General features: G+C 40.8%; 3 protein-coding genes and 4 long non-coding RNA genes across 7 annotated transcripts; 4 read left to right on the plus strand and 3 right to left on the minus strand.

Moving 5' to 3' along the window:
• The first annotated feature begins 5,635 nt into the window (after nt 1-5,635).
• Nucleotides 5,636-16,327, plus strand: glipr2 (GLI pathogenesis-related 2). Its single transcript, XM_080308765.1, has 16 exons — nt 5,636-5,743; nt 5,930-5,956; nt 6,381-6,590; nt 6,843-6,920; nt 7,057-7,212; nt 7,432-7,467; nt 7,654-7,680; nt 12,193-12,402; nt 12,655-12,732; nt 12,869-13,024; nt 13,244-13,279; nt 13,466-13,492; nt 14,940-15,149; nt 15,402-15,479; nt 15,616-15,771; nt 16,029-16,327. Exons 2-16 carry the CDS (start codon nt 5,950-5,952, stop codon nt 16,031-16,033), a joined length of 1,470 nt encoding a protein of 489 aa, XP_080164891.1. The 5' UTR covers nt 5,636-5,743; nt 5,930-5,949; the 3' UTR covers nt 16,034-16,327.
• On the minus strand, nt 8,875-11,294 carry LOC113033990 (E3 SUMO-protein ligase ZBED1-like). Its single transcript, XM_080309105.1, has 3 exons — nt 10,024-11,294; nt 9,574-9,724; nt 8,875-9,468 (listed from the first exon to the last, which is right to left on the minus strand). The coding sequence occupies exons 1-3, from the start codon at nt 11,292-11,294 to the stop codon at nt 9,022-9,024; spliced, it is 1,869 nt and encodes a 622-aa protein (XP_080165231.1). The 3' UTR covers nt 8,875-9,021.
• A 3,694-nt stretch (nt 16,328-20,021) lies between the features above and the next one.
• Nucleotides 20,022-21,640, plus strand: LOC113033867 (uncharacterized). Its single transcript, XR_003274089.2, has 4 exons — nt 20,022-20,190; nt 20,518-20,762; nt 20,891-20,999; nt 21,119-21,640. It is a non-coding gene; the product is annotated as an uncharacterized LOC113033867 (long non-coding RNA).
• Nucleotides 21,641-22,059: 419 nt separating this feature from the next.
• Nucleotides 22,060-23,376, minus strand: LOC145432161 (uncharacterized). Its single transcript, XR_013912440.1, has 2 exons — nt 23,159-23,376; nt 22,060-22,855 (listed from the first exon to the last, which is right to left on the minus strand). It is a non-coding gene; the product is annotated as an uncharacterized LOC145432161 (long non-coding RNA).
• A 12,304-nt stretch (nt 23,377-35,680) lies between these two features.
• On the minus strand, nt 35,681-38,299 carry LOC145432162 (uncharacterized). The gene is made up of 2 exons (XR_013912441.1): nt 38,233-38,299; nt 35,681-35,932 (listed from the first exon to the last, which is right to left on the minus strand). It is a non-coding gene; the product is annotated as an uncharacterized LOC145432162 (long non-coding RNA).
• Nucleotides 38,300-38,418: 119 nt separating this feature from the next.
• On the plus strand, nt 38,419-41,119 carry tubb2b (tubulin, beta 2b). The gene is made up of 4 exons (XM_026187534.2): nt 38,419-38,595; nt 39,552-39,660; nt 39,752-39,862; nt 39,945-41,119. The coding sequence occupies exons 1-4, from the start codon at nt 38,539-38,541 to the stop codon at nt 41,003-41,005; spliced, it is 1,338 nt and encodes a 445-aa protein (XP_026043319.1). The 5' UTR covers nt 38,419-38,538; the 3' UTR covers nt 41,006-41,119.
• Nucleotides 41,120-70,563: 29,444 nt separating this feature from the next.
• LOC113034028 (uncharacterized) lies at nt 70,564-71,115 on the plus strand. Its single transcript, XR_003274112.2, has 3 exons — nt 70,564-70,693; nt 70,768-70,912; nt 70,995-71,115. It is a non-coding gene; the product is annotated as an uncharacterized LOC113034028 (long non-coding RNA).
• The last annotated feature ends 620 nt before the right edge of the window (nt 71,116-71,735 follow it).

The following is a 71,735-nucleotide window of genomic DNA, read 5'->3' on the forward strand; positions in this document are numbered from 1 at the left end:
CTTGTTGGTCTTCAGACAACAATTCTGACGGCTAAAGAACCAAATGGGACAGGCAAAAAAGAAGAAAATAAATAAATAAACAGGTTTTGTGCACGTCCCTGTGCAGAACATCAGGGTTTGACTCTCTAGAAACGAGAACAGGCATTTCATAAGTCAAATAGCACTGTTAGGTAGTGTCAGCATATTTTGTATTTATGATTCCTTTTCCTGTTTTGTTTGTTTTTTTTGCTGTTTAAGTTCAAGTTTTACAGTTAGTGTGGAATTTAGTCGTGTTTATGCTTCTAAGTTTAGTTATGGTTCGGTTCCATGTTTTCTTGCCGCTGTTCACTTCCTTGTTTCCTGTGTGAGTCTGTCATGTCCTCTGTGGATGTTCCTTAGCCATGTCCGTGTCTCCCTCAGGGTCTCCTCTCCTGTTCCCATGTCCCTCTCATGTTTCATCCCATGTCTCCCCCGTCTTTCCCGTGCTTCCACGTGCGTTCTTCCCAACCCATCATGTCTCTCGCCCTCTGTGTCTCCCTCTCGCTCCCTGTGTCCCTCACTCCGCGTCCCAGTCGTGTTGTTATTTCATCTCCTGTTTCTGTTTCTTCCCCAGTCCCAGTGTCGAGCCATGAGTCTGGTCATAGTTTGTTCCTGTTGTTTTTGACAGCCCCGCGTCCTGTGTTCAGCATGTTCAGTTTTGCTTCGTTCTGTGTAATTATGTCGATCCATCCCAGCTGTGTTCATCGTGTGTTTCCACTTCCCTCATCACCCTGCTGTGTATAAGGTTGATTTTCCTTTTGTTCATTGTCAGGTCATCTGTTCACTATGCATCATGTCTCTGGTATTCATGCTTCAGGTTTTTCCCCTTGTCCAGGTCTCATGCTCTGTGTTTGGTGTTTAGTTTAATTTCCCCAGTTTATATTGCTTAGCTCTCTTCTGCCTTTCGTTTACTATGTTCATTTCATCTTCAATAAAACAGCTCGCTTTTTGATTAATTCGCGCTTCATTTTGTCTGCGTTTCTCAATTCAATTCAAATCAATTTTATTTACACAACGCCAAATCACAACAACAGTCGCCTCAAGGCGCTTTATATTGTAAGGTAGACCCTACAACAATACATACAGAGAAAAACCCCACAATCATATGACCCCCTATAAAAGAAGGAAAAACTCCTTTTTAACAGGAAGAAACCTTTGTTGGGGTGAGAGAAGGATGACAGGATGAAGACATGCTGTGGAAGAGAGACAGAGATTAATAGCAAGTATGATTCAGTGCAGAGAGGTCTATTAATACATAGAGAGTGAGAAAGGTGACTGGAAAGGAAAAACTCAATGCATCATGGGAATCCCCGGCAGCCTACGTCTATTGCAGCATAACTAAGGGAGGATTCAGGGTCACCTGGTCCAGCCCTAACTATATGCTTTAGCAAAAAGGAAAGTTTGAAGCCTGATCTTGAAAGTAGAGATAGTGTCTGCACTCCATACTGTATATAAATGCCACTTGTTTTGCACATATTCAACTCTGTATATTTTATATATTTTATTATTATTATTATTATTATTTTTTTTTTACTATTTAATTTGTAAAAATGTGTATACACACACACACACACACACACACACACACACACACACACACACACACACACACACACACACACACACACACACACGTAGGAAAATATTTAGTATACACATCCAGAAATGCATACACTATTATATATTGTACATATATTTATTAGTTTCAGGTTGGCCATTCTTGTATTTTTCTCGTTTGTGTTGTTGTGTTTGCACATCTCTGTTGCTTGTGGGGCTCGCACACAAGAATTTCACTCGCATGTGCTGTGCCAGTGTGCCTGCACATGTGATGTGAACAACAAGTAGGCCTGCAGAGCGAGAGCGAAGTGCTCTAATAGGGTGATATGGTACTACAAGGTCATTAAGATAAGATGGGGCCTGATTATTTAAGACCTTGTATGTGAGGAGCAGGATTTTGAATTCTGGATTTAACAGGAAGCCAAAACAGGAGAAATATGCTCTCTCTTTCTAGTCCCTGTCAGGACTCTTGCTGCAGCATTTTGGATCAGCTGAAGGCTTTTCAGGGAGTTTTTAGGACATCCTGATAATAATGAATTACAGTCGTCCAGCCTGGAAGTAATAAATGCTTGAACTAGTTTTTCAGCGTCACTCTGAGACAGGATATTTCTAACTTTAGAGATGTTGCACAAATGGAAGAAAGCAGTCTTACATATTTGTTTAATATGTGCATTGAAGGACATGTCCTGGTCAAAAATGACTCCAAGGTTCCTCACAGCGTTACTGGAGGCTAAGATTTTCATGGCTGAGTATAAGTATTATCTGAATTTAGGAATTTAAGGGAAGCATGCATACAGAATTGGTCCTAGCACTGAACCCTGTGGAATTCCATAATTAACCTCAGTGTGTGAAGAGGACTCTCCATTTACATGAACAAGTTGGAGTCCATTGGACGATACGATACAAACAACTGCAGCAGTACCTGTAACACCTACAGCGTGCTCTAATTGCTCTAATAGGATATTATGGTCGACAGTATCGAACACTGCACAGAGATGCGTTTGAGTCTGCAGTCACAAACTCTCACAGATAGTGTATGCAATGCTCATTTTTTTCCTTCAAGAAATCGCGTGGCTTCATTTTGTGCCGTTTGCACAAATACATACTGAATGCCACATGAACATGTTAATAAGGGTGCACAATGGTATGGATGATGTAAGCAACAGTGACTCTTAAATGCTCTGAGGCTTTTTAAAAACCTTGATTATAATTATGAAGTCCTGATTATGTTTCCAAGTGAATAACTGTGACACAAAGTCGTTCAAGAGGCAAGCTTTAAAAGCTCAGACTTGGCACATACTGGTTTCTGGTACAGTTCACCCCTTGTGTGATTCGTGTGACTGATATCTCTGTTTGAGGTGGTGCAAAGTAACTAGAACATTTTTTGTTTACACTTTGTCTACATTTACATTGACAGCTTTTTGTAAGTTTGCAGGCCGTGACTGCCCAACCTCTCAAGCCCAAGGTCCTCACTAAAGAATGGTTTCCCTCTTTCTGATGTGTTGCCAGATTGTTATTGCAGCTGTCTTCAGACAGGTTTAAGGAACCTTCGGTCCTTGGGCGAGACACTTCACCTGTTGCCTACTGGTGGTGGTCAAAGGGCCCAGTGGCCCCAGTGTCCAGCAGCCTCGCCTCTGTCAGTGCGCCCCAGGGCAGCTGTGGCTACAGTGTAGCTGCCATCACCAGTGTGTGAATGGGTGTGTGAATGACTGAATGTAGTGTAAAGCGCTTTGGGGTCCTTAGGGACTGAGTACAGCGCTATACAAATACAGGCCATTTACCATTTCCTGTTCTTTTTTAAATCTAACAGCTGACAAATACCACATATACTGTAATAATGAAAAAAAGCAGAACAAAACCTAAACATACCTAACAATAAAAACTAAACTGAAACAAACAAATCTAATCTATATTTTGTCTGACAGACATTCATGACTTTTTCTGTTGCCTTTTTTCCATTCATTATCTCTAACTCCTGTTAAAGAAAAACCATGAAAGAAAAATTAAGCTTTAGTGCCTAAAAAGCTTTTATTAAGCTCTTTATTTATTGAAGGACAAAGTATACCTGTGAACCAAAGCCATAAGAACATAGTGGGCCTTTCTCAATATGCGTACTTGTGCGTACTTGCGTTCTTGTGTACTCGTGATACGTCACCAGTCGGAGACCAAGTACTGTTCCAATTCGAAGTACGCATCAAGCCGAGAACGCGAAAAAGTCCCGGATGTGTTCTTGCTCCGCCCGTTTTATCGAGCATGCATCGGTGGTGACTTGTGTGGACTTGGTACAGCTAAATATCCCAGAATGCATTTCGTCCAAAACTCAAACGCGGCAATGGCGGACGAGCGGGGCTAAAACTTTTACATATTCCTCTTTCTGGGTCACAAAATAAACTTTTAAGTTATTTTCAAGCGAGAATGTAGCTGTGTGAACTTCAAATATCTGCTCGATTTATCAAGATATCATATATTTCCAAACGCGCTCCGATGTTTTCGGAGACGTCTGTGACCCGCCAGCTCCATAGCAGACCGCGAGGTCGAGGATCATTAGAGCCGGCGAGAACAGCGGACTCCCGGCACATCGTTTCCAAACCCCCCCCCCCCGCGGTCTTTTCGCTACTCAGGTTAAACAAACCCCAGTAGTTGTCTATTTTATTGAGTGTCCACTAAAATAAAAATAAAAGCGTTCTAACATCTCACCTGCTTGTTTTTATTAAGGTATGTACACGTATGTACATGTACACTATTTTTATTAATAGAGATTTCACTACTGAGGTTAAACATGATGTATAAGTCACTTAGATCACTTCTAAATATTAATGTTTGGTTTATTTCAGTGTTTTATTTGTTCCTGAGTAAACCGGTTTGGCTGTGATTAAAGTTAAGCTTCATAACATATTACTCACAGTTAAATTAAGAGGGGACGGCAGTAAAAACTCCCATCCGTACTCCCGTGCGTTCTCGCCGAGAACGCGAGTACGTACTCGCCGAGAACGCGAGTCCGTACTCCCCGAGAACGCGAGTCCGTACTCCCCGAGAACGCGAGTCCGTACTCCCGTGCATTCTCGGCGAGTACTTGCCGAGAACGCACGGGAGTACGGACTCGCGTACTTGAGAAAGGGCCAATATCTTTATTTTGTAATCTGAAAAAACAAAGTCAGGCCATGGAGCAACCACCGTGTCCCTATAATTTGCTGGATTTGCAGTAAACATGGGCATCCAGTAAGTGCAGGAGTAAAATGTTTTACAGTGAACTAATGAGACCTTTGTGCTTTTGAAGTGTTCTCTTAGTCTGTGAGTAAACCGCCAATAACACCTGTGGCTACCAAACATGAGGAAAGACAAAAAAGACCTGTTTGACAACATCTGGGCATGCCCTCGCTCATCTGCACTCTGTTTCTGAGTGCTGTCTTTCATCTGGCAGCAATGTCATCTACCAATCAGAAGGTTGGTGGTTCAATTCCTGGGTCCTCCAACTCCTCAGGCAACATACTGAACCTGAGGTTCCCCTGATACATCAATGCATGTATGAATGTTAGATGAACATGGCTTTGGCATATAAAAAGTGCTGTATGCTTGAGTCCATGACATTTGTAGCAGGAAAACACTTGAAAGTTGGAATTGAGTACACAAGCACTATATCTGTTCCAGTCTGTTGGCACTTGTTAAAGCATAAACAAAGAAATAATAAAGAGAAGGGAAAACATCGACAGATTCTCAACTTGGTGATTAACCTCCACAACTTTGCTACACTTGTTCTTGTATAATGTATCTAAGCAGTTAGGGACTTGTTATAATGTTATAAATGTTATATGTTATATAAATGTTATAAAACAAGGTGGCACCTCAGGCAGAAGAGGTGGTGGGACACGCCCACACAGGCACCTTGAGGAGGAGGCCTTGCTAGGGCCGTAACAATTATACACAAAATGTAAACACAGAGTGTGGGATATCTTTAACGCCACTCTGCCACACCACTATGAGTCATGTAGAAAAAAAACAACCATCATAACCGGCAGACAAAAATACAGAAGCGAGTCTGGTGTTTGTCTCCTCCTCCAAACAGAAAAGAGGAAGGACGACATTGCACATAAAAACCAGCTACACATTAGTAAATTGAGCTGTGTGTTCACAGAACTTTCCTCCACACATCAGGAAGACTCTGAAGCAGGTGAGTGCTGAAGATGACTGTAGTTACAGGACAAGATTTGAGTTTACTCTCGTTATTTAGCCTTTTATTAAATTATTCTTTCATCATCACATAATATCTGAGCACGTGGATGATTCTTTTTCATGTTGTTTGCAATCATTTCATGGATTTTTGCTTATTATTTTCACTCTCCCTATTTTATTTCAGTTTGCAAAGCACCAAATACAATGGCAGGTAAGTGCATTTAAATATTTGTCAGAACAACTGATCACTTTTATAGTTTTTTGCAGAAAAAACAATCACTTTTAAAGACGTTTGCATAATTAGAGGGCATTCTTCTTCCTGTCTACACCTACAACCAATAAACATGCCCACCTCATGTTCTCTATCATATCCAGACTATCTCTCCACTCTGTTATATAATGCATATGTACAGGGTATGAACCCCCTTGGACGTGGCGTGTGGATACTTCTTTAAGACACTCTGGCTCCACAGCTTACGTATAAAACACCTGCGCAGACATGAAACCGGTGATTGTTTGATTGGAACGTGTCTCCAAGCGGCATGAAGGTGGAGAGATAGTCTCTCACTCAGAGGACCAGGGTTACAGTGTAACCGTACGTTTCCTCTAAGACTTAAAGCTTGTTTGGTTTGCAGATGAGAGCTTCAAAAAGGAGTTTCTTGATACCCACAATGCCTATAGGGCACAGCATGGTGCACCACCACTGACCTTTAATACTGAGCTAGATGACGCAGCTCAAAAATGGGCCAATCAAATGCTGGCAAAAAAGAAACTTGGCCACAGTGACACCGATGATGGAGAGAACGTCTTCTATGCATGGAGCTCTGAAACCAAGACGCTAACAGGTAAATGATTCTTTGCAGATAACTCCTTTGTCCACCTCTTCACCTGTCAGAAACAGGTTGCTTTGTTATCACAATGAATTAAAGTCTCACTAATCTTTAAAAGAAACAGATTCCACTGTATCTCTTCTCATTTCAAGTAAACAATTAGAAATGTTCATCCTTATTTCATTTTAAAGTTTCTGAGCTATAAAACCCGTACTCCAACCACCAAATTAACTCTTTATGTTATTTTTCTCTGTCTCCATGTTTCAGGAAAAGAAGCTGTGGATTCATGGTACAGTGAGATCAAGGATTATGACTTCAAAAAGTCTGGACATCAACCCAAGACGGGTAAAACACAGCCCTCCTGAAAAGTTCTGCATATACCTGTACTGTATATACCTGCGTTGCTAAAGTATTTGTCATTACAAGATCAGGTCATCATCAGTAAGTAGTATGTTTTTACACATTTTCCTTTTTCCACTAGGTCATTTTACTCAGGTGGTGTGGAAAAGCAGCACTCAGCTGGGTGTGGGCATAGCCACTGATGGCAATACGGTCTTTGTGGTTGGGCAGTACCGCCCAGCTGGTAACATTACCAATGCAGGATACTATCAGAAAAATGTCCTCCCAAAAGGAACAGGTAACACTCACACACATTTTGATGTTCTACTTAAAGTGTTGTGTTTGTATCAGATTATTATTACAGATTAAGAAAGACGAATATATAAAGTACTAAATTTATACTTTGTCAAAAAAAAATCAAAAGTATGTGTTGATTTGTTAGTTGTTGAAGCCTACCTTGAAACATTAAAGTGAGTGATCACTTTTCACATTAGTAAATTGAACTGTGTGTTCACAGAACTTTCCTCCACAAATGAGGAAGACTCTGAAGCAGGTGAGTGCTGAAGATGACTGTAGTTACAGGACAAGATTTGAGTTTACTCTTGTTATTTAGCCCTTTATTACATTACTCTTTCATCATCACATAATATCTGAGCACGTGGATGATTCTTTTTCATGTTGTTTGCAATCATTTCGTGGATTGCTGCTTATTATTTTCACTCTCCCTATTTTATTTCAGGTTGCAAAGCAGCAAACCAGGTGACAGGTAAGTGCACTGACAGTGTTGGGAATGTTACTTTTAAAATGTATTCCACTGCAAAGAGAATACATGCACTAAATGTAGTTTGTAAAGTATTCTGTTAAGTTACTCAATGTGAGTAATGTATTCTGAATACTTTTGATTACTTGTGATGCTTTTTACAACTACATGGAGCTGTTTTGCAAAGAAGAATGGGGAAGAATTTCAGTCTGTAGATGTGCAAAGCTGGTAGAGACAGACCCTAAAAGTCTGGCAGCTGGAACTGCAGCAAAAGGTGGTTCTACAAAGTATTGACTCAGGGGGCTGAATAATTACGCACACCCCACTTTGCAGTCATTTATTTGTAAAAAATGTTTGGAATCATGAATGATTTTCGTTCCACTTCTCACGTGTGCACCACTTTGTGTTGGTCTTTCACGTGCAATTCCAATAACATTGATTCATGTTTGTGGCTGTAATGTGGCAAAATGTGGGAAAGTTCAAGGGGGCCGAATACGTTTGCAAGCCACTGTATTACTATTACTGAAGGCTACTTGCCACCGAGCTAGCATTGCTAGCTGGCATTAGCTGAGGTTAGATTATAGACTGATTTCAGAACTGCACAGCTGGCAGGTTGTTAATACTAGCCATCAAGTCTAACAGTCTGCAGTCTATGAACTAACCTCAGGTAGCACCAGCTAAAAATGTTAGCTCAGTGGAGAGTAGCCTTCAGTAATAGTAATACATCACACAGCAGAAGTACGTCGAAGATACTGAAGTGGCTAGGGCTGGGAATCGTCACTGATTTCTAGAATCGATTCGATTCCGATTCACAAGGTCCCGAATCGATTCGATTCAATTCGATTCGATTCGATTTTGAATCAGTCCGAAATATTATTATATGAACCATAATATATATAAAATTATGATAATTCACCTTGTATATGTACTGTCAAAAGAACCCTCTAAGCCTTGTGAATGAATTACATAAATTTCAAAATTAAGAACAGATACTAAAGCAGTTAAATAATGTAATTTTTAATTAACATTAGTATATATATTTTTTCATACATACATTTCAAGTGGATCAGGGATCCAGTGCAAATAGAACACATCTTTTGTAAACATCAGTAAAACCTCAGAGAAATAGTTTTGCTGTTAGTGTCTCACACAGCTTTTCTGAAATCCACTATTGTGTTTTGGAGACACACAGTATAACACAGCATGTACAAGTGAACTGACAGAAACTGACCGATCAGAAAATGAAAAACTGCCTTTTAAAATACTTCAAAAAATGAAAACATATTGAACAGTATTGTAAAACCTCTGTGAAACTAATGCAATTTAGCCTTATTTATAACTACCCTCTCACTTCTTTGAGACTGTAAGGTTTTTCTGCAAGAAGAGAAGCTGGTCTACATGTTGTGGAGTCAGGCAGCTCCTTTGTGCGGTAACAATGTCACCAGCAGTTGAAAACACTCGTTCAGAAGGAACACTGGTCCCAGGTATGGAAAGATACTGCTTTGCTTGTAGAGCCAAGAGAGGATACTCCCTTTCATGGTCCCTCCACCAGATCAAAGGATCCTCAGAAAGTGCAACAGGCTCAACGCCCCTGTATCGATTCACTTCTTCCTTTGCCTTCTGAGTTGGTGTTTTCTGTGGTGCTGTGGTTTTTGTTGAGTAGGCTGGCCCAAGGAGAAAAATTAATGCAGAGTCCTTTGACCTCTTAATTGGACGGGCATAATCCACTTCATCAACACCACCAAGAGAGATGTCAGGGACAGTTTCCTCAGATGTGTCACCATCAGACTGTCGCTGTAGAAAAATGAAAACTTAATTAATAAAGAAATTACTATTTATATTCTAACTCGAGTAGTGCAAAAAAACCAATAATTTTTTGTTTTTGTTTCTGTAACTCACAATAGCTGTGTCCACGTTCTCCAAACCTGCTGCTTCCAACACCAACTGAGAGAATGTGTTGTTACAGGTCTCTTTGGACAAGAATGGCAGGGCCTTAAAGCGAGGATCTAATGCTGATGCAATGTAGAGCTTGTCCTTTAGGGCCACATATCTTGAAAAGAGATTTTGCACATTTAACTCAGTTTATTATGTTGGATATACATGTGCATGGTTACATACACTCATGCAAGATCAGAAACATTAATATACGACTTTGTTTCCATAATTTATATATAAACATCTATAGATAGATAGATATAAAATCAAAAGGCCTATTACTAGACAAGAGGGCTTAACTAACATTTTTATAATATATATATATTTTTTCACTATAATAAGAATTTTCATGTAATACATGCATCCATACAGTTACACTCATTCATGGCATATACACACAATTCATAAACATACCTTGACTTCAAGTTGTCGTATACAGCAGTCTTGAGGTCTTTAATCAGTGAGGAGTCATGAGAGACACTGATCATCTTCTCCAGCAGCTGTGCATGCAGAGGTGCAATGATGGAAAGGGTCGGGGACTTTTCTTCAGACATAACCAGTGTGGCTGCTTTCAGCGGCTTCAAAGCTTTCACTATATCTTCTCCATCAGTTATGTCAGCCTCTGTAAGACTACAGAGATTACTGTCACTTCTCCTCACTTCAGGTGAGAGTAGAGCTGCAGAGATTGCTGGTTGTTGCTCTAGGAAGCGTTCCAGCATCTCCAATGTGCTGTTCCATCTGGTCACCCCATCAGTCACCAGCTTATGGGCAGGTAGATTCAGTATCTTTTGCTTCTCTTTAAGCTTGCGACTTGCAACAGTGCTGCGATGAAAAAAGGATGCTATGCGTCTCACTCGGCCAAGCAGCTGAGCAACAGCTGGAACTTTCAGTCCTGCTTGTGAAGCTAAATTGAGTGTGTGGGCAAAACAACCAATGTGCAACCAGCCCGTTATTTCTACAGCTCGCACCATATTGGCAGCATTGTCAGTTACGATGACTGGATTTTTGTTTGTAAGCTCCCATTCTTCGATTGCTTTGAACATAATTTCAGATAAATTAGCTGCTGTGTGGCTTGCTTCGGTGGTTCTTGTCTGTAAGACATGAGACACGAGTCTCCACTCCTGGTCGATATGGTGTGAGGTGATAGTCAGGTAGTTATCTGTTGCTCTGGATGTCCAGCTGTCACAGGTTATAGCGACTCTCTCTGCTAACTTGAGTGAGGCTGTAACATCGTGTTTCACTTTTTCATACATGTTTGGGATTACCACTTCACTCAAATGTTTGCGTGATGGTAAAACATAGCGTGGTTCTAGCGTATTAATGAGGTTTTGGAAGCCATCATTTTCAACAACGCTGTACGGACGTATATCTTTACATATGAAAGTTGCCACAGACTGGGTTATTTTTTGGGCACGTGGAGAAGTGGATGCCAACTTCATTGCAAATGCCTTTTCGAGTGAGCGTTGCTTGGTGTCGGCCGTTTTTGATAGCGGGATATCTGGATGATGCCTCGTTAAATGATTTCTGAGATTTGTGGTATTTCCACAGTGCTTTACCTCCATTTTGCACATCTTACATACGGCTTTGCTTTTGTCCGGCTCTTCACTGTCTTCACAGTTCTTAAATCCAAAGTGTTGCCAGACATCTGCCTTTAGGCTCGGTGGCACATTCCCGGGAGTAGCCATGATGGTTCATGCGTCCAGGTCACTTAACTCTCGCGTGACTTCCTCATGTTAACCGCTTGCAAGTTTCATACGCGGCAAACTACATATGTATAAAAAAAAATCGATTTCCGGATTTAATGAATCGATATCGTTTTATTCCAGTTAGAATCGATTTTAATCGATGAATCGATTTTTTAAACCCACCCCTAGAAGTGGCACATAACCGAGCTAACTACTCAACTAAAACAAGGTACTTGCAGTAGACTAACGATAGTTTTTAAAAAAGAACTTACTTCCAGATGTTTCTTTAGGTTGGAGTCTTTTGACGCTGACAGCAGCTTGGCTGCTAGCAAACAGAGTTTGCATTGCACGGTCAGATTTCATCCCTTTCTTCTTTAAATGTAAAACGGTGTCGGAATTTCCAAGTAAGAAATGCATTCCTGCTCGTGCACTGCTGGCTCTGTTGTGCAGGCTCCGGGTCCATTGTGTAACTGATGCCACCAACATTAACAGGACGCTTACATTAGAGCCTCTTATATCATATTTCGTCTGGGTTCCCAGCAATGCAAATTACCAAATTTTCACAGGGAATAGAGAGGGGATAGCCTAACATATGAAACAGGAACTGACCCCCATGTAATCCATTTATTCAACAAAGTAACTGCATTCTAATTATTGCCTATTTAGATGGTAACTGTAACGGAATACAGTTGATCATATTGTGTATTTTAAATACGTAATGTCGGTAAATGTATTCCGTGACTCATCAACACTGTGCATTGAATTATTTGTCAGAATAACCGATCACTTTTAAAGATGTTGCTTAACTAGAGAGCATTCTTCATCCTGTCTACACCTACAACCAATAAACATGCCACCTCATGTTTCCTCTAAGACTTAAAGCTTGTTTGGTTTGCAGATGAGAGCTTCAAAAAGGAGTTTCTTGATACCCACAATGCCTATAGGGCACAGCATGGTGCACCACCACTGACCTTTAATACTGAGCTGGATGACGCAGCTCAAAAATGGGCCAATCAAATGCTGGCAAAAAAGAAACTTGGTCACAGTGACACCGATGATGGAGAGAACGTCTTCTATGCATGGAGCTCTGAAACCAAGACGCTAACAGGTAAATGATTCTTTGCAGATAACTCCTTTGTCCACCTCTTCACCTGTCAGAAACAGGTCGCTTTGTTATCACAATGAATTAAAGTCTCACTAATCTTTAAAAGAAACAGATTCCACTGTATCTCTTCTCATTTCAAGTAAACAATTAGAAATGTTCATCCTTATTTCATTTTAAAGTTTCTGAGCTATAAAACCCGTACTCCAACCACCAAATTAACTCTTTATGTTATTTTTCTCTGTCTCCATGTTTCAGGAAAAGAAGCTGTGGATTCATGGTACAGTGAGATCAAGGATTATGACTTCAAAAAGTCTGGACATCAACCCAAGACGGGTAAAACACAGCCCTCCTGAAAAGTTCTGCATATACCTGTACTGTATATACCTGCGTTGCTAAAGTATTTGTCATTACAAGATCAGGTCATCATCAGTAAGTAGTATGTTTTTACACATTTTCCTTTTTCCACTAGGTCATTTTACTCAGGTGGTGTGGAAAAGCAGCACTCAGCTGGGTGTGGGCATAGCCACTGATGGCAATACGGTCTTTGTGGTTGGGCAGTACCGCCCAGCTGGTAACATTACCAATGCAGGATACTATCAGAAAAATGTCCTCCCAAAAGGAACAGGTAACACTCACACACATTTTGATGTTCTACTTAAAGTGTTGTGTTTGTATCAGATTATTATTACAGATTAAGAAAGACGAATATATAAAGTACTAAATTTATACTTTGTCAAAAAAAAATCAAAAGTATGTGTTGATTTGTTAGTTGTTGAAGCCTACCTTGAAACATTAAAGTGAGTGATCACTTTTCACATTAGTAAATTGAACTGTGTGTTCACAGAACTTTCCTCCACAAATGAGGAAGACTCTGAAGCAGGTGAGTGCTGAAGATGACTGTAGTTACAGGACAAGATTTGAGTTTACTCTTGTTATTTAGCCCTTTATTACATTACTCTTTCATCATCACATAATATCTGAGCACGTGGATGATTCTTTTTCATGTTGTTTGCAATCATTTCGTGGATTGCTGCTTATTATTTTCACTCTCCCTATTTTATTTCAGGTTGCAAAGCAGCAAACCAGGTGACAGGTAAGTGCACTGACAGTGTTGGGAATGTTACTTTTAAAATGTATTCCACTGCAAAGAGAATACATGCACTAAATGTAGTTTGTAAAGTATTCTGTTAAGTTACTCAATGTGAGTAATGTATTCTGAATACTTTTGATTACTTGTGATGCTTTTTACAACTACATGGAGCTGTTTTGCAAAGAAGAATGGGCAAGGATTTCAGTCTGTAGATGTGCAAAGCTGGTAGAGACAGACCCTAAAAGTCTGGCAGCTGGAACTGCAGCAAAAGGTGGTTCTACAAAGTATTGACTCAGGGGGCTGAATAATTACGCACACCCCAATTTGCAGTCATTTATTTGTAAAAAATGTTTGGAATCATGAATGATTTTCGTTCCACTTCTCACGTGTGCACCACTTTGTGTTGGTCTTTCACGTGCAATTCCAATAACATTGATTCATGTTTGTGGCTGTAATGTGACAAAATTTGGGAAAGTTCAAGGGGGCCGAATACGTTTGCAAGCCACTGTATTACTATTACTGAAGGCTACTTGCCACCGAGCTAGCATTGCTAGCTGGCATTAGCTAAGGTTAGATTTCAGAACTGCACAGCTGGCAGGTTGTGAATACTAGCCATCAAGTCTAACAGTCTGCAGTCAATGAACTAACCTCAGGTAGCACCAGCTAAAAATGTTAGCTCAGTGGAGAGTAGCCTTCAGTAATAGTAATACATCACACAGCAGAAGTACATCGAAGATACTGAAGTGGCACATAACCGAGCTAACTACTCAACTAAAACAAGGTACTTGCAGTAGACTAACGATAGTTTTTAAAAAAGAACTTACTTCCAGATGTTTCTTTAGGTTGGAGTCTTTTGACGCTGACAGCAGCTTGGCTGCTAGCAAACAGAGTTTGCATTGCACGGTCAGATTTCATCCCTTTCTTCTTTAAATGTAAAACGGTGTCGGAATTTCCAAGTAAGAAATGCATTCCTGCTCGTGCACTGCTGGCTCTGTTGTGCAGGCTCCGGGTCCATTGTGTAACTGATGCCACCAACATTAACAGGACGCTTACATTAGAGCCTCTTATATCATATTTCGTCTGGGTTCCCAGCAATGCAAATTACCAAATTTTCACAGGGAATAGAGAGTGGATAGCCTAACATATGAAACAGGAACTGACCCCCATGTAATCCATTTATTCAACAAAGTAACTGCATTCTAATTATTGCCTATTTAGATGGTAACTGTAACGGAATACAGTTGACCATATTGTGTATTTTAAATACGTAATGTCGGTAAATGTATTCCGTGACTCATCAACACTGTGCATTGAATTATTTGTCAGAATAACCGATCACTTTTAAAGATGTTGCTTAACTAGAGAGCATTCTTCATCCTGTCTACACCTACAACCAATAAACATGCCACCTCATGTTTCCTCTAAGACTTAAAGCTTGTTTGGTTTGCAGATGAGAGCTTCAAAAAGGAGTTTCTTGATACCCACAATGCCTATAGGGCACAGCATGGTGCACCACCACTGACCTTTAATACTGAGCTGGATGACGCAGCTCAAAAATGGGCCAATCAAATGCTGGCAAAAAAGAAACTTGGCCACAGTGACACCGATGATGGAGAGAACGTCTTCTATGCATGGAGCTCTGAAACCAAGACGCTAACAGGTAAATGATTCTTTGCAGATAACTCCTTTGTCCACCTCTTCACCTGTCAGAAACAGGTCGCTTTGTTATCACAATGAATTAAAGTCTCACTAATCTTTAAAAGAAACAGATTCCACTGTATCTCTTCTCATTTCAAGTAAACAATTAGAAATGTTCATCCTTATTTCATTTTAAAGTTTCTGAGCTATAAAACCCGTACTCCAACCACCAAATTAACTCTTTATGTTATTTTTCTCTGTCTCCATGTTTCAGGAAAAGAAGCTGTGGATTCATGGTACAGTGAGATCAAGGATTATGACTTCAAAAAGTCTGGACATCAACCCAAGACGGGTAAAACACAGCCCTCCTGAAAAGTTCTGCATATACCTGTACTGTATATACCTGCGTTGCTAAAGTATTTGTCATTACAAGATCAGGTCATCATCAGTAAGTAGTATGTTTTTACACATTTTCCTTTTTCCACTAGGTCATTTTACTCAGGTGGTGTGGAAAAGCAGCACTCAGCTGGGTGTGGGCATAGCCACTGATGGCAATACGGTCTTTGTGGTTGGGCAGTACCGCCCAGCTGGTAACATTACCAATGCAGGATACTATCAGAAAAATGTCCTCCCAAAAGGAACAGGTAACACTCACACACATTTTGATGTTCTACTGCTTCTACTTATAGTACAAAGGTGAAAATTAGTAAAGTCAGTTCACATGGAAATGTCTATATGTTAGACCTAAAGTTTCTCTACACCTACCTTTTTATGTCCCAGGCTGCTTTCAATCAAAACAAAGCATACTCATTTTTTTCCACCTTTTTTTTTTTTTTACAGCTGACTCTGGACATCAGAATAACATTTGCACAGCTCACTAATATTTCCTGTTATTTCCTAGAGTAAAACCTTCCCAGTTTCAAAGAGGGAGCTGCAGCAGACAACAGACCTCAGTGCACAGAGAAAATGACCTGGACCGCATTGGACCCATCACATGTGGTTTCCTTCAATGTTCCGAGATTGAACACCAAAAAATATGCCTGTCGCATCAAACACGATTTTACACAACTGTCTAGTCAAATACTTTCTAAGTAGAATTGGTGTTTTGATCATCATCAGTGAATAATTTTTGAGTAATGTTTCAATGATTTGAGTGCAGTACAAATAAAAACAAAAGTCTTTGTGCTTGTTGTCCCCACACGATAATAACTAAAGAATTTTTTTGAACTGAAGTTCATTTCACAAAGTAGCTCCTCCTTTTCACTCAGGGAACAACTGTACATTACACAAATGAACAGAAACTTAGCAGTTAGCTGCTTTTAATATGGGTTAAGTCAGAAAGAAAGATTGTTGCACTACAATAACAAAATTAATTTGAACTGAGCCAATTAAAAAAAATGACTGATGATCAACAAGACATATTTAACTCTACTCAAGTTCAGTCATTTATTTACAGATTACATATTTGGTTTTTCAACTCACCTTAAGTTTAAAATTAAGTTTAATTGATTAAAACATTACATTTTCACAGCACTTATATTTTACTAATTAGTTTTACATAATTCTATTTTGTCAACAGGTTCCACACAATTGAATATAGGACACCCGACATATTTTTTTAAATTTCATTTATTGCCAACACGTTTAAAACAATACAGCAGTGCCATAACTGAAACACACACTGCTGGCCCATCATGTTTACAACAGTCTGTCAACAGATTCAGCATAAAAATAATTGATGCACAATATTAACATACATCCATATCTGCCAAAGTCTTAAAAATTAAATATCTGTATATGACAAAAACAAACCCCCCCGAAATTAAACAAAGTACACTTCACAACATTACATATGCACATGTGCTGCAAGTGTTTACATACATTCACTCCATTCCAAATCACACTTTACTATGGAAGCCCGTTTCCGCCATTAAAAAAAAAAAAAAAAAAAAACAAGTATCCATATCCATACCTATAATTTCGAGTTACTTCTCTCAAAATCTCGAGTTAATAACTCGAGATTTTGAGTTAGCTCTTCCAATCAGTAATCGATGTGAATGAGGTCACTTTCTTGTTACCCAGAAGCATATGGCACAAAGTAACACACACTCAAAACAGGATTGCAACAAAATGGCGCTTTTGCGAGTACGTTTGCTGATAGTAACGCCGTGTGATTCAGCTAATAACACAAGGATTCCATCATTGTTGAAGCCACGCTGAAAATACTCAGTAATCTGTTTATTCATGACTGGATGTAATACGGGTAGCTTAGCTGTAGCATTTGTACCTGAGGGCTTCAGCTTCAGGGCAACAAGGAAATTACGTCATTCAGATTACTGACTGGCAGTGCCAACTCGAAATTTTGAGTTACTTTTCTCAAAATTTTGAGTTAATAAGTTGAAATTTCGAGAAAATAAGTTGAAATTTCGAGAAAATATCTCAAAATTTCAAGATATGGATCCTTTTTTTTGTGTGGCAGAAACGGGCTTCCATACTTTTTCTTTACTCTTAGTCTGTATTGTATTTGGCCATACAATTTACATAATGTTGCATGGAATATGAATACAATAGGAAGATACTACTACCTCATTTCAATATCATTTTCACCAAATTATGACATGCACACCACCCTTCAACAACGTTACAAATATTTTCTCAAGTGTTGTTTTTCCCTCCCCTGCTATTTTCAGACAATCAATCATTTTATTCACTTTCAGCCTAAAATGAAATTCTGCCCATTTGACAGAACATTCAGCCTCCAAATCAATTGTTGGCCCGTTCACGCAGTTTATTCCTGAGCAGCTGTACCTTGGCATCCAGATGAAGGAAGAAATTCTGAAATTGACTATGTGCACGAGACAATGCTAACTTCCTGGTTTGAGACCGGATGTGGGGTTGTGCATTTCCGGTAGCTTTACTTTGCGGTCAATCGCTACTGCAAAGATATACTCCAAAATCATGTCCAAAACTCGAAAACGGAAAGATGGCGTTAAGTTACAAAGAGCAGAAGCTGGGAACACTCACCGCTGTTGTGTCATAAAAAATCGAATGATCAATTTTGACGTTTAAAGAGTTTAGATCGATCAGTTGTTTACATCACTCAACACAAGCTGAACTGCATCACTGCAGCAGAAGACACATCGTCCACATTCAGAAGCACATCTGTGTATCGTGACTGGTCTGATGATTTAAACAGGCAAATGTTCAGCATTCAAACTACAGGTGAAGAATAGTCAAACCAGATGTTTCCCCCATTACGTCGAGATCAGCTAGTCAAGTACACACCTACACAGCATGTTAACAAACCGTGAAAAAAGCCACACAAAAAATGAATGATTACTGGTAACGGTTTCTATACATTAGTATTTACGAAGGGTACGTTGTGACTTACCTTAAAAATTACAGCAGTCCCTAGCTATAACGCGGTTCACCTTTCACCTCGCTGTTTCGCAGATTTTTTAGTGCAAGTTTGCATGCTTTATTTTACGTCACATTGTGTCCTGCGTCCTGATCGCTGCAGACGATCTCCTCCGTGACGTCTCTCCTGTACAGTACAGAATCGCTGCATCGATGCTAGCAGTGTGACTGAAGTGCAGTGCTGGATGTCCACGATGTCCACGAAACGTTTTGCACCGTCAAAAAATAAAATTGGCTACTTGATTTCACCTATCGCTGGTTATTTGAGAAGGGTCTGGCTGCAGCCACTGTGGAGCTCCAAAGTAACCGGATACACGTGACCTCCACACTAACCGGAAACACGTGACCTCCACACTAACCGGAAACACGTGACCTCCACACTAGCCGGATACACGTGACCTCCACACTAACCGGAAACACGTGACCTCCACACTAACCGGAAACACGTGACCTCCACACTAGCCGGATACACGTGACCTCCACACTAACCGGAAACACGTGACCTCCACACTAGCCGTAAACACGCATGGATACCGTGGAAGTCTTGCAAGTTGATCACAAAGGTTGGTTAAGTCTTTCTTAAATAAATTTGCCGTTAGTGATTTCATAATTCTAGGAATCGTCTAGTTTTCTTACAATGATCACGTTGCCACTTATTTAGCGTTACAACAACATTCCTCCTTATTTTAATGTTTTTTCATCGTGCTCCATGGCAGAGAAACACACAGATATGCTTTTTCCTGGGCCTGGTTTAAGTAAGAGAGCTGGATTAACGGCTTCTGTGGGCGAGAAGAAGCAAAAACCACATTTTGCATTAGAGTATGATTTATTGTTGGCGTCAGAGATGCAAAATAACAAATACTTCAATACTGTACTTAAGTAGAATTTTCTGGTATCTTTACTGCTGTACTTTTTTGTGCCTACTGTATACTTCTTTATACTTCTACTTCTCACATTTTAGCACGCGTATCTGTACTTTGTAATCCGTACATTTGTAAATCAGCCCCCCGCACGCGTGCTTTGGACGCAAGATTACTTCAAAATTTTGTACAGAAATTATATTTTAGACCCTGTACTTCTTGCTTCGACTTGACTAAAAAGTCGAGTCAGTGCTTTTTAAACAGAGGTATCTAAACTGTAGTAAGGAACGTGTGCACTTGTGACACCTTTGGTTAGCGTCAACACTGTAAATTTCGTCACAAACAGATTTATATATTTATCAATACTTCTATTCATTATTCTTTTCTGTACAGCTTTTTTATTGCCCAGATTTTAGTTAGCCTCTGTTCAATTGACTGTTATATGTCAATAGAAACATGTCTCACAAATTAAAGTGTCTTGTAAAATATTTGTGGGGGGTTTTTTTTCAAGAATTTTCTTCCCAAATCTATTACATGCCAACTGTAAATTGTTATTTCTGCTAAATCCTTAACTTAAATGTATATATGGTGTTTATCTGTTTCTCTCTCTGTTTTAGATGCACACATCAATCTGGAATTCGGGCTTAAAGCCAGAATTGCAGGAATGCAACACGTGTTGCAGAGGACTCTTTCACTGCCCTCTGTGCCCCACTTTCAGCCCTACTGTCAGGGCAAAGATTGAGGAGCATCTAAGTGTGCATATAAAAAATGCTTTGCCTTTCAAAGGTATGTTTGTATTAAATATACTTTATAGTTATAAATATGCACTTTTTTAAGCACTTCTGCAGTATCTTTGTTGACTTAAAAGTTGCTGTTGATATTGTACAGTTCATCTGCAACAAAAATAGTGTTTTTATAAAATATATTTTTATTTACTTTTCACCACTTTTCTTGACATAAGTTTTGTGATCCATACCATTTTGCTTTCATTATTGAGGTTGGCTTGGATGTTTTTGTTAACATGTACAATCTGATTGTTAGACAAATTGATTGCATTCTATACAACTACATTTAAATTACATCTGTTTGTTTGTTTGTTTTTTTCTCTTACAGATAAAATGATATGCCGGTGCAGGCTGCCTTGTAGGACAACAGGACACTTTCAGTGCCCTGTCTGTAAGATTACAATCATACGGCGTGGGGATATGGCAAGGCATTTATTGTCTTGTCAGCATTCTTCAATGCCAAGTCAGCCACCATTATCAGGACTGCTCCCCGCTGAACTCTCCGAGGAGACCCGTATTCCTCCGGCAGTACTCTTCGAGGAGCCCCGTTTCCCCCCCAAGGTTTTGTCTTCGGTATCTGAACCATTTTCTGAGTCTTTGTTAGAACATTCATTGGCTCTACCCTCTGTGTTCAATAAAACTGCAGCTGATGGAAAGTCCATGAAAATGACATGCCCTCACTGTGGCCTTACTCTTCATAGCTCTGGCAAGCTATTTGCACACTGGAGAGAGGAAGCCAAAGCTGTGCTTGAAGGACAACACGTGCCCATTTTCAGACTGAAAAAGCGCAAGTTCCAGGAAGTCGGTCAAGTCAGTATTCACTTTAAACAGTAGTGTAATTACATGGTTAGTGAAATTTGAATAACTGTTAAAAAACTGTTCTGCAACAGAGAAATAACTATGTTTTCATCCCCATTTGCCTGACACAGGAGCCAGCAGTTGTTGAAGATCTGCGTCCTGCTGTGCAGTGGGTTGTCCAAAATAAGGCACTTTTCTGTGGACATGTAACAATGCCCAAATATGTGTCCTTAAATCAAGGGGACCAGCAGAGGGTCTTAATAGACATGTCAGAGGAAGAAGACACTGGAGCAAGGGACTTGTTCCTCTTTGTTTTTCAGTTTGCAGAGGACATGGAGCTCTTTTTGAAAGCATGTGCTGATGAGCAGGGGCTAAGGGTCAGTGCTATGTTTGACATGTAATGGACAAATGAAGGCACTGGCTGTGTTTGTTTGTTTGTTTAATATGTTGTTGTTGTTGTTGTTTTTTTGTTTTGTTTTTTTGCGTAGTACAAAATTCCAATTAAACTTATTTCAAAATGTTGTTCACTTTATTCTGTGTCCATACTTATAATAAAGGATTACAGTGTAACAGCATTAAATGTAAATGTAACAGCATTTTTTTTAAACTTGTAATTTCAAAATAAAAAGCTTATTGTTGATATTAACAGTAAAGAATTGCAATCAATAATATTTTTATACATTTTAAACATTAACACTCTGGGCTCTATCCTGGCCATTTGTGGACACTTCACTTATTCTTTTTTTGACTACTGCACTGGAGTGGACCAAAAGAATGACACGGGTTTGATCTTAAGGATCTAATAGTTGTGTGTGTTGTGCATGACATTGCCACACAAATATGTATTTGCAAGATAGAGTAGAATAAATTATGATGCATGAAATATTACATAGGCTGCAGTGAATTTCTGTTGATACAGACTATTGAGCTTTGAGTTTCCCAGTCAAACTTAGCTTTGAAGCACATGCTAATGTAACACTTCTGGAGTCGTTACAGTATACTAGGACCAGTTAGGTTCGACTACTAGAGCAGTAATGAGCGTAGCATGTAATAAAGACCACAGACCAGTAAATACGTTTAAATTGCCGGCTTATTATTTTGTGAAGACAGAGAATAGACAGTTATAGACACATTACATAAAACATTCAACATCACACATTTAAGGAAAACAAGATGTTTTCTTTCCCCTTCTTAGTTCAGTATGTTCTGTCAGTTCATCCTATTTATCTCAAAACCTTTTATTTGGCTTTAGAAGGATGTTATTTTCAACCTAGGTTATTGTTTTATTTATTTCAAGTTCTAAGTTCAAGTTTATCCTTTGATCTATTTGCATTAACACTGTGTTATTTTAAATCAAGTTCAGTTCTTTAGGCCCAAGATTTAATTTAATCTTGGTCTAGGTTCACCTTTAAATTCTCAACCAGTTCTTATTTTGTTTTAACCCAACAAAATTATTTACATTTCCATTAACACCATTACAGCATTAAAATGTAAGGTTGACCAAAATAAATTACAAAAATAAATAAATAAATGTAAAACTGAAAACAATTCAGCAAAAGGCTGAATAAATCCCTTAAACAAACAAATAAACAAAAGAAAGTTGTCTTTGTGTCCTTTAACTATTAGTCCTGGAATTACTCCGAATGATTATCCAGTGCTTTGAAAAGTCCGCTGTTCTTTTGCAGAGGTGTATGGATTAATCCTACCAGTTTTATCAGCGAAAGAGCTCAACGTCCAGCAGGGGGCGTTTTCCTTTTTCCTGCTCGGTACAGTTCAATGGGTCCGTGGGTGGCTCGCCATCTTGTTTCTCGCTCAGCGGATCAAACTCCGATTCTAGCTCAGCATTTCCCGATCCAAACCTTAATGGCCTACCATAACAACAAAATAAAGTGCATAAACATTCGAAAATAACACACGGGTAGCCCTTAAATAACAGTAAAAGTCCGTTTTTTCCAGCTTATTTAGCCGTAAATGAGGTGACGCCAATATGGCGCGCTGAAACACCGTCAAAGGCCTTTGAACTGCAGCCTGTGTGTCGTTTAAGCACGAATCCACCGTTTTTAACATAAAACAACATAAATCTGCTACCTTGGCTCTCCATTTGCATGAAATGAGCAATATAATACAACAAAAATTTCTTGCATGAAATAAAAGACAATTTCTGAACTCACCAAGTCCCGTTCGGTTATGTTCACAACGTCACCAAGGCAAGGACAGGTCGGAAAAACAAAAATACATTCTCCAGAGTACAAAAATGGCTTTAAGTAGATTTTTGGCTTATTTTTACTATTTTTTCACTCATTTAAGCAGCAGCTCTGCAAGGACTGTCTGCATTTCTCCCTCTCGAGCATCAAAAGAAGGAACAACCCGATTGGGTGTGGCTAATCACAGGAGTCACGCTGCAGCGTGCCCTTTCACAATAAGAGTCTCAACACATATTTTAGCCATTTTACCTGAATTAACATAAAACACCATGAATTAGCAAGTTCTGTACCCTTTTAACATGCTTTTAAACACAAATGAAATCCTATACCATGAATTATATCATTGCTGATGTTTTTAATGAATTTTCTAACCATTATGATCTATTTATTGACTATTTATCACCTGTAATATATTTCTTATGACTGTTTTTACTAACAGGCTTTTATTTGTTGTTAGCTATGTTAACCAGGGTTACACCAACAACACTTTTACTCTTGTACATTTCATAACAAGACACCATAGCCAAAATATTAACAAAATATATATTATTAAAAAAATTCAAAGCTGCAGCACATACAGCAACAAACACCGTTAGTAAATGTGTCCTGGAGTTTATGCAGGTGCAGAAAGTGCTGCTGCTGTAAGTCAGCCTAACAGCTTCCAGATCAATTATTTTTCTGGAAAGATGGTAGGAAGGGCATCACTGCTCATTTCTACAGTCTCCCAGATCTTGGAATACAATCCCTTTGTACCATGAAACCACTTCGCAGTACTAGGAGTCCACTAAAACCTATAAAGAGAGTGATCCCGGAAGAAATGGGGCACACACTAGTGACCTCAACAATTGCAAGACAGCCTTTTCCCCGATGCTCAGATACAATTTTGATTTTGATGAAAAGGACTGGTGCTATTTTAAAGAGTCACGTCGGCAAAAGTAGATAAATGTTTTAAGAAATATACATTTTATAGCATTTTGTGAACATACACAAAAAGTGGCCATTTTTGGCAACAAACAAGCTGAGAGAGAGTTTTATATTTTTTGCTCTCCTTGAACAAAAATAATAGTGCATAATAATCAATGTTGATGTTAATCAATTAGATGTCCCAGACACTACTATTAATAATACAGCAGCCCCTCGTTTATCGCTGGTGTTACGTTCAAAAAATAACCCGCGGTAGGTGAAATCCATGAAGTAGCCAACTTTATTTTTTACAATTATTATAGATGTTAAGACTGTAAAACCCCTCACTACTTGCTTTATACACTTTTCTCAGACAGGCATGAACATTTTCACACTTTTGTCTTTTGTTTAAACGCTCTTAGAGTTCAAACCTTCGTAGAAACATAAGTCCGGATTATGGAATGAAACCTAAAGGTGCATTTGAGGGTGCAAAACGTTTCGTCGGCATTGTTGTGTTTGTTTGGGAGAAAACTTCCAAACATACAGTACAGCACTTCAGAGTTACACTGCTAGCGATCGAAGATTTATGTAAATTTGACAAGCTAAACGCATTCTGTACTGTACAGCAGGAGTCCCCAACCTTTTTGCACCACAGACCACTTTAATGTCAGACAATATTTTCAGGGAACGACCTTTAAGGTGTCGCGGATAAATACAACAAAAGAATAAAAAAAAGACACTGTGGTATTTTGTAAATATAATAATAAACGTGACTTGAGCTGTGCGCCAGCAACAATGACAGTGACATCCTCCTCTGCTTCTATGGTAACGCGTAAATAGTTCTTTCAAAATAAGACACACAACTACAACCATACATTTCACACCGGAGGATCAACTCTCGCGGAACGGTACCAAAAGACTCCTATTAGGGACCGCTCCTGTACAGGAGACACTGGACTAGATTGATTGATAATGGTCTACAGCAATCAGAACGCACAACACGATGTACTGTAAAAAAAAAAAAAATCAGCGAAACAGCAAGTGTCACTTTTGGCCACGAACAATTTAGGGCATGGTGAATTTTTTTGAACAAACCCAGAGTGTTAAAAAAAAAAAAAACCACTTAAAACCATTTTTATTTCTCAGCAGCATCAATAGTAACAAAAACGCAATTTAGTTTTCGCTGTCATAGTCGATTTAACTGAAGTTACGTGTTTCCGGTTACTGTGGAGCTCCACAGTGGCTGCAGCCAGGTGCTCTTGGGGGGTTATTTTTAGAACATAACACCCGCGATAAACGAGGGACAGCTGAGAAATATAGCATTTGAATCCCTTTTCTCTTTTGCTCTGAGGCGCGGGGAAAAAATATCGACAAGTCGATGAACATCATTTACAGATATATTGGGTAAATACCCAAGACATCTATAGAAATGTAAATCGCCACTTGATTCATTCATTTGCTTTTGGACCGTAAACCAGGCGCGAATAGGACACCGGAAACAAAGCTCCCCACAGGAGTTTCCGCACCGGAAGTAGCATATGCTAACGTGCACATAGTCAATTCTTCAAAGCAAGCTTTCGGTTCGTGAGGGTAAACGAGATTCAGCGTTCAGCGATTACTGCCACCTTCTGGATGTAAGAAGTATAGCCTTCTTATTCACTTAAATGCTATGTGATCAAGTAACAAATTAGTATTTGGTACAGATATTAACAGACACAATTATGTAGACTGTTAGAAAAATATATTTTTTTAGTTTAAGCATTCATTTTTTGAGTATACACTTTACACTGCAGAAAAAACAAGAAGCAGGAAGAAAAGCAGGCACAGATGAGAGGTTTGTATATGAAGTAAAGCCCATTTGAGCTTTTTTACTTGACTCCTCGTGTTCAAATTTTGTTTATAAGATTTTGTTTTCTTCCACTAAGAAAAAAAAACATTTAAAGCACCACAGTGGCAACCTGACATCACACAGAAATGTCACATATTAAACTGAAGCTCTGCAGAGAGGGCAATCATAAGGAAGCAGTTCATTTAATTTGTAGATTCGAGCTGCTCTTCACCTTTTTGCCCAGCAGGTGTCACCAGAGAGGACTGTGTTGAAAAGCTTCACGTAATGAACCTTTTTACAAGCTGCACAAAGCTTCATTTGGCCATCATAGCAGCTGTGGCCTCTCTCGTTCCCGTGTCTTGTTCTTTGTCTCTACAGTTATGAGTTTTGAGCGCCATGCCTTTTTCTTTTACAATCCGGTGCGGACCTCCTTCTTCTTCTCCTCCCCCTCCTTCGTTTTCTTCTTCTTCTGTTTTAATGGCGGATGTTAAACACTTTTTGGATGCATTACTGCCACCTTCTAGATCAGCGAATGGATTACAATCTACCGCACCACCACTATATTCTTTTTAAAATTCCCCTTTCTTTCCACAACATATCAACAAAAACTGTATCCCCTTAGGCTCTTTGAGGTAATACTCTCATCCTTATCTTATTCTTGTTCTTGTGAAGGTTTCTGACTAACACCTCTCTCATGGCAGTATTTCTTACCATCTAAGAAAATATATGCTCTGTTGAAATTCATCTGCAATAATCCCAATAACCTGAAGCATGTTTGCTAACTATTTTACATGTGCCATTTAATCCTGTATGGCCAACTTTCATCCGTGATATAACATCCTCTTGTTTTTATTTATTCTGTGACATATTATAAAATCACCTTCTTTCTTTTGAATATTGTAATAATATGTAGCCCTTACTTCCCTATCCCATTCTTCTTGGCATTTGTTTTTAATATGCAACTTAACTTCAGTTTTGCTCATTTTTACATTAAAATCTAACACGTTTTTATTTGCTGAACATTTGCAAATTTATCAGCCAACCTGTTTCTCTCTGTGCCAATATGTGCAGGAACCCACATTAACTTGACCACTGTACATTTCTTTTTATCCTGAAACTTGAATGAGTTTTTTCTAATGCAATGTCTGGTCTTGGCTCTGACTGCATATATGAATACGTGTTAAAGCGCTACTTGAGTCTGAACATACTAAAACCTTCCTCACTCTCCTCTACCAAATCTAATGCCATCAGAATTAGCATTAGTTCTCCTGTATAAACTGCTAAATTGTCTGTTATTCCTTTATTTTCCACAATATTTTGATCTGGAATAACAAAGGATATACCTACTCTACTTTCGAGCATTTCAGAAGCATCTGTAATGATCTTGATATATTCCAAATATTCCCTTTCCATGTATTTACCCACCTCTTTACTGTCTGTCTCCCTTTTGAAGCAAATGTTAGTCAGTAACTTGTCCAAGGATCCGTGGTGGAATCTCTGCCCCTCCAGGATCTTAATATATTTAAAATCCTTTTACCCTTTTGTTATTTATCTGCATACATTTTCCATGTAAGTTTATATTTTTCTATAATGTCCTCATATAATTTAACATTAATATGAAGATTTGATTTCTTATTTGAAAGACCACAACTTTTTTTGGATGATGAAAATCTAAATCCCCATGCTAATGCCCAAGACTCTAAATTGTATAAAGCCTCTTGCAATGTTGCTTTAATGAATTCTTTATTTCTTCCCTTCTTCCAAATAATCCCATCATCTGCAAATAGCGAGATACCCATGGACTGTATTGCTAAAAAATATAATTGATCATGATAGTAAATAAAACTGGACTAATTATACTGACTTATGAATTATTTAAAAAAATTAAGACGGACTTTTGCGAGATCTGGCAAAACAAACTTTTAGCCACATTCTTCGGACGCCGGCTCGAAGTCGACCGGGAGGTTGAGGCACGATGTGCCGGGAAAGCGGTGTTCCTCCCGGCTGTAGTGGGTCTCGACCTCCTGTTAGCTCGAAGCTAACGGAAGAATGCGGCTAACACTTTTGCGAGATCTCGCAAAAGTTTCGCGAGATCCCGAGTTTGTTTTGCGAGATCTCGCAAAAGTTTTGCGAGATCCCGAGTTTGTTTTGCGAGATCTCGCAAAAGTCCGTCTTAATTTTTTTTTCTCCCATGTCCCCTGCGGGGCTCAGTAAAATATGCAATAACTGATTTGATCTTTGCCAAGAGTTGTTTCCCCAGATTTCTTTGATGACGTGTTTAATTCTGACAAAGAAAACTTCATATTTATTATGTCCTCTCTACCCTCTTCACCTTAAAGTATTTCAATATTTCCCTGTGAGGTTGTTCCTATTATTATTATTATTATTATTATTATTATTATTATTATTAATAAATAATCCTTTGAATTACCAGGCTTTAAAAAAGGTACACCAAACCCTGTCTAATGATTCACAGTATTTTCTCCAATCATCCCTTTTAGCTTTCTTTATGATCCCTCTAACCTTTGCTAGTTTCCCTTGTTTTATTGCTCATGTACATTCTTGTGCCCATCATGGTACAAACCTTTTCTTTTTGTTCCCACGACTTTTAGAATAGCTCGGCTACATAAGTTGTACGAGTTCAATTCATTTATTGGTTTATTTAAATCCAGATTTTTCAAATAACCCTCACTCAGCACCTTAAGCTTGTTCCAATTTCCTTTTCAAATTTCCACTTTCCCTGTGCGTCTGTTCCTCTGATAACAAAAATCGGATGGTGATCACTACCTGCTGTGCTAGCTTTGAATACTCTCCAGCTTCAGATTGTGGAACCAACTTAAGACCAATTGTTGATTCCTCACAAAATCCATCCGTGTACCTGACCCAATATTTTAAATGACCAACTCCTTATTCTCAATTACTCCTTCTAATAATCCCCTATCACTCTCATCCCGAGTCTCCCATAAAGTGTAATGTGAATTAACTCTTTTTCAAATGGGATTGATTGTAGCTTCTCTTTTTCTAACTGCCTACACAAATAATTCCCTCATTTGCCCATCCTACAGCACTGACGTCTAACTCCTGTGTTGTATTGACTTGTATTGACTAATGTTGTGAGAAGCCCCTCAGACGAGCCTTCCCCATGTCTAAGATCAGCCTGCAGTCCTGTATTCCTGTAGTATCTCCTGTTATTAATTTCTTCAATTTATCGAGATCTTCTCCCACAGGAATGCCTGAAATCAGTCCTCTCGCTCCTGTTTTTATTCCCTACTGTAGCTCACACTACATTCATATCTTCACCGTTTGAAAGCCCACCACCACCACTTGCCATTCTGAACCACTCTCAGTCCAGATTATCCCAAAACCCACCATAAAAAAAACATTAGTGGTCAGCCCGGTCCGAATCTTCAAGGCTTCCTTCTTGGAGGTTGGCAGACAACAAAAATACAGTTGGTCCAGTCTTGGACCAAAAATACAAAAAAAAAAAAAATCTCTAATCTTCCATAAAAAGCAGTATATGTCCTGATAACATGCTTTCTTAACTGACGCCTCCCAATGTGCCTTTCACAACCTGTACCCCAACAATGGATTGGCTTTTCCAGCCTTTCATTGGGTTACTCAGATTTACCAATTAGCCAGTTGTAATTCAGAGAAACATGTAGTCCAGCAGAATATTCAATTTAATCTAAAACAGTTTAAATGTTTACACAATAAACAAAGCTCTAAAACAAAAAAATCACACCAAACTAATATTCTGCCTTGTGACAACAATGCGGCAGCTTTAAGTTTGCTTTAAGCAGGAAGAAAAGATTTCAAGTTCACTGATTCTGATCCTACTGCATAATTTTCATCTCAGCGACTGACAGGTGCGCATGCAGATGTTTGACGATTGGGCCTTTCCCTATCGCATCTTCATTCATTGTTCTTCAGTGACATCCACACTTCCATACCAGAGACACCTGCACTTAGAAAAGCTAGTACCTGAAATGCTCAAGTGTTCTGCTGTATCAGCCAGCTTTATGTAAACGATGTGGCAGCCTGTGGAGGCCAGTACATCACTAAGTTGTATGTTTTTCTATCCGGGTATGGTTTTACTTCACTTGCATGTGTGTTTGAAAAACCAGATGCTTTCGAGATGGTAATGACAGTTTGATGAACATCCCCAAACAAGTAACTGAAGTGCACTGAAATTCTCTGTTTTAAAGAGGCTATAGAGACTGTGTTATCTCTCTGCAGATCGTCTAATGTGGCATATTTCAGCCTTTTCCTCACCCAGTTTCCTTTTTGCCTCTTGACAGCCATGCTTCCGCTAAGACCATTTGTGATAAGGCCTGCCACTTTTTCTTTTGTCCACTGCCTTTCCAGTTTCTTCACATTGTTAAAGTACACACTGCAGAGCATGCAAAGAATGTGCGATTTTTTGGAACAGCCCTTTAGACAGCAAAAATCTTTGGGATTTTTCATAGATTCAGCTAAAAAAATGGGAACAAATTATGTGTTTTTGTGCTGCTAGAAACAAAGTACCTAAAGATACTATTTAAAATGGATCCTTTGTTAATTTGACTGTTATTACAAATTCACCCCTTGAGTTGTTGGCCATTTCATGCTTGAGTCGTTCATAGTTCAGTATTAAATCACTTAAAAAAAGATTCCTCTAAAAATGGTCAGCTAAAAGGAAGCTGAGGAGCTCCCTCGAAGTAAAATATAAAACAATTGGGTTTTATGTAAAAACGTTACACATTAGTTTTCCTTTAAAAATAATTCCAAAAAGCACCACAAGATGGCAACATAACACAAGTGACACGATTCACCTGCTCTGTAAGTTTCAGGGAGAGAAGACCACAACCCTATCAGTTTGAAGATTAACAATAAAAATTAAAAAAAAAAAAAAATCAAGTATCACACTCTGATTTTACTGGAAAAGGGTTAAACACAATAGCATTTTTAAAAAAAATTCTTAAGATTTTTTTTTTGTTCAGCTTATCTTTGCTTCCCTGCACATCCAAGCATTTAGACTTAGAGAGACTTAGAGCTTTTTATTGTCATTGTGCAGTTTCTTGCACAGCGAAATTGGGTAGCTGGACCACAAAGGTGCAAAAGTAAGAAGAAGAGAAACCAATATACAACGAGGGGGAAAATAAAATAAAATAAAAAGCAATGTATATGTATCCATATATGTGAGTGAAACTATGGTGTATGTGTAAGAAACAGTAAAACAGAAACATGTGGGTCTGTATACAAGGGCAGTTATATAATATAATAAATAAATAAGGGTGAAGGGGCTATGGTCATTTATGGTGGAGATGGTAGCTCTGCTGGGACCAAAATATTGCACATGAGCCACAAATATTGCACATACCAAGGATATTGCACAGAACACGGAAAGACTGAGATATTGCACATAGATGAACAACAGCAGTGTCGATGTGTTGGGGAAGTCTTTACACACTCTTAGTTTGCATTAAGAGTTCTGACAGCCCACAGGAAGAAGCTGTTTTTTAGTCTGTTGGTTTTGCACTTGCAGTTATTTCTGCCTTTAATCTCAAACAAAACCCTTTTTACAGAAGATCAGATGATAAATACACCTTATATGTTTGGCAGTACAAGTGTAAACTGTTGGTTTTGTTTTTAAAAAAGGATAATGAAAATGATAAATATATGTGTAAAGATTAGCCCAGAACATGCTTAAAAACACAGTGACCAAATCCATAATACATATAAACGCTGTATTCATGTTAAAAATCAGAGATTTTGCTCAGAGCCACAGTGTATATAAACGGTGAACTACTTCCATGTCTGAAATATTAGTCTGAATACGCACCAGTACTGTCATGGTGACAGTACTGGTGAGGAAAATTAGCAGATAAGAATGAATATGCTCTTTGTCTGCCTGATTTGCTTCCTGCCACTGTGAAGGTACAAGGTACAAGTGATATGCTGAAAAAACTTGTTGTCATCAAAGAACTGCAGGTTTGATCTCAGTGATGTATCCTCATGGAAGAGACTCATGATGTAATACAAGATCAAAACTAGAGTTGACCATTTTATTCCAAGTTATGAAGCAGTGACAATAAAATATTTGGTGATCAAACGGACAAAGGGAGCCCTCTTGTGGCCACAGATTCTCAGAAACGAGGCTTTGAAATAGAAGCGAGCTCCACCTCCAGACACAAAGAAAACCTGATTGTTTAAAGCTTCCTTTGTAACTTACTCTTTGATGACCCAGCTATTTACTGCTGAATAAAACAACAAAGGAGGAAAGTTGTTTTGTTTTGTTTTTTTAATGTAGGCATCATCTGTTTGTGCTGTGGTTTTACCTTTTCTATCAACACCTGCTGTGGATTTCGGGCATGCATGTAACAGCATTATGATACTTCTTCAGTTATTTCACTGTGGTGAACCCTTTGATTTTATTTGCACAATAATCACTGTATGCTTTTTCTTTGTCATCTTTGAACCTCTAATCTTTTCCCTGAGTCATCTGGTTTATGCATTTTATGTAAACCGAGCTGCTAGCAGAACTAAAAAGTGGTAAATTTACTGAACATAATGCAATTAGGAGAGAGTCTGGGGAAGTCACACACTTTGTGCATACTGGTGATTTTTGTGTAAATCAATTTGTATTTTGTTTCCTAAATAATTTTATTAAAATACCATATGGAAATATTTTTGGGTCAAGAAAAACCTCAATACATCTAATCTAAACTTTGTCTAATTATCTAATCTATCCAAGTACAGCCGTGTAAGTGCTGCTAATGTAGATGACAGTGTTGCAGAGCTGAAGACCTGTGACTAAAGTGTAGATTTATTTCATGGTGCAGCAAAGGCAAGTTTTTCACTCATAGCAGTAGATACAGTATGCTATCACAGTATAGCATACCCCAGTACAACACAGTGCAGCCAGCTAGGCCCACAGCACCATTATCCCGCTGGTATATTTTTGTAACGTGATATCCTCCATGAGCAGGGTGGGTGGATGCGCTGCGGACTTTCCCTGGACCATACTGACCATCATTAGCTCTTAATGTGGTGAATGCCGGGATGTATTAGCATCAAATGGACTTCCTGACTCAACTCTCTGGAGACAGGCGAACAGATACAATGCTCATGAAGGCACATTACACATGAAGGGAAAAATCAAAGGTTGGATGCATTTGTCCCTGTCTTATTTAGATACAGGGAAAACATTTCCTCCTGTTTTAAATGTTTGAATTAGCCCACATTAGAAGCGTTTCGAGCATGAAGGGTCTTCTTAAAGTCAGGCCATCTCAATAAGATTCAAAACCTTCATTTAGTTTCTCTTTATTGTTCGTTTATTTATTTGTTTTGCTTTTTCAGCAATGGTTGTAATGGGACATAAACCGTTAAAAAAGTTCAACTTTCATGTCATCGATCCACATAACATTTTCATCAAAGTCTTGGGGATCATCAAGATGTTTTTTCTGGAAAATGTCAGATGAGCCTTTTTGTTCTTTTTTGGTCAGCAGTGGTTTTTCCTTTAGGACTCTCCCATGGATCCCAGTGTTGCTGCCCAGTCTCGTTATTATTGTTCAACACTGAGACAAGGAAGCCTGCAGTTGTAGTTGTTCTGGGTTCTGGTTAATGGCTTTCATTATGGGTTGCTTTAGTACCAAAGACTTCTGTCCGTCCTTCTACACCAACGCCTCAGTCCTTTCCAGACTGACAGAAGTGTCAGTGACTTTGAGTCTCATCTGTTCTTTAAATCAGGGCGTGATGTCACAGGCTGGGTCTCTGACCCGGCGCTCTGAGTTCATTTTGTATTTGTCTCATTTTAGATTTGTGATTAGTTTGTGTCATTCCTATTTAGCTTTAGTTAAGGAAAGGCAGTTATTATTTATTGTTTCCTTGGTTTCTATGTTTGAGTTCTTGTATCGTTCATCACGTGTTAGGTCTGTTAAGCTTGTCATGTCTAGTTTCAGTGTTTCCTGTTTTATTTTGAAGGAGTCATGCGTTCTTTGTTCATTGTATTTAGTTTCACTTCCCCTGTCCTGTCATTAGGCTCATGTCAGTCAGCTGTTCCTCCATGTGTTCCCACTTCCCCTAATCACCTCCTGTGTATTTAAGTCCTGTGTTTTCAGTGGCATTGTCAGATCGTCTGCTTTGTTTGCAAGCCAAGAAGTTGTGGCAAGTTTCCTCATGTCAAGTCCATGTTCCTGTTGTAGGTTTTTAGATAATTTAGCTCACCCAGTTTAGTTTATTGTTAGCTTTGCCTCTTGTTTACAGTTATTTTGCCTGCCTCAATCAACGGCTCGTTTTCTGTTATTCAAGTCATGTTTCACATTTTGTTTTCGTCTGCATTTGGGTCCACCCTTCACTCTACACACAGTCAGCCCTGCTGTTTGTGACACGTGATTTGTTCTCTTTGGAGATTTTTTGGTCTTCACTTTAGCAGACAGGCTGTATTTAAGTAATTTCTTGATTCAACAGGTCTGTCACATATAGAAAGATAACATTCACAGTGACTTTAATGGCTAATTTTAGAATCTCCAATTAACCTAATCCCATGCATGTCTTGACTGCATGGGATTAGTTCTTTTCAGAGAACTTGAAAAGAACCCAAGCAGACACAAGGATAACATGCAAGCTCCACAATGCATCGCCTCAGACTGGATTTGAACCCAGTGTCGCTCTCTTATTAATGTTATGATATGATTCATATATTGTATTATTGCATGTGTTTATATCTTTTCACATTTCACTTCTAAATATGTTTGTATGTAGTGGATGTTTCCAGAAGTTTATTCATTTTATCTAATAAAATTTTAATTTATAACTGGCCCTAATATTCCCAAAACCATCATTAGGAATGGTATTGGAAGAGTGGCTGTGAAGAAGTCATTCTTACGAAGCAGAAACAGTGAAAAAGGACTGAGATATACCAAAATACGCAAGATCTAAACTTAGAATCAGTAGTACCAGGCCTTATGGAGTGATACATCCAAATTAGATATTTGATCTCCAAAAAATTGCCAGTATATACAAAAGACATATTGGACAGTAGAGATGTAAAACAATGCGTTTGTGTAACCAACTGCCTCTGAGAAGGTTTGGAGTTTCATATCAGGCAGTGATATTGTGGATTTTGTCAGAACTGATGGAATCATTAACACTGTTGAAGAACAAAGGTGGTGTTTGTGTGTGCGTGTGTGTGTGTGTGTGTGTGTGTGTGCATGACTCAAGACTTATGCACAGTACTGCGCATCTCTGTAAAAGTCTATGCTGTCTTTTTTCCCCAGCTTAGTCAGAGTTGATTTCCCAGGGTTTTTTTACAAAGCCACTACAGGGCGTAACCCATAGTGTGTGTGCGTGCATGTGTGTGTGAATGTGAGGCCTGAATGGGCTGTGGTGAGACTGACTGGCTGAATGCTGCTGCAGTGGGAGGCAGTAACCTGATAGGAGAGTGAATCAGTGTATTTCTCAGCAGAGGCAGAACATTAGTCCAGCTGTTCCTGTCTAACACCGTCTTCTCCGATAGCCTACTTCCTACTGTGTTTGTGAATTTCTGTATCTGTGTTAAAGCTGCACAAAACTGGTGGAAATAATGCTGTCAGTATCTTATATTGACAGCAATACAAGATATAATTCAATATAAGTCATGCATGGTTCATATACACTACATTTGTAAATCATTTCTGACCTGTTTTTATTGTACAACTTGTTTTACATTGAATACCAGCTTATTCTTTAGAATATTAGTTCCTAATGAACCAAACATGGACAAAAATGTAGACTAGAGATGAAACGAATTCACGTGGCAATAGAAACCAAGTGATTTTATTCAGACAGCAGAAACTGTGAAGACTAACACAGACAGAGTTGTTAAATCATCGTTTAACAGAGTTATGGTTTATAATATTTTTAGCCGCTCATTGCTGGTGCTGGATCTCTGGAAAAAGAAAGCTCAGTTTCATTTCAGTCATGTAAACCAGGAGGCCCTAAACTCGCATCCCCATCTTCAGACACTGGAAAAACGTTATGTCCCACAGCTTCTGTTAACAACAAAAAAATAACTTCAACACTGAGCTTTATTTAAATAAAGATGCAAATGATTAACACAATACATTTGTAAGCTTTAGTTCATTTTCTCTTAAAAAAGCTAAAAGTTCTTCATCTGGTTTTCCAAGAACCAGATTTAGAAACATCGTGTCACAGAATCCATGTATCCTGGGTTGGGCTGTGGAAATGACTTTTTCTAAGACCATATTACTGAAACGAGCTGATTCAAAATTCTGTTGCACTGGACTCTATACTGTGGAGACTGCAAATTAACATACACAGTTGCATACACAATATGTTCTGTTAGACAGTGACAGTTGTGTTTTATTTCTGTGTGCGTGCGTGTGTCTCCCAACTGCATCTGTCTCTTTAATTTAATATTGATCTGGCTACTGGAGGCTGAATGCTGCAGTGTGCTGAGACATGCTGAGTCATAGAAATAGAAAGCCACAAATCACTGAGTGCACACACATTTCATGCCCCACCAAAGAAAGAGATCAGTGAATAATTGATAAGTAATTGCACACAGGCAATAAGAACAATAATGACCCAGATCAAAAAGGATACAGAATTTGCTTTATTGTAATGATCTGGTATCTGGTTGATCTTATCAGAGCCTGGAATTACTGAGATACTGAGGCCATTAGTCCAAGTTGTTTTTTCTCCCAGCAGGGCCCTACCCAGCCAAACATAATCTCCCTCTAAAAACCTTCGATTATAATTATTATTATTTTCTTCTATGCATTTATTGTTTTTACTCCAAACAGAATCTACAGTCACACACATTATTCTTCAATGGTGCAATTCCAGATGTGGATTGGAGCTAACTGTTAAATTAATAATGTTAAACCTACTCTTCTTTCCCAGTGTGATTCATTTTAAGATTATTTAACAACAAGTAAAAAACTATAATTAAACAATAAGTAAAAGCAAAACCAATAAAATGATCCTAGGTGAGATCTGATCTTTGGCCTCCAAGTCAATAGTCAAGCGTGAAGGTTTTTCCAGCACGTCTACTCTGATCAAACATCAGCTAATGCAGGATTCAACCTTGTCAATTTGATTTCACAGAATTGAAGCCATAAATTTACTGATAAAAGTTCATGGTACAAGGCAGGGCCGAACTGGGTACATCTCCATGTTGGTAACTTCCTGCAAATACACCAGAAAACAACAGCCCTCTGCTCAGCTATGAGAAGCTAACTGCTCATTTGTTTGTATCCTGCCATACTTTCTCTGATGTAGCTCTGCCATTGCGCAAACAGAGAAGGCCTTTGTGTGTCAGATTACAACACATACAATGCATGAGAATAACCTATATTGTATGATTTAAGCACAGCAGAGTCTGCTTGTACTCTTGTCCATCCAGGCCCAGGGTGAATGAAAACAAAATTAGATTTAAATAATAAGTGATATAAAAACTACTCGACTATCATAAAGGCAGCACATCTGTAAAACATTTTGTGAAGAACTGAGGCCATCCCTGTGTCTGCGCCACAGTCACATTGGCCCCTTGACATCCAGATTATCTATTAATAAGCATGTGTGCTCTCATTTGCTTTTACTCATTTAAAGCACCCAGTTCTAGATTCAACATTTTGTGGTTTCGCCACACCTTTTACACCCATTATTGTGAGAATCAACAAGAGGAAAGAGCTTCATAAGATGAACACCAGAAACTTGGCGTAAAGTGCATGTTGCTTGTTGTAAAGGTATAAGAGGCTGGCTCTTTGCCCTGAATCAGTACTCTACATCATTGTTTTATTAATAATGTGCTAAAAATGTAAAGGGACTGCAGGTTTCCCATTTCAGTTGTCATTATGTTGATAATCCTGTAGACTTATTGTTCTAATTGTTCCTAAATGTAACGATTATTTTCTTTACTTGCTGCTACTTCACACATTAATGCATTCTTTATAATAGTAGTACGGGTTTACAGCACGAAATCCACTCATAAACCAGTAGAAAAGGGAAAGAAAATGGTAAATGAGATCGCAGAATCCAGCTGGATCTGTCTACACCCAGGCCTCAGACAGGCATAACTGAAAATCACTGCCCAGCCCTCGAGTAAAAAGCAAGGCGTCTGAAAGCCATGGTTAGCTCTACTGCGACAGCTTCCGCTAGATTTCTGATAAAATGGTCAGCCACGTGGACTGTTGCTGCTACTAGCAGCCCACTCGGATGACTGTTTTATATCCTAATGAATCGAAATGCTCTAATTTACTCGATGAGATGAAACCTCTAGCTGTCTGCACTAGCAGCTAACACTAGGATGTCAAAAAATAATCCCTACAGTGTCGCATTTTCTTTCCACCATCACGAGGAAGTAGGTCAACGTCTACAGATTAGACATTAGTCATAGGTTTGAGATGAAAATGATAGGCAGACCGGTTAGACCAATCAGAGATTAGCACATGAACCTTTGATTGGTTTACATTTGTGTCTATAAAGGAAGTGTTCGCTTATAAGCCAATAGGCACTTGCGTTGACGCCTTGAGGGCGTTTCCTGGACGTATAAAGTAAAGCGTTGAGGCATTCGGTACGCACTTCAAGTGAACCAAAGTCTGTCGTTGTAAGTCGTACGCTAACTCCAGTAAATATGAGGGAAATTGTCCATCTTCAGGCCGGCCAGTGTGGAAACCAGATTGGTGCCAAGGTTAGTGACAATATGTGTCATTTCAGGACGTTATTAAGTTGCATTATTTACGATCAACGTGTTCTTTGCACCAGAAGCCTGTGCATTGTGCTCGTTACGTCCCAGAAGCCACACCCTGGGAATATCAACGTGTCCTACTTAAATGTTGGCTAAGAAATTAGTAAACTATAGACATAACTATATTTTGAGAACTTTGTAGGACCGTAATATATCGACGTCTAATTAAATAAAATGGAAAAATAAATGTAATGTTCAACAGTTTAAAGATTTCCCCGCAACCCTTTGTTTTTGTTACTTAGATCAAAGAAAATTGCTGATTAAACTGAATGGTAACTCTAATTAACGTTTTTACGTCGAATTGACGGAAACTGAACTTGGCCATTGTTCTCTTGGTGTATGCTGCACTGCGGAAAAAAGGGAAGTAAAGCTAAGGATTGTCGACTGAATACGCAAAGCCTTAAGTAAAACAGCCCTATAGACTAAAAGATTGCTGGGTTTGTGGGTTAAACTATAATTTTAAACATTTTGTCACATAAGTCGGATTATTTTTATTTATTTTATTTAATTGCAGTTACCGGCTTCGTGCGGCCTACTTCGTGCTTTTGCTGCAGCCCGGCTTTTTGCCTGTAGTGGGCGGTTAGTGACGTAGCAAGGAATGTTCGAATTCATAACCATAGCAGCCAATGGCGTATGAGACCGCGCGCGCCTATGGCAGAACGGCGGGAACTTGTCGACCATTTTAAACTGAACGTCAAGAATCAGGCGCGTGGCTTCATCCATGTTTATGATTTGTAAATGTAACCCTAAATCACATTACTGCAACATCAAAACCACAGAATGTTAAATATAGTGTAGTGTGCCTCTTAAAAGAACAATAGACCAGGATGAGATTGCTCTATTAAGTCACTTTTTTTTATTGCTCCCTCATTTTTGCCTTTTATTTGTATTTATTTTAGTTTTGGGAGGTGATCAGTGATGAGCATGGCATTGACCCAACTGGCACTTACCATGGTGACAGTGACCTGCAGCTGGACAGGATCAATGTCTACTACAATGAAGCATCAGGTAAGTACATCATCCATACACCTGGGCCTAAGGCTGTATGTGGGTTTACTGATATTTAACTGGACTTTTATTTATTTATTTTAATAATTAGGTGGCAAATATGTGCCCCGTGCTGTCCTTGTGGATCTGGAGCCAGGCACCATGGACTCTGTGAGGTCTGGTCCTTTCGGCCAAGTCTTTAGACCAGACAACTTTGTTTTTGGTAAGTTGCATTATATTATGTCAAAATTTCTAAATTACGTTGCACTATGGTTACTAAGTTTAGTCTGGATTTGTTTATGCAGGCCAGAGCGGTGCTGGTAACAACTGGGCCAAGGGTCACTACACAGAAGGTGCAGAGCTGGTGGACTCTGTCCTGGATGTAGTGAGGAAGGAGGCAGAGAGCTGCGACTGCCTGCAGGGCTTTCAGCTCACACATTCCCTGGGTGGCGGTACGGGATCTGGTATGGGCACACTGCTCATCAGCAAGATCCGTGAAGAGTATCCTGACCGCATTATGAACACCTTCAGCGTGGTGCCTTCCCCAAAAGTATCAGACACAGTTGTTGAGCCCTACAATGCCACATTATCAGTTCATCAGCTTGTAGAAAACACAGATGAGACCTACTGCATCGACAACGAGGCCCTCTATGACATCTGCTTCCGCACCCTTAAACTCACAACCCCTTCGTATGGTGACCTCAACCATTTGGTCTCTGCAACTATGAGTGGCGTCACCACGTGCCTCAGGTTCCCTGGACAGCTCAATGCTGACCTTCGCAAGCTGGCTGTAAACATGGTGCCATTCCCTCGTCTGCACTTCTTCATGCCAGGCTTTGCTCCTCTCACAAGCAGGGGTAGCCAGCAGTACAGATCACTCACTGTACCAGAGCTCACCCAGCAGATGTTCGATGCCAAGAACATGATGGCTGCTTGTGACCCACGTCATGGTCGTTATCTGACGGTGGCTGCCATCTTCCGTGGGCGCATGTCCATGAAGGAGGTCGACGAGCAGATGCTGAACGTGCAGAACAAGAACAGCAGCTACTTCGTCGAATGGATCCCCAACAACGTCAAGACTGCAGTCTGCGACATTCCTCCCAGAGGTCTCAAGATGGCGGCCACCTTCATTGGTAATAGCACGGCAATCCAAGAGCTGTTCAAGCGCATCTCCGAGCAGTTCACTGCCATGTTCAGGCGTAAAGCTTTCCTTCACTGGTACACTGGTGAGGGTATGGATGAGATGGAGTTCACTGAGGCAGAAAGCAACATGAATGACCTGGTGTCAGAGTACCAGCAGTACCAGGATGCTACTGCCGAGGAGGAGGGCGAGTTTGAGGAGGAAGGTGAAGAGGACCTGGCTTAAGTTTACTGTTGCACAGCTGTTAAGTCTGTTTCCCAGTTGTCTGTTCAGTTCACTGAGGTGTTCTCCTGTCTTGTTGTGTCTTGTCATTGTTCTGAATAAAACTTAAAAGACATATTTCACGTTTCTTTTTCTTTTCCTAACTAACTTAATATTTGCAGATGCTCTACACTGTATATAAAGTGTAGTTTCTTGACAACACTGTAGTCAGTGCAACAGTACACAAATAATTTTAACTAGCTTAGTTTATACAGTATTTTTGATGAAAGCTGGCTCTTAAACTGAATATAATCTTCAAATGGGCTTAAAAAATGCAACTAACAGATCATGATGAGCAGTTTCACTATTAATTTGCATTTTCCAAGTCTCACCAGTTGCAGAAAGTGCATCTCTGCTGAAATAGCTGTGCTGTCTACATTAATGTGAAAAATATCACTTGTGAGAAATTCACAAGAAGCACTAAATACTTTATTGATGTACTTGTGTAGGTTTTTTTTTTTTTTAAAGTCAGTAGGGGGCAGTGTTGGCTAAGACATTCTCTTCCATAAAATGTAGGTGGAACCTTGTCCAGCTGGCAAACTAGGTCCTGCTTTTCCAAAAAGTGATACACAAACCCACACTATCAGGGAGGAAAAAGGAAGTGTTTAAGTTAAATACTGTAATATAATATGGGCTGCCAATATAAACTATTTTTAAAGGCACCTGTTTCAAATGCACAGCCTTCATCTGTGCACAAACCCCCAGCCTCAGAGGCAAATGAATCTGTTTCTGGCAACTTCACATGGAAATCAACCAAATGTAAGGCAATCTCAGCAGAATCCAAAAACGACGAAGGCAGTTAGGAATACAAGTCACCTGAAAACCTGAAATTAGCTTCATCTGAATCAGGCCTGAAAAACGTTATTTTACTTTACTTTGAAGTGGTTTTTTTTGTTGTTGTTTTTTTTGATAAACTATGTTTGTAACCTTTTTCTTTTCATTTTTAGTGGGTGGATCTCCGTGTTCACATAGAGTCTAACGATTAGCCTTTACACAGAGGATAGTGTTAAACAGCTGTCCCAAGGACATAACATAGACTGAGTCCTCTAAATGTTTTACTGCTGTTTTGACTTTGCTTTCACCAAGGCTGTAGCAGAAACAACCTGAATTCACTGGGACAATCTGGACATAAGCACATGTGTGGTATGTGGGAACATGAGATAAGACTCTTCTAATGGGTTGTTCCCCATGGCCTCAAGATTAGTCATCACAGAGCAGAATAAAACCCAAATTCTAATAAAAAAGGAAAAACTCCCTTTGAACAGGAAGAAACCTCCAGCACAGGGGCAGTGAGGGAAGTGAGACACGACCAAAGCACACTGTATGAGAGAGCCAGAGATCAATAACAAGTAATGATTAAATGCAAATTGGTGCATACATCTTTAAATCTTTGATTAAAGGGCCAAACATATGTTTTAGGCATCATTTTACACAACATTTTTGGTGCAGCTGGTCGCTGTATCCAGTTACTGCCATATCTAGAGTTACTATAAAGAATGTGAAATCACAGTCAGAGATGGATAAAGATGTAAGAAAGAGAAAATAGGAGAGGAAGAAGAGATGTTATCATTTAAAGGTAAGGACAGCTCAGGAACATTTTACAAACTAGAAATTTAAAAACTTACATAAATTGTCTAATTTTTTAAATGAGATGCTAGATCTGTAGAAGATAGAAATTTGTGATTTTTTCATGTTGTGAAAACATACTGAGGTATAATAACAAATGTTCAATGAAATAACAGGAAGCTTATTCAAAGGATAAACAGGTTAGCTTTCAGTACTGTTTTGCATTTACAGTAATGCACTATTGGAGCGGTGCACAGTGGCTGCAGTGTTAGGTTACATAAAGGGCAGTTTAAGTTATTAAACACTTTATATTATAACCCAATAGTCAGACAACCCCTATGACGAAGCACTTGTTCACAGTAGGAAGGAAAAACTCCCTTTGAACAGAAAGAAAGCTAACCATCTGCCACGACCAATTGGGGGTGAGGGGGAAGGAGCCAGAACAAATGACACACTGTGGAAGAGAGCCAGAGATTATTAAAAAGTAATGAATAAATGCAAAGTGGTGTATAAACACAGAGATTCTGTAAACAGGCAAGTGAAGGAGAAATGCTCTAGACATGAGGCTCAAGTTTTGCACTATTGTACGACAGCTAAACTACAGTGGCTTGCAAAAGTATTGGGCCCCCTTGAACTTTCCCACATTTTGTCACATTACAGCCACAAACATGAATCAATCTTATTGGAATTCCAGGTGAAAGACCAACACAAAGTGGTGCACACGTGAGAAGTGGAACGAAAATCAGACATGATTCCAAACATTTGTTACAAATAAACAACTGCAAAGTGGGATGTGCATAATTATTCAGCCACCTTTGGTCTGAGTGCAGTCAGTTGCACATAGACGTTGCCTGATGAGTGCTAATGACTAAATAGAGTGCACCTGTGTGTGATCTAATGTCAGTACAAATACAGCTGCTCTGTGACGGCCTCAGAGGTTGTCTAAGAGAATATTGGGAGCAACAACACCATGAAGGGATAAAGTTACTGAGAAATTTACAGCAGGCTTAGGCTACAAAAAGATTTCCCAAGCCTTGAACATCCCACGGGCTGTGCCATCACCATCGCCACTGTCATGACAGTGTATGGCCATCTGGCCAGCTAGCACATGTACAGACAGTACAGTGCTCAGTACGGTGCTCCAGGCCAGGTCCCGGCGCTTTGTTCCAGGTGTAGGGGGAAGGAAGTGCTCGTCCAGGATACATATGAGGATCAGGCAGGCTGTGTTCTCTGTCACATCCTGGAAGATGGGGAAGGGAGTAAGGAGCTCGTTGCCAGCATGGTGCATGGCTGCAGTGCAGGCTGTGGGGACTGGACCCATGGTTCCATCTGCACCGCCACTGGTTAGTCTATGTAATCATAAGTCATTAGAAAAGCTTCTCTAACCAGACGGTCAGGACTGTTGACGCTCAGTCTGACCTCTGGCACCTCTGACTGACACATAGCTTCAATATACAACAAGCAGTACTACATTCCTCAATCCCATCAGTCCGGCTTGGGAGAGCAGGGATGCTGTCAATGTCAAACGAGCACAGAAAAGAAAGGAAAAAAAGAACATTCTTATTGATTAATTAATTTTTTTTAGTATCTATAACTTACCTTCTACTCAAAAAAAAATATCAGCAGGTGAAGCAGTGCTAAGGTCCTCAAGACAATATGTGCTGCAGTCACATAGTGTCACACAGTCCCCTTACCAGCGAAATATAGAGCTCTAGTTGGAAACTGACACCGACCTTAGCATCATGTGCACAATTACAGCTTGCTGAAACACATCGCCATTCCAACACAACTAAATATGCTCAATAAAGCACACAGAGAAGAGCACACACACTTTACAGCAAACAATCAGAAGCCATGCCATGATGCAGAGAGCTTTTTGTCTGTATAAGCAGAATGCTTTGCAGGAATATGAAAGTTCCTTTTTTCTTTTTAGCATTGAAAGTTTCTTGTTTTGACACTAAGTTCATTGTGAAGGTACTTGAACTTCTACTTGCTGTGCATGAACATACCATGTAACAGCAGCCACATCTCAGAGTAATCTGTGCTACATTGTGACACATGTTTTGCAGTCCTTATACCACACATCTGGCCCACGCTGTACACGGGGGGCATAACGAGTCTGTCACAGAGCGAACACAGAGACACAGACATTCACACTCACGTTTACACCTGTGGACACTTTAGAATCAACAATTGAGGAAGCCCCCAAAAACAAAACAAAAACAAAACCTAACTAAAATTAGTTTTTCAACACAACCAGCATGAAGAAGAGTTGCATGGCTGTATGGATGTACTGTAACATTCATTTTCATCCATATTTTAAGAAATTATGTAAGAAAGTGTTCTTAAATAGAAATGGTTACTGATGAAGGTCGTACAGACCGAAATGTTGCAAATGAATTAAAATAACAGTGAGCGGGACAGTGTGTGGAAGTTATACCACATTTCCACAAATAGTTTTCCTTCTGTGTACATGCCATTGATTTAGGTGTGCAGAGTTTTTGATTTGAATTTGAACAATTCATGTTTTCTTCAGTGAAAATAAAACTAATAACTGTGTGGACTATCCCTTTAACGAGTGCAGCCATGCTTGTTTTTCACCACACGGGAGCACTCGTGTATCACTAGTCAAACTACCCCTCATTTACCATTGTGTGTGTGTGTGTGTGTGTGTGTGTGTGTGTGTGTGTTTCAGAGAGAGAAAGAGCGAGCAAGAGGTTGGCTGGGGTTATTTCCGGATGATTAGCTTCATCTTCCCTTCCTTACACATTCACAATGTATGCTCCGCCAGATGGCCATAGAGCACAGTACCTTTAATAGTACCACTTGATCATGTCTTTGCTCCACTATAAACCAGTATATTAACAACCAACATAACTGGCATACACGGCGTTTAATTGAGCCCTGTGTGGTGCTTAAAGCCATTTCATGAAAGGAGAGCAAATTTAGGACAATGTAGCTTTAGCTTGAATCTCAGCTCATGGGAGAGCTCTCACGGGGAATCGCCCACAATTTAAACACATTTCCTTCAGTGAAATTTAAATGTTTGCATTCAAATACGTATTAAATACATCAGGTCAGAGAATGGGTGAAGAGAGTTAGAGAGTTAATTGGCTTGCATGTGTGACTTGATCCCCCCTCCCTCACACACACACTACTTCTGATATGCTATCTAGAGTGAGTGGGTAAATGGTTACATAGTTGTTGCCCATTGCTGAGCCAGGAAGAAAGGAAGTCACATGGCTGATAGAGGCTCCTATCAGGCCTCTCATATGCTCATGTGGCAACATCTGCAAGCTGGGGCACTTCCCCTCTCCTGCAGAAAGGTTTTAGGTTTGCCGACATAGTTGAACTTGAAAGGAAGCTGCAAAGTTAACAGGAAACACGCTGTGACTTTGTTGCCATTTGACTCCGCTGAGCATTTTTCTTTTTCCTGTTTTGTTTTTTGTTTTTTTTGCAAAATGCAGCTGACATACAACACTAGCACCCTGCTGTGAACCAGGTGAAATGTTTGCCACTGTTGCCACATTAGCAGTGTTAGCATTCTGCGAGTACATTTTGCTAGTGAGCCAAAATGCCAGGTAATTTTATGTCAAGTATAATCAAAAACTAAACTATTTAAAATGTCAACGATAAAGGATTTATCATCTGGTCCATGTCAGTGTCAGGTCCTCGAGTTAAAATCCGACTCTGACAGCTCAGCATGTACCACAGAATCACTGCATGTATCAAGACACCAAAAGTGTAAGAAAAACACTAAAAACAAAGACCTCCTAGAAGCACGCAACGCAGGAGGTGGGTTGGGAGGGTTTTCTAAATACTATTTCTCCACCTTATAAAAAGTCTCTGAATTAATTCAGGGCTGAAACAGTGCTGTTAAATGTGTTTTTCGTAAGATGTGTGTATTAAAGATGGGTTTTATGTTTAATGTGGTCATGGCAGGGCATAAAGGTAATGTGTTAATGTTAAGATTTTGTATCTGTTAGACACTTCAGTTTAAATCCTTCACTCTTTCTATAAATCCTTTTTCTAAACAAAGATTCTCCCAAATATTAATTTACAGTTGTCTTCTTTTCTAGCTTTGAACAGGTTCTGCTTTAGTTTCTGTACAAACTTCTTTGGATGTCTGTGATATTTGGGCTGGGGTTTTATGGGCACTGTACTAATAAACTACAGAGAGGCCTCGCTGCTCATCCAGACCTGGCTGAACAACATCTTGTTTGTATTTCTTGTAATCCTTATAATGACTGAATTTCTCTGATATTTGTCCCTCCTGAGTCATTTTTGTCAGTAAAACAAACAACAACAACAATAATTTCAGTAATAATAAATTATTACTATTATTACCATTATATAACATAAATAAAACAAAGACAAATTATCTGCTATTATTCCAAAACATTAAGTACATTGTGTATAGCTGCTGAGGAGACCTTAAGTGAAGGTAACTGATTACTCAAGATAACTAATCAGTAAGATGAGGTGTACATTTGAGCAGATACAGCAAAGTTGTGTCCTGCTGAATGGAACAATGCAGTTTTTATGTGTGTGTGTGTGTGTGTGTGTGTGTGTGTGTGTGTGTGTGTGTGTGTGTGTGTGTGTGTGTGTGTGTGTGTGTGTGTGTGTGTGTGTGTGTGTGTGTGTGTATTTGCCTGTTATCTTTTAAGGGCACAAGAGTATTTCTCACTCTCAGGAAGTGGCTTATCAACATCTACACGGAAGTAGAAGTGCACTTTTAAGTTTCTAACCAGTGGGGAAAAAAGGCTCCAAGGTGACAGAGAAAGGTTGAACAAGGCAGACGGACGAAAAACGACCTCCTCCCGCTCCTCCCCACCAACCTGCAGTCAAACAATCCCGATCTTCACGCCTCTTTGTTCAGGACTCCCATCAGCCTCGCAGTGGGAGGTGTGGTCAGAAAGAAGAGGAAATTGCTGTGAATTTGTGGGTAATTGAAAACACCTATATCCCCCTGAGCCTCCATATCTACCTGCTTTAAAAACCTCCACACCCCTTCTTTCTCACCATCACCCACCTTCTATACCAATGCACTCCTAATGGCACCCCCTTCCCATCCTGTCCTTAATCTCCCACTGGACTGAATTGATGCAAACGATTGCACGCCCATTTGCTGTCTGGTGGAGAGGTGACCCACTTGTGTGGTTCGCCCGCTGTCTCCTGCCCTGCCTTTTCCCAATTGCAGGTATTGATGCCCCGCCATTGTTTCCTCCTGCCCAGGGGGTGGAGTGGTTTGAGCAAAAATTGGGGGACCCCTCAGGTGTTTGATGGCTTTTATCGATTCACACCAGACTCTCCAGTTCCTATTTACCCTCTGCTATGCTGTGCAAGCTTTTTAGACAGCAGCTGTATCTGCAGAGGTGGCTATTGTTAAGTAGTATTATTCTGTTCCACTGATGCATAAGCACCCCTTTTTGTCTTCTCTTTTCTTCTGTGTGGTTGATCAATGCAGACAGAAGGACCTGTGCCGGTGTTTCTGCATGTCAAATGAAAGATGTCCTGCTTTCAAATGTCTCTGTTATTTGCAATGTCTTTTATGAGAAATACACCCTTTATAAACAAACGTCCAGAATTCATAAGGATATTTTAGGAACTCCAAAGTTTTGACCCTTGACTTCCTTAGCTTTTAGTGTGCATACATAGTTTAAAATGCTTTTTTTTTGGAGTGTACACTTTGCCTTGCTTGCTCTGAGTAATGGGTAAATCTAGAAGTCTAATAACTAGCTTTTTCCTTCTATTTTTTAATATTGACTATCATTTCCTTCGTCACCGAAGAATTTAAGCTTCCCTAAAGGCTCTATGAAATGTGACATAACAGCACCCCCCCCCCCCCCCCCCCTCTTGTTTTTTCTTTTTGAAACATAGGGTTTCTATTAAGCCTCATCCTCAGTAATGACCCGCTGTACGAAATTGTCACCAGAGCTTACAAATAGCTGCCCTTTTAAAAGCGTGCACCAGCAGCACCTTATTGCTCCAGTGCCAAGCTGATGAAGCTCTTAAGGTTTTTTTTTCAGAGTGAAATGGTATTATGCTAGCATGCAAGCATTATTTTCATTAGCACAGATGTTGTGTTTCATACATTTACTACTTTTTACATGTTTCTGTGATTTCTGTGACTGCAATTGTTCACCATCAAAGTTATGAAAAAGGTCAACCAACCCTTGTTTTGGACTTAACAGCAGGGTAGCAAAATAAGTGATCGTGCTGACAATCCAAGAAGATTAGCACCGTGCTGTCTGAGCCACATTAAATTCAGGAGTGGACACATTTTGGGTCAAATATGGTACATTTACTTGAAGTGTTAATATATTATCGGACAAGTCTGATAAAATGGAAAATGGACAAATACTTACATAGCATCTTTTTACTCGGTTGAGGACTTTGTTACTACAAGCAGGGGCGATTCTAGGATCAGAGCTTTGAGGGTGCTGAGCACCCAGAGAGCTGCCCAGCCAGGCAAGATAAACCTGTCTCTGTCCGTCCCTGCATCCTTAAACGTTGTCCCGAGTTGTCTCTGACTGTCTCCTTGGTGCATTTAAACCCCTGTTCCTCCCTGTCCTCATTGTCTGTTGTCTTCGTCTCCGTTATCAGTCATCATAATTTTACCATCTCTGTGCAAGTCTGCAAATTTCTTTATTAAATCATAAGATTCTTAAATTCATCAAGTCTCTCTGTGCCTGGGTCCTCGTCTCAAAACATGACATCACTGTTTTGTACATTTTAACACAATTTAATCCCACATTTGTGAAAGAAAAGCAAAACACTTTTTTGAAAAGTGTAACAAAACCATCAAATCTGATAAAGTTTATTTAAATGCTGCTAAAGAAGAATGGATTGGAATAGAAAAAATCCTAACCTTAATTACTGGGGGCGAATAATGAACGATGCTCATAGTGAGTAAAAAGTAAACTGAGTGCATTTTTTGGACAGAGATTCACTTTTAATGTGTGTGTATCATATAACACAGATACATAAAAACACTCCCAAAACAGAATAAATTATTACAAATAAATTATAACAAAATATTAATAAAAAATATTAAACTGGAGGCAACTTTGCTGTGGTAGAATGTCTACAATGTATGAAAAAATCTTTACTGCAGATACTAATTTTACTAATTTAATAATATTAATTTTGTGTTGTAAGATTTATGAGTTTCATGCTTTCATAGTGGTCCTTAGGACAGCTTGACATTTTATCAGGTGGTCCACACTGTAAAAAGTGTGAGAAACACTGATAAGTGTCTGTGTGCTTTTGGAAAACATTTAAAGCTGCAGTACAGAATCTTTGAAACAAGCTTAAAACATTTGTAGAAACAGAGCATCTGCTTCTCTTTACAGCTCCTCACTCCACCAGGGCTGTTTGGCTCTTTCTGATAGTGAGCACATGTGATGCACGTACTGCAGCAGTCATACAGACAACTGGACGGTCCAAAGGTTGGCCGACCTATTACTGGCTGAGGTTTTGAGTTGTGGCTGAACCACATAAAAATATATCATTAATTTTAATCTCCCCAATCAATGATAATGTTATGTTGGGATGTTGTTAAAGAGGGTCAAAATGTTTCAACCCAGTTTGTTTAGCAGATTCTGTACAGCAGCTTTAATATCGGGAGGACACAACTTCCAGATTGTGAGTAAAATCAGGTTTTTTCCTCTTTGTCAGTTTAACAGTTTCTGTTGTGCCTGTCACTGCTCCCTGTCTGTTTGCTTACCTGGTTCTTCCTGACCTTGTACTTTCTCCTCACGTTCTCCTCTTTCGACTGACAATCATACACAAATAGATTGTATTCAATTAGATGAAAAATTACATTAATATGAAAAAAACTCTATTAAGATCACTAACAAAAAGTCCCCTCTCGTGTATTTTCAACCAAAAGTCAAATAACCAAACCACACGAACATGTAATAAAAGATATAAACATTGAAACACTGATCCAACATTAGTCTTGATTTTACACTTTTACCTGAATGTGGCCCCTTTTTTTGAAAAAACTTCCTCATATCCATTATGAACCTGGCTGTCTATCTGTACACACACATACACACACACACACACACACACACACACACACACACACACACACACCAGGTGTTCTAAGGTTAATGGGCATTCAGTCAGTTAGTATCCATTTCAAGCAGGACAGTGGTAACAACAGCAGGCTGTGGACAATTTTAAGTTTTAGATTTTAAATAGACTGTATACATTTCAATGGGAGCAACAGGACAGTCAAATGTAGCTGATTTTACTACAGAGCAGGACAGATTGTAGGGTAGCAAACATCGTCGGAAAACATGTTTTCAACACTGCAGGTTACCTGGTGTAATGTTTTTCAGCTAAAAAGAAACATGGTCTGACTCCTACCAACTATATGAAGAGTAACTGAAGGTTAAATGCAGCTAATATGTCTCAGCCACCATCGCTCTGGCAGCAAGAGCGCTAGAGCCAGAGCAGGGGAGAGGCGAGCTGGAACAAACCATTTTGGGAGGGGGGGTTATCTATAATTTTGTTGCTAAAGTGTTACGTCTCAACCAAGTACTGTATACTTTTTATATTTTCAGTAGTGTGTCACACAAACAGCAAATATTATCAAAAAATTAAGAAATCTTTGGGGGCGATTTTAGCCCATTTAATGGGCTAAAATCGCGCCTGACTACAAGTCTCATTCACCTATTACACACTGCTTATGGACGTCATATAGTACTTTCATCCTAAGGATTTCTTAGTGTTCACACACCCTTGAACTCAGGAATCAGAACATTGTCCAAGAATACTTCAGTATGCGGACTGCGGGAGTCAGGAATTGATCCACTGACGATTCTACTGGTAGATGACCTGTTCTACTACTTACAGTGTTCAAGAGTAACGGAATACATGTACCACTGTCAGGGCTGGACTGGGACAAAAAATCGGCCCGGGCATTTTGACTAGAGACCGGCCCACCAGGTATGATAGGAAAAACCATAAAGCCTTTGAATGAAAACAAACGCTGTTGTCACAGTGATGCACACTGTCTTGTTGGTATATATGTATCAATCTAATAAACTTAAACCTACACCATCGTCCCTATTCTGGTATTTTAATCAGTACCCGAAAGTGGACTGCTTGGTCGAGTTAATCTCCTGAACTATCTAGAACACATGGTGAAAACCTGAAATTAAGACAGAGAAGACTAGAGGTTACGTCTTGCTAACGGTAACTAGCTTGATGTACAAAAAAGACGCAAGAAAACGGTAAACTATTGCTAACAGAGAAAAGGGAGAGAAAAACATGGTTAAATTGTACAAAAACGAATAGTTCTAGCTACAGTCAACAGGGGAACAAGGTTTGTAATGTGCATGATTTAATTTGAGCAATCTGAAACCCATAATATGTATTGTATAGTTTAATAGAAAACGGTTAGATGAATGAGTGAATGAGCGGTTAAAATGGTGTCACATGAATAACATGGTAATTGTTTTATTTGTTTGTCTAGCTCTTACGTTGGTTCGTTGTCTGATACACGGCAAGGAATAATAATAAGGATTGCATTTATATAGCGCTTTTTCGGGGCCCTCAAAGCGCTTTACATTTCCACTATTCATTCACTCTCACATTCACACACTGGTGGAGGCAGCTACAGTTGTAGCCACAGCTGCCCTGGGGCAGACTGACAGAAGCGAGGCTGCCATATCGCACCATCGGCCCCTCTGGCCAACACCAGTAGGCAGCAGGTGAAGTGTCTTGCCCAAGGACACAACGAGCGAGACTGTCCGAGCCGGGGCTCAAACCGGCAACCTTGCGGTTACAAGACAAACTGCCAACTCTTTGAGCCACGATCGCCCGGTAATAATAATAATAAAGGTTATTCAAAAACCATCAGTTCTGGCCTTCTCAGTTCGACTGGACGCTACATACTCTCATTGAGTAACGTAACGGAATACGTTACAAAATACATTTTGAGGCATGTATTCTGTAGTGGATTACATTTTAAAAGTAACCTTCCCAACACTGACTACTTAAGTCACAGCAGCCTCAGATAACATGCATTTGTCTACGCTTTCATATTACTTCAATGCTAAGTCACAGGTCCAATTGCTCTCACTTTAAATTTGATGTTTGATGTCAAAGCCACTGGTGGCTCTGAGAATTCACACGGTGGTGAGCTGGCACAAAAAGGACTTGTTGGGTTAAGGAAAAAATGGGTTAATTGCATCAAAATGTGAAATGAAAACTAAATTGAGATATTCTCATCCTGGGCCCATTATTCTGATCATTTGCTGTACAGTTTCATATGGAAAGCTCTTGTTTTACAATGACAATCATTCCCATTATAACTAAACATGATCCATTTACTTTTCAAAGAATTTTGCCTTCATGGGTGAAATAACCTGTCTCAGTCATTATCATATGAACCAAAATGTTGGTTAAAAGCTAAAACAGCATAATCTGCAAACCTTTCTCTCTCATTAATTTATTTTTATTTCAGTATCTGTATAATTAGAATTAGTTTGCAGTGTCTGTAATGAGGGGATATTTCCCATCCTGACTACTGGGAATTCTAACTGGCTGCTCCTTTAAACAAAGCTAGACTTTTCAACTTTTTGCCACATCTGACATACAAATTATCACAAGTCACAATAGTCACACAAAAGCTATGACTTCAAAACGCGGAGCAGAAAGAAGCTGCAGTAGGATACTTGCTGACTGATCTCCGAGAAGTGCCGAGAAAAACTGCAGTAATGAGCGCTTAGCACCAAACAGACAAAGTAAAGCAGGAAAACAAAACAAAACAGGGAACGTGCAGATTGCACTTTAACAGCCTATTGAAATGTAAAAAACAATCAGTGGTGTGTGATCCAACTGCAGCGTACAGAAAAAGAGCTTTAGAGCTTGTTGTGCTGCGAAGGAGAGACGAGGTGAGACTCTGGTGCAGAGAGCGGGCTCTCCATGCACATAACTATCTCTTCATCGGCGGCTTTCTTATGCTAGGGTTCACCCACTGAAATGTATATCACTTCCAAATATTTAATTTTCAACTTGACGTGTACCTCTTGTTTATATAACCAAAGCGTCCTTTCAATGGGAGCACCCAGGAGTAGAGGACGGGAGTGATCTGTGCCCCCTCCTGCTTCCCAGACACTAATGTATGAACACGTTCTCTCTGCAGCTCTCTTCCTCACACACTCCCTCTCCACCTGCACAGCTGCTGAGATAATGAGATTAAAAATCTATTTTTGCGTGTTACCTGCAAGTGGTGCATTAGTGGAAACATTCGGCACCACCAAGGCTATCACCAGAATGAATGGGAATGAAATTGCTGTTGCCTTTTCCTCACTTTAACACCTGTCACACTTACAGAGTTGCATACAATGACATTTTGTAAGGGCAAGTGCTCAAGCCAAAAACAGGGCACCTAAGTATTTACTTAAAAATTGCACTCGGTAGGACACTTTGTACTTGCTTACAGACTTTATTTCTGTTTCTATGCATCTATTTATTTCAGCACCTATACAAACATGCACATTTCTGTCAGATGACAAAGCAACAGTTTAATAATCAACAACTTCCCTTAGTTCCCTTTCTGTCTGTGTTCTTAATCTATCCTTTTTCATGGCATTGTGCTGCGGCTGGCAATTATAAAATCAATATTGCACATGATAGTTAAAGGTTAATCTGTATTAACATGTGCAGGGTAAAACAATGATATAGATAACTAAGTGACTTGACACTTCAGCCTTGCCCTCAAGTGTGCACTTGCACAATCTCGGTGGATTCATTATTTTAATTCGGTAGTTTTATCCAGATTAGTGTCTGTCTCTGTTGGTTTTTCCTCAACAGCAGGTCACATTCACACATACAGCACATGCTACTAGTCATATGTTGCAAACTCATGCACTGACTTTTCATTGTTTCTTCTTGCTTGTACCTCTGAACAGTGAAAGAAACCTGCCTACAGTGCCAGGAACCTGATTCACTTGCACACGCACAACTAGGGCCGGGTCATATCATACCGTTCACGGTAATACCGGTATAATTTTGGGCAACGATAGAAAAAAGAAATATTGCGATAGAATATGGGTAAAACGCGCATGTGCAGTGCCTTTGGTTTCATACGCACACGTCGGAAAAAGCATGGTGGCGAAAGCGGATCGTTGAATGAAACGATGAAGCAGAACTGGTTTGTAAAAATGCTGCAGCTTCACTGGTGTGGAACTGGTTCAGCTTTCGTCCGTCAGATACACAACAAAGCACTATTTTTGGTAGAGCATGCTAGCAGGCCGTCGTTATTACCGTGTTTGTGGAAAATACGACACACTTAAAATCAATCCTTTGATTTTTCTGAAAGTCGACAGAGCCCCTTATAATCCCGTGTGCCTTATGTATGAACTCTGGTTGTGTTTACTGACCTCGAAACGATTTTATGTGCACGGTGTTGTGTTGGGCTCTTTTAATTTATTTATTTTGTCCACTGTCTCTGTTCACCGCCTAGAGCGAGTGCACTTCTGACACCATGTTGTGTTGGGCTCTTTTAATAAAACTCCTCGTTTAGGCGATAATGTGGAACACCACCATCTTTATTTCCAGCTTACTCTTCCTATCCAAACATAGCCTCACTTCCTGTCTAGAAGGGTAAGTACTGCCGCCTAGTGGCGCATGATATTCACCAATATAGATTACACCACATCCCCCTTACTGAAGTTAGACTGGTACATTCTTTTGTTCTTCAAACAAAACATAACTGCATATAGTTTTTTCATTACAGGCATACCCCAACATTTCAGGAAACATAAAGTCAGTATTGTCATAAACACTTTTTCTTTTCCTCCTGTAACAGAATAAACACTTTCTCTCTTCTTTTCCACCCGCAAGAGAATAAACACTTTTTCTTCTTTTCAACCTGTAACAGAATAAACATTTTTTCCCTTCAACATGCTACCCTCAAAACCACAACTCAGCATTTGAAACACACTTTTCTGTTTTCAAACAATCAGCTTCACAGATCAAGTCTTTTCGGTTTAATCACCTCCCTACCCGACCGGGTTCTAATCACACCTGGTGTATGGGGTGCGCTTGGCTCAGAAACTGTCTCGGTAGGAGTAGCTTGAATCTGTGTGGCTTCGGTTTGAGCCTCTGTTTGTGGGATCGGCACAAGATGACTGCGGTTCCTTCTAATTGTCCCTTGGGGCCCTTGATGACGTACGATCGTGGAGTCGGGTGGACTGCTGTCACTGTGCCCTGTGCTCTTGCATCCATGATCCAGACTGGTTGTCCTGGCAACAGTTTATCCAGTTCTCTTGTTCTATGTCTCTTGTTAAAACTTTCGGTTTCTCTCAGCCGTTTCTCTCTCTCCGAACAACTAACCTGCTGAAAATCAGGCAGACAGGGCTGTAAGGTTTCAGGAAGCATTGGCAAGGTAGTACGAAGCCTGCGCCCCATGAGAAGTTGAGCCGGGCTGTAGCCATTTGCCAGTGCTGTTGTTCTGTATGCCAGCAACGCCTTGTATGGATCGCTAGCTTTTTTGAGGAGATTCTTGACGGTCTGGACGCCTCTCTCCGCTTCGCCGTTGCTCTGCGGGTACCTGGGACTACTGGTAACATGCTCAAAGCAGTAGTCCTTTGCAAAGTCTCTCATTTCTTGACATGCAAATTGTGGCCCATTATCAGTGATCAATACTTCCGGTATGCCATGGCGTGCAAATATTGACTTTAAATGCACAATCACATTGGCTGAACGAGTTGGACTGAGTTGAGCAATCTCGACATATCTCGAGAAGTAATCCACTACTAACAGATAGTTTTTGTCTTTTAGTGTGAACAGATCAGCTCCTAAGTTCTGCCATGGCCTCTCAGGTAAACGTGTGGGCATAAGAGGTTCCCTCACATTAACTCTCTCCTGAATGCACAGCCTGCACTTAAGGACAAGTTCACCGATCTGGTTACTCAGGCCTGGCCACCACACTGCTTGTCGCGCACGTTCTCTACACTTGACTACTCCTTGGTGTCCCTCGTGTATTTTGTCCAGAACTGCGTTTCGCATGTTTGCAGGTATGACCAACCTTGTACCTCTCAGTAGTAGTCCATTGTGTACACTCAAAACTGCTCTTTCCGACCAGTAGTGCTTTACCACTCCCTGCAGCTGGTTCCTGTCCGGCCAGCCCTCTGCACAGTACTTCATGACTTGCGAACAGACGCTGTCAGACTGCAGCTGCTCACGGAGATCTGAAAGGTATTTGCTGCTAGTAGGAAGGCCCTCCAGCACTGTGTCAACGTAGATATCAGTGTCCTCCATAAGGTCATTGTCTCTGGGAATCACGTTGCCTGCCAACGGCAACCGTGACAGCGTGTCAGCTGTGGTGAGGCTTTTGCCTGGAATGTGCATTATAGTGTAAGAATACCTCATCAGGCGCATGCGGAATCTCTGTATCCGCGGTGGAAGCAAATCCAGGGCTTGTCCTCCGAGTAGGCTCACTAGTGGCTTATGGTCGGTCTCAAGCTCAAAGTGTAGCCCTAGAATAAAGTCGCTGAATCTTTCACAGGCCCAGGTGAGCGCTAGCGCTTCTTTTTCCAGCTGAGCGTAGCGCTGCTCTGTGGCTGTCAATGATCGCGAGGCATACGCGACAGGTGACCACACATCATTGTCTTTCTGTAGTAAGACTGCCCCCAACCCGTATGAAGAGGCATCTGCTGAGATCTTCTGGGGTTTGTTTGGGTTGTAGAGCTGTAGCACTGGTGCAGATGACAGTTCTTGTTTTAAACTGTTAAAGGCGTTTTGTTGCTCATGCCCCCAGTACCACATGTTTTTAGTTGAAAGCAAGTCTCTCAGTGGTTTGTCTTTCTCAGAAAGGTTTGGGATGAATTTCCCCAGCTGGTTCACCATTCCTAAGAAGCTCCTAAGCTCACTCACAGTGCTTGGCTCTTTCATCTTCTGCACCGCGCTAGTTTTGTCAGGGTCAGGGCTCATGCCTTCAGATGACACAATTAATCCTAAGAATTTCACTGCTCTTCTGCCAAACTCACATTTTGACATGTTCAGGGTGACGCCTGCCTTCTCTGCACGGTCGAGGATAGCGTGGAGTCTCATGTCGTGCTCCTCTCTCGTAGATCCCCAGACCAGGATGTCGTCCATGTGGCATACGACTCCCGCGAGGCCGGCTGTCACTTCTGTCACCATCATGTTTTGGAAATGCTCTGGTGCACTGGAAATACCAAATGGCAAACGGTTGAAATGGTACCTCCCAAATGGCGTAATAAACGTGGTGAGGAGAGCAGATTCTTTGGATAGCGGTATTTGCCAAAAGCCCATGTTAGCATCGAGCTTGGAGAAATACTGCGCCCCTGTGAGCATGCCTAGTGTTGGAGGATATATCTTTCACGGCACACCAACCCATTTAAAGGTGTCATGTCCACGCAAATGCGGACTGTCTCTTTGTCCTTTTTAGGGGCTACGACCATGCCGCAACACCAGTCTGTGGGCTCCTCCACACGACTGATCACCCCCAACTGTTCCATCCTCTGTAGCTCTGCTTTGACTTTGCCCAGTAGTGGGAGCGGAACACGCCTGGGCACTTTCAGTGAATAAGGTTTAGCGTCGGGCTTCAGCTTAATCGTGTACGGTTTTTGAACAAGCCCGAGCCCATCCCATAGCTTCGGGTACACTTTCCTCACCGTCTCAAGGTCAATATTGTCCATTCGGGCAATTAATTTCAGTCTCACAGAAGCTGTCCTGCTTAAGAGAGCTACACGCAGGTTTCTGACTACGTAGATCGTCTCTGCAGTGCTCCTGTCACTGTAGGAAATGTCCTCCTTTGTGGACCCAAGCACGGTCAGTGCTGCACCTCCTGGTCCATACAGTGGCTTTTCAGCTTTTTGCAGGTGCTCATTTGGCTGCTTAATGTCTTTGAATGTCTCTTCTGAGATAGCTGTGACATCTGCCCCCGAGTCTAATTTGAAGGTCATGCTTTTGCCTCTCACGCAGATGTTAGCGAGCCACGGGTCTTCTCCTGAATCCAGTTCACCCAGGAAGAATCCATCTGCACAGTCTGCCACCTCATGCACAGCTGTAGACCTACAAACTCTCCCGTAGTGTCCACGTTTCCCGCAGTTGCGGCATTCTGCATTTTTAGCTGGGCACTGTGCTGCTGGGTGCATCTGTGTTTTTCCACATTTAAAACATGTTTTAGTCTCTTGTTTTGTTATTTGTGGTTTTCGTGGCTTGAACTGCTTTTGCTCTCTGCTTCTGAATTTATTTGGCTGTGACTTTCTGACATGCACGGCATCCATGGCTGTTTTGCTTGTGCTGCTTTCGCCTCTGAGGTCAGTTTGCTGTCTTTTTATTTCCTCAGATTGTCTCGCCATTGTGATAGCTTTGGTTAGCGTCAAATCTTTGTTGAGCTGCATTCTCTCCGACAGTGATGAATCTTTAAGACCCACAACGAGCCTATCCCTCAAAAGTTCATCGTGGAGTTCACCATATTCACAGTTTTCAGCATATAGAGCATATAGAGCTGTTATGAAGGAGTCAACTGTTTCCGCTGGCTGTTGTACTCGCTTATTAAACTTCGCTCTTTCATAAATCACATTCTTTCTGGGGACAAAATGTCTGTCAAATGCGTTTCTGACCGCATCGTACTGCTGGCGCTGCCCGTCTGTTAGGTCTAGTCCCCTTAGCACGTCGTCAGCCTCGTCTCCCATGCAGTATACTAATGTGTTCACTTGGTTAGCATCAGTTGAACCATTCAGATTACTTGCCATTCTGAAACGCTCGAAACGTCTGATCCACTTCTCCCATTCTTGGGGCTTTGTGAAGTCGAACGGTTCCGGTGGCTTGATGGTGAAAGTAGCCGCTGGTGGAGCTGCCGTAACCGGGCCAGGAGTCGCCGGTAGAGCTGCTGCTTGCTCCGTCATTTTCGTCGCTAGCCGTTCGCCAAGCTGACGTTTATTTTGTCCACTGTCTCTGTTCACCGCCTAGAGCGAGTGCACTTCTGACACCATGTTGTGTTGGGCTCTTTTAATAAAACTCCTCGTTTAGGCGATAATGTGGAACACCACCATCTTTATTTCCAGCTTACTCTTCCTATCCAAACATAGCCTCACTTCCTGTCTAGAAGGGTAAGTACTGCCGCCTAGTGGCGCATGATATTCACCAATATAGATTACACCACACACGGCGCTCGAAAATCTGTCAGATGTTTCAGTACGACTTTGCTAAGCTACGAAGCCGCACCGCTTGATGGATTGTGGGAGCATTACGGCTATCGTAGGCAGGAGCCTCGCAGAGTGATACGTACTGTGCTTCAACATAATATTACCGTATTGTGTGTGTATAACCTCTTTTTAAGTTTTGTGGATATTATACATGGTTACGCTGAGGATATGTCAGCCAGTTTCCACTGGAAACGCCTTTTGGTTAAACTGTCAGCGAGGAATTTGCACTGTTACATTTTTATATAACTTTAATGCAAAAAACAGCTGCTTGTTTAAGTGAAAATACATTGATGGGTTTTTTCTTTTGCACTAATAAAGTTGTGGAATTTTCAAATGTATATCGTGATAAATATTTTTGGTCATATTGCCCTGCTCTACGCACAACTACTCGAGACGTGTTCCACAGTCCAAAGGCATGCAGTGAGTGGGGTTAACTGGTCATTCTAAATGGCTGAATGGTTGCCTGTCTAGCCCTGCGACAGACCTGACCTGTCCAGATTGTACCCTGCTACCAGTTCCAAGGGAGAGCCTCATGAATATCAGTATTATTTCATTTTTATTCTACAACTTTAAAAAACTGTCAAAATTTCAAATAAAATAAAACTACAAAAATGGCTTATGGATTTGGTTGTGTGTCCAAGATGTGCGTCAAGGCTTTACTAAAGAAGACCTGTCATATTACATGAAACAAGCTGTTTTAGCTTTCTTCCCCTTTCCTCGGAGACAGCTTTCCTCTGATTGGCTTTCCCTTGTAAAAGCACACTCGCAGCAGTCATGTGTGGGGTTTCTATGCTCACAGTCGGCGGTAGGAGTCAGGAAGAAACATGTTGTGCTCTCACTGAGCTCATACAGAGACAAGAGCAGAACAAACTGAGTTAGAGAAGAACACACAAATGGATGACAAAGTGAAAGAATTGGGGGGAAAAGCCTCAAAAGACAGACCAACCCAAATGTATGTCCTGATTTTCACAAGTGGTTTACGCTAACAGGTGCTGGAAGATTCGTTTCAGTTCTTCTTGGCATTAATTTTCCTTGTGCCTGGAACTCTGCTGGATAGATGGAACGCCGTTCTTCCAAAGCATATTTTCTCCCAGTGTGTGTGATGATGGTGGTGATAGTGAGTGCTGTCTAACACATGTTCAAAATGTCCCATAGGTGTTTAATTGGGATGAGATCTGCTGAGTGAACGCCACAGCGCATGATTCACTCTATTTTCGTCCTCTTACAACCGTTTAGGGCCCTCATGGGGGCAAATTCTGCTGGACATATTATGTATCAGAATTCTTCACTTATTGCTTCTTTGGTGTACTGACTGATCTCACTGTGTTTATTTGTTATTTGCAGCAACCAGAATTCAAGGGAAGACGGCAGCACTAGCAGGCAGATAACACCACTGCTTAAAGCAGCTACAGTACAGGCAGGATTTCCACCAATTCCCTCAACCAACTAGAATAACAACAAAAAGTTACATTCCCAAAGTCACAAACTCATTAACCTTTGCTTAGTTTAAAGTCAAATAATGGTAAATTTGACTGGTTCCACTCTGTGGGGTCCAGGCCTGTTGGCACGACTTTCCCACCTTTAGCCTCAGATCAATTCCAGCGCATCCTGCCTACTCTGTTTGCACAGCTTGCTGCCCAACACTCATACTAATACAATACATTACCTCAAAGCAGAGCAAACTATTACCTGTCATAATGGGAAGTGACTGCAGTTGGCTCATCAAACAGGGCGACCTAACGACTCTGTGAAACTCAGAGGTTTTAGCAACTTTTAAGTTTGGGTCAGTATGAGCTCTGTGGTAAAACATGGTGGGTAATTCTCCTCACTTCTAGTGTCTCAGTGTTTCTGATATCATTACTTGCTTATTTCATATTACTGATATATTTGAAATGTGTTGAACATGACTAGTTTGAGTTGTGGGACCTCTGGGGTAAAATGTAAGTGCTTAACCCCCTGCTCCTTCCAGACTCCAGTAGTATGTACAGTTTGGGGTACAACACTGTATGAAATGTGACAGTGCGACTGAGTATCATCATTGCACCACAGACATAGAAGTCATGGCTACCTCTGACTCGCATCACTGTGGAGCAAAGACACTATAAGCTCTGCACTTGCTGCTGGACCACAACATGAAGGGTTGTAATAAACTATTGTGCCATAAAACTACTTCACGTCTGAAATACTGCAGCTATAACCTAGAAAATGCATGCATAATATTAGAGTGGATTATTAAATACTAGATAAAGCTTTATGCTTTATAAATGCATGCACCATTTAAAAGTATTTTTGCAGATGTAGCTCAGTTCATACGACCTTCTGAGTGATGAGTAGGAACTTTCCCCCCGTTTGTCAGTGTGATTTCAATCGTCTTTGTTTTGGTTTTGTGTGAACAACAACATGGCGGTGAATAGATCTGTTGCCATGACATAAGTTTTGTTATGAACTGCCACTATCTATTATGAAGCTGAAATGAAGTGAACAAGAACTTATTTAGAAAAAAACACTATAACAGTACTTTTTTACTCAAATAATATGAGTTTTAACTACAAGTTATATAACCTGATTATATGTTGTGGTAATACGCTCCAGTGCAGAGCTGTGATCGCAGTCAGCAGGGAAAAAGGAAGACAAAGTGTGATATTAGGACATATTCTCAAAACATCTGATTGCCAACAGTGAAACAATCGATCACTAGGATGATGTTTGTTTGTTTTTTCAGTCTCAGTGTCACAGCTGAGATCTATGTGGGACTTTTTTTTTATTCTAGTAAAAAATGTTTTTTTAAGCACTATGTTAATAAAACCAAAATAGGAAGTTTAGATTTTCCATTTTTCATGTTGGCTAGTGTTGTTTTAGCCCACCAGACATATCATTTTACTGTAGATAGGAATAACAACCTTATTTTGACTACTGTGGAACTGACCCACAGTTCTCAGCTACAAGATAATTGTAAGCACCTGATGGGACAGTCGGAGTTACTGATTCACAACCCTGCCACATTCCATCATGCGGCACTGTTGAAAAGTGAAGCCTTGCAGACTACACCTCCACTTGCTACAGTATTCTTGTGTTCAGCATTCCATTGTCCCAGTCACTCTCCCCCAGTTTTATCCCCTTCTCACTGGAGCTCTGAGCCACAGGCTGATTTATGGTGCAGGAAAGGCTTAGGAATAAGTTGTAACTGCAGTTTTTTATGTGGTGCTGGTGAGGTGTAGTTCAGGTTTCACATTATGAGATCTGCTTTGGTGGTCTTTGTTGTTAGCTGGGGCTGAGTGTGGAACTTAGCTGGGAGGGAGCTGCTATCCCGCTACCTCACCCAAGAGTAAAGCAACCCAGATGGGCTTCTTTCTGGCCAGTTAGCTGTGTGCTGTGATTGGAGCGGCCACTGAGTCATCTAGTGCTGTTAATATTATGGCTCAAGAAAAAAGTCTGGGTTTTTAAGGGTGCCTAAATCAGGATGCATGAGGAAATTGAAGGCCAAATTCTGAGAAGGAGAACAGAGACTGAGCGTGCTCAGAGAGAGCGTGTGGAACTGAAACACAGATTGAAACGATACACACTGCAAGCAGATGTGTTTTTGCAGTTTTAAACGCGGAGAAGGAAAACACAGAGTGAAGGCAGAGGAGATGCTTTTGACTGGATATGTGAAACATGCAGAGACAAGAGTGTCCTGTTACTGAAAATGGGGATCAGGTCCTATGCTGGAATGTTGCTCTTGCTCCCCTACCCCCATTTCACTCCCCCTCTCACTCTCTTCTAATCGGTCCCTTCATCACTTACTTGGCCTTTGTTTGACTCCCTCTGTGATGGTCCACTTCACTTAGCTCATAAACAATGCCTCCAGTTCCCTCCACACCTTCATATTTCTGCCTGAATATGAGCTTCAGCCTCTCTCTCCATACCTCCCTCCAAGTCATGTCAGACCTTTTTAACAGTAATGAATTGAGGAACTAAAGGACAGTGAGATATTTCCTGGATCCCTCCCCATCTCTGCGAGAAAGAAAAGGGTAAGGTATGGCTGTGGCGGCTGGAGCATGCTGAGATAATGACGGGCTCGTCGTACACATCAAAACAAAGCCAATACTTGGTGGGTAAAAGGCCCTTTTTGTTGCCTTCTCTGTGTGCAAACAGCATCACAGGAGAAAAGAACAAAGCAGTAAGACCAGCTGCTGCACACATCTATTGTCAGAGTGAGTCTACTTCTCAGATCAATGCAATTAAAACTATGAAAAGTGTAGCTCTTTAGGATGGTTGCTGCTACACCCAAACAGTGGACTTCACGTCGAAGCAGGGGTGTCCTCTTACCAAGAAGGGTGTCGTGTGGCGGCACAATGGTATGTCCCCAGGGGGGAGCATAAGCTGCCAGTGACAACTTAGCGTCATTTAAAAGCCTCTCAACGAAAACTCCTAACTCTAATTGTCCCTGCAATGCTTATCAAGGCTGCCAATCCCAACTAGAGCGTAAAGACAGAGCAATTTCCCCATTATAGCAGGAGCAGAAAAAGGAGGAGAGACGAGGGAGCCTTGTGTCTCCAGAGAGCAGTGCAGATGGCTTCATCTCCTAGTTCAAAAACACAGACAGGAGGGGTGGGGGCGAGGGACACACAACATGAACACTCACAGGCACTTGCAATGTCCTAGTGCACTTATGTGCACGCAGACAGAGGCACAATTCATGCACTGTGACAACATGCAATCAATTAGCTTTTAACCTCCTTTCTGCAGCCAGTTTTTTCAAAGAGCAGCCATAGAGGATTCATTTCAGTGATCACTGAGATCATGAATGTCCTGCCACAGCGGTTAGATAAGCTCGCTTCAACACTGTGTGTCCTGTGCTTTGATCTCAGACGTCCCAACATGGACATTTACATTAAACCTGATGGGAGAGCTGCATTTCCCCATCCCCGAAGCACAAGAATGCAGTACTAGGATGACAACAAATGTTGTCCTGATAGCATCACACAGACCGGGATTCAGCCGAAGCTTTACTATCCCATTGATGAGATTAATCTGTGTACAACTCAGTTGAAGTATACAGGAACCCAGGCTGAAAAACGATACAGTGTGCCTGTGTGTGTGGAGGAGAGGTTGCCTATACTAAAGTCTCCTTTTATTATCAATGCAGACATCTTTAAGTGTCTGCCGTCTGGCTCCATGAGGCTTATCAGTTCCTGATTGGCTTACACAATTATAGAAAACACACACAGAAGTGTGTTAGCACACATACACTTGAAGCCATGCTTGTGCGCGCGCACACACACACACACACACACACACACACACACACACACACACACACACATACAGGCAAAGAGGCATTAAGCAGCCCACTTATATCAAAAATAGATCAACTTATCCTCCTTGAGGCAGCTGAGCGGTTGCACAGCCCATTAGAGAGCAAGTCTTACAGGCCTAACAGACAGCGACAAATATGGTTGTTTTATTACAAAAATCCATCATAGCATTCACCTAGCAGCACAGAAAGTGGGACTGTGTCAGTTCCCTTCAGTTTCTGAGGTCATGACCAGCAGAGTAAGCAAACAGAGTTAAAATGAGGCCACAGATTGGTGGACGGGGCTGTTGGCCTGATCTCTTTTTGAGCAGCAAACTTCCACTGCAGCAGATACAGCTGGAGACACCGAGATAACCAACTGTCAGGCATATCTTTTATTTTTATTTTTCTTGGGAAGCCTTCAATTCCCCGAGTTTCAACAGACCAATATAGGGATACTTTTTCTTCGTGCCACCCTTAACTGTCACCACACAGACACGCATCCTATTGTAGTGGCTGTGCAGGTGTACACGTGCTGATAAGAAGCATTGGTGCCCAGTGGGTCATCGAGGTTAGGCCACATAAGGGTGAGCTCTGCCCTCAGCCCTACACTGGCATTTCCATCCAGGGAAAGTACTGCCGAGGAGGGCAGAGGCAGCAGGGCTTATCAGGCTGGAGAATGAGAGCCAGGCACCCAGCAGAGCCATGGGGACTTGAACTTCTCGCCCAGCATCGTCTGTTTCAAACAGGAAAACCACAATCCACCACTGTCAGGCTGGGACTGAACATCAACCCCACCCTAACTGACTCTGTGCACCTCTCACCGTGCTTCGCAGTGATATCTCCCTCTGAAATGCCAAACTTGAACACACATATATACGCATACAAACCAGACAGTGACATTTCAGCTTTACTCTTTCTGATCAGCCTTTGTGCTGGCTCTTCAGAATCACTGAGATCTCTGAGCAGTTGGAGGCTGTAGTGTTAAGTTATCCTTGCATCACATGTGTAATCAAAAGACTGCAGTTTCACTCACCAAAGGAGGGCATTTTAAGGGATATTTATTTTATAAAGGGCAAAATGCCTGTGGTACTGAAACCTGTATCAGTATGGATAAGTGGCGCACTTCTGACTTTTAAAAGGTCTGTGCTGAGTGTAGATAGAGTGAAATAAAATAAACAAAGTACTGCTCATGTAACATGAAGAAAAACTAAGATATTTTTACTTATGAGAGAATATTAGGGCTAAAAGATTAAAATTGTAAATTTACAGAAAAAATTACAAAGTTATCAGAAATAATATAAGAGAAAGCTTTTTCATATTTCTCATACTAAAATGTTTCAGATTCTCAAATGAATTTTAATATTTGACAAAGACAACACAGGTAAGTACAAAATGCACCTTTCATGCAGGACCTAGGGCTCTAATATCAATCTAATATCTAATATCAAACAAAACAACAGAGACATTAGGAAGCAATCACCTTTTATTGATGTAGACTTCCATTCTCCTTCTGTTAACATAACCTTTATGGATACAAGGAAGGTTATATTTGAAATGTAACTGGCTACAAATTACTAGAAAGAAAGATAAAGTGTAACAAGCAATGCCAATATTAATATTACTCTGTGCAAGCAGTAAAACCTTTTTAATAATGTTGCACTTAAACATGCCTGCCTTTGCCTGGCCAGCTGGTTAAAATCATTGCAGACTCAGGTTGGTTTGATTGATCAGCAAATTGGGGAAGAAAGTGCAAATTCAGACAAGAGTCCCAGTGAGAACAATGGTAAATAAATGGAGATCATGTAAACACAGAAGCAGCTTTGTGTTCCTACTGTTGGTGGTGTTGCACTGTCGAAGCCATTCGTCCCAACGTTCACCACATTATATTGAAACATGCCAAATGTCGGCATTCCTCCATGATAGAAAAGATCAAATACATAACCAAATGATTGTGCTCTATTTATCCATCCATCCATCCATCCATCCATCCATCCATCCATCTTCATCCGCTTTGTCCGGGGCCGGGTCGCGGGGGCAGCAGCCTAAGCAAAGAGGCCCAGACCTCCCTCTCCCCAGCCACCTCCTCCAGCTTATCCGGGGGAATACCAAGGCGTTCCCAGGCCAGCCGAGAGATATAATCTCTCCAGCGTGTCCTGGGTCTGCCCCGGGGCCTCCTCCTGGTGGGACATGCCTGGAACACCTCACCCAGGAGGCATCCTTGTCAGATGCCCGAACCACCTCAGCTGGCTCCTTTCGATGTGGAGCAGCAGCTGCTCTACTCTGAGCCCCTCCCGGATGGCCGAACTTCTCACCCTATCTCTAAGGGAGAGGCCAGCCACCCTTCGGAGGAAGCTCATTTCTGCCGCTTGTATCCGCGATCTCGTTCTTTCGGTCACTACCCACAGCTCGTGGCCATAGGTGAGGGTAGGGACGTAGATCGACCGGTAAATTGAGAGCTTCGCTTTTACACTCAGCTCCCTCTTCACCACGACGGACCGGTGCAGCGTCCACATCACTGCAGCTGCAGCCCCAATCCGTCTGTCGATCTCCGGCTCCCTTCTCCCATCACTCGCGAACAAGACCCCGAGATACTTGAACTCCTCCACTTGGGGCAGGAACTCATCCCCGACCCGGAGTGGGCACTCCACCCTTTTCCGGCTGAGAACCATGGCCTCAGATTTGGAGGTGCTGATCCTCATTCCCGCTGCTTCACACTCGGCTGCGAACCGCTCCAGTGCGAGCTGGAGGCCCTCACCCGATGAAGCCAACAGAACCACATCATCTGCAAAAATCAGAGATGAGATTCTGAGGCCACCAAAGCAAAAGCCCTCCGCCACTTGGCTGCGCCTAGAAATCCTGTCCATAAAAATTATGAACAGAACCGGAGACAAAGGGCAGCCCTGGCGGAGCCCATCACCCACCGGGAACGAGTCCGACTTATTGCCGGCAATGCGAACCAAGCTCTTGCAACGGTTGTATAGGGATCGAATGGCCCGTAGCAATGGGCCAGACACCCCATATTCCCGCAACACCTCCCACAGGACACCCCGAGGGACACGGTCGAATGCCTTCTCCAAGTCCACAAAACACATGTAGACTGGTTGGGCAAACTCCCATGCACCCTCAAGTATCCTGGAGAGGATAAAGAGCTGGTCCAGTGTTCCGCGACCAGGACGAAAACCGCATTGTTCCTCCTGTATCCGAGGTTCGACTAACGGACGAACTCTCCTTTCCAGCACCCTGGCATAGACTTTCCCAGGGAGGCTGAGGAGTGTGATCCCCCTGTAGTTGGAACACACCCTCTGGTCCCCCTTCTTAAAGATGGGGACCACCACCCCGGTCTGCTCTATTTATATTCACCATATATAATTTATTTACTAATTAAGTGATTATAATTACATTTATTCAGCAGTGGAAATGGACTTCCCACGAAGGGTGACTGGGCCCTTCTTTAGCCGTAGGGTGAGGAGTTTGACCATCCAGGAGGGCCTCAGAGTAGAGCCGGTGCTCCTCCACGTCGAAAGGAGCCAGCTGAAGCTGACAAAGATGCCTCCCGGGTACCTCCTGGGCGAAGTGTTCCAGGCATGTCCCACTGGGACACACTGTCCCACATTGGAGGGATTATATCTCTCGGCTGGCCTGGGAACACCTTGGAGTTCCCCTGGACAAGCTAGAGGTGGCCGGGGAGAGGGAGGTCTGGGCTTCTCTGCTTAGGCTGCTGCAACCGTGACCCAGTCCTGGATAAGCGGAAAAAGATGGATGGACCGTTGGATTATTCAGTGCAATGGCCTAAGTCACAAAACCTAATCTTACTACTGTCTGCTTATTCCCCCAATCAGAGCTTAATTTTCTGCCCCACAATATCATCCTTATTTGTTATTAAAGGAAACACATTTTTAAATGTGATACTTGGCAATTGTCAAACAGCAGTGAGTGTCAGCTTACTAACTGGTCCCCAAGTGATGATATGGTGTTAAGTTATGAAATTCACAGTGAACTTGAAAGGTGGTGGGCTTACACCTTCTTTCATGTCCTTGTTGTCTGAAAATTCATGGCCTGATATTTGAATGACTGTGTAAAGAAAAGAAGAAAAGACGCTTTTTAAAACTTGCTATCATGTTTTAGTTTGAGGAGGAAGCATAAAACATTCAGTGTTACACAATCATTTAAATAGATTTCCTTCAGTGGTGTTATTGATTGTGCTTCGGTCAACATATTAGTTGACCTTCTTAGCTGTCTTGGTTCAGGGGTCTTTGCAACACCACACTGAGCATACATCCAATGTGGCAGTGTGATAAATGTGTCACAGTTTTATTTGTTTAATTCATTAATAATTATGTTAGCTAGGTAATATTTAAAGACATAATATTACTTGGGTTTACAATTGTTGTTACCTGAAAAGAAAAGAAAAACAAAAAGAAAAGAAAAACGTGATTATTTTTCGTCATTGCAACAAATTAATGGAATGAGAGTAACAATACCAGAAATAAGGACTGCTCCCGAAATATTATTTAGCTCTTCAGAAGTTCCAAAAATATATTTTTTCTTTTTTTCGATAGCCACATTGCATGTCATCCATTCGTTTTCTTCCATGATGGTCTCGATAAATGGTAAATGGACTGGTTCTTTAATAGAGCTTTTCTACTCTACTTGAGCACTCAAAGTAGAGTATTCAAGTAGAGTACCTCACTGACCCATTTACACAAGCAAGGAGGATAATTAGGCATGCAGACCGGAGACTGGAGCAGCCTGGGACAGAGCCACAGACCTTCCAATTAGTCGATGACCACCTCCTCCACCTCCTGAGCTACAGCTAACCTTAATAATTATAATTATTAAAAAAATTTAACATAAAAATATATTTTAAAGAACAGTAATTGCATTGTTAGTTGTGTCCCCAAAAACACGTGCAACCATGTTTCCAAACTTATTTAGCCTGGAAAAGGAAGAGAAAAAACAATGAGATGACAAAGAAGAAGTGGCATGATTGGGTCAGGCACTGACTGAATGTTTCACTGTAACCAAAGCAACCCTGTTACCCATATTGCTAAAAGAAGACACATTCATTTCAAGCCTCCTACCTTTATTTGTCTAACCACATGTATCCTTGACCTTTACAGTAGATTACATTCCACTGCTATCATCTTCTTCTGAGAAAACACCAGTACTAGCTCTGATTTGCAACCCTGTTACCATACATATATAAATATATCTTAAAATGCTATATAATATTAGAATTATAAAAAATGTTTGTGGTCCTGAGTATTTATTAGTAACATGTATGTCATAATCTAAAGTAACAGTAATATATCCATTCAGCCATGTTAACGTGTGCAACCACATCAGTCTAATTTTACCCGGTTACCATATCACTTTAATGAAAAAAGCATAAACCTTTTTCTTAGCTCATAAAGGTTTAATATATTGCCTTTGTATTTGTCATGGTCCGTGGTCCTGTGTCTGTGGAATGCGTGATGCTCGGGTAGCCACACCCCCGGGCTGGGCCATCACCAGCACACCTGCTCTCCATCCCGGTGATTACACGGAGATCCACTTAATCCGGCGCTGACGGATGCTCCACGCCAGTCCGTAGTCATCCCCACAGTGGTAACCAGACTTCCACGAAAAGTGTGCATTCTCTCCTGCTTGGAACTTTGTTTAACCTGCCTACTTCTGTCCAGGTTTCTACTCGGCGTCTGCTACCTGCCTGTCCTCCGGCTCAACTGGATCTCGCGGTGCTCACCTGGCCCACTCGCCATTCCACGGACTTCCTGCCCCCACGGACTGCCACACTTCCCTCCCGAGCTCCCACGGTTCCGTTCTATCGTAAGGCCCTACTCTAACTCAGTCCTGATATGTTCTCCCCGCTTCCTGGCTCCCTAGTAATCATCTCCCCTTTCTATTGCAGCCCCCCGCCGTCCCGATCCCGGCTTCCTCGTGTCATTGTTTCCCCGGATTTTTAGTTTCTGTTTTGCTCTCTACTTTCCCCGGGTCGCCTTTCGTTGTTTTATTAAAGTGTCTTTTTGTTAGCTCGGAGTCTGCGCCTGGATCCTTTCGTGCCCGCGCACCACGGCGCATGACAGTATTGGCTTGAATTATTATATGAGTAGATTTAAAAATAAATACTGGAATACAAAAACATATGACTACTGAAAAGCAGAACAGGTTCATTTTAAAGTTGCTGAAGTGAATGTAATGAAATGATGTAATCTTTCCATGGGTACTATGTGTACAATTTTAAGGTGAAAACTGAATGCAATCCACGTTAGAATAAGGTTGTAACCAGCGAAGTGCCGTGAGTACTGTCAGACACACTGTACATTTCCTCCAGTAAAACACTCACTTTCACTTTTGTTGTCAATCATGAGAAGTTCAGCCACTCACACCAGTGAAAGCTCAACTCAGATCCACAGACAGGGCATTTTTCTGTCTCCTACAGCTCCACCATATTAACTTCCTTCATGATAAAAATAGTCCGACATAAAGGCAATGATATATGATCTCAGTCATTCACCTAAATTGGACAAATGAGGCCCACAGGTCTGAGCTGTTAAAAGCCCCCACCCATCTCTTCCATGATAGGACCAATGTGTGTGTGGAGGATGGAGGTGTGTTTTTATGTATAAGGATCTATTTGTGTTATGGCACT

This window comes from Astatotilapia calliptera, chromosome 12, assembly GCF_964374335.1.
Source record: "Astatotilapia calliptera chromosome 12, fAstCal68.1, whole genome shotgun sequence".
Taxonomy (NCBI): Eukaryota; Metazoa; Chordata; class Actinopteri; order Cichliformes; family Cichlidae; genus Astatotilapia; species Astatotilapia calliptera.

Bases quoted from the DNA above. Each gene is read 5' to 3' on its own strand.
- tubb2b (XM_026187534.2), top strand. From the start codon at position 38,539: ATGAGGGAAATTGTCCATCTTCAGGCCGGCCAGTGTGGAAACCAGATT. The intron at 38,596-39,551 runs GTTAGTGACAAT...TATTTATTTTAG, and splicing joins GAAACCAGATTGGTGCCAAG to TTTTGGGAGGTGATCAGTGA. The intron at 39,863-39,944 runs GTAAGTTGCATT...TTGTTTATGCAG, and splicing joins ACCAGACAACTTTGTTTTTG to GCCAGAGCGGTGCTGGTAAC.
- glipr2 (XM_080308765.1), top strand. The intron at 15,150-15,401 runs GTAAATGATTCT...TCCATGTTTCAG, and splicing joins TGAAACCAAGACGCTAACAG to GAAAAGAAGCTGTGGATTCA. The intron at 15,480-15,615 runs GTAAAACACAGC...TTTTTCCACTAG, and splicing joins TGGACATCAACCCAAGACGG to GTCATTTTACTCAGGTGGTG.
- LOC113033990 (XM_080309105.1), bottom strand. From the start codon at position 11,294: ATGGCTACTCCCGGGAATGTGCCACCGAGCCTAAAGGCAGATGTCTGG. The intron at 9,725-10,023 runs GTATGTTTATGA...TCTCTTTTCAAG, and splicing joins TACGACAACTTGAAGTCAAG to ATATGTGGCCCTAAAGGACA. The intron at 9,469-9,573 runs GTGAGTTACAGA...ATTTTTCTACAG, and splicing joins AGAACGTGGACACAGCTATT to CGACAGTCTGATGGTGACAC.